Source organism: Salvelinus alpinus, chromosome 3 (assembly GCF_045679555.1).
Source record: "Salvelinus alpinus chromosome 3, SLU_Salpinus.1, whole genome shotgun sequence".
NCBI classification, from domain to species: Eukaryota; Metazoa; Chordata; class Actinopteri; order Salmoniformes; family Salmonidae; genus Salvelinus; species Salvelinus alpinus.
Genome location: NC_092088.1, coordinates 97,011,970 through 97,075,454, shown reverse-complemented (window position 1 = coordinate 97,075,454; position 63,485 = coordinate 97,011,970). Strand labels below are relative to the sequence as shown.

Here is a 63,485-nt window from a genome sequence, read left to right as displayed (position 1 = left end):
ATCTTCCGAAGCCGCCAGCCAGCCAGGATCTTCCAGAGTCGCCAGTCAGCCAGGATCTACCAGAGACAACGAAGAGGATATTGACAATGGTGGAGTGGGGGCCACGTCCCGCACCCGAGCCGCCGCCATATTAAGGCCCACCCCGGACCCTCCCTTTATGTGTCAGGTTTTGCGGCCGGAGTCCGCACCTTTTGGGGGGGGGTACTGTCACGCCCTGGCCTTAGTATTCTTTGTTTTCTTTATTATTTTAGTTAGGTCAGGGTGTGACATGGGGAATGTTTGTGTTTTGGGTGGTTATATGGTAAAGGGGGTGTTGGGTTTAGTGTATGGGTTTGTGTTGAGTGAATGTTTCTAGGTATGTCTATGGTTGAGTGAATGTTTCTAGGTATGTCTATGGTTGCCTGAGTGGTTCTCAATCAGAGACAGATGTCTTTCATTTGTCTCTGATTGGGAGCCATATTTAAGGCAGCCATAGGCATCATGCATTTGTGGGTAATTGTCTATGTCTGTGTCTATGTTGCATGTTTTTGCACTTAGTCATTTATAGCTTCACGTTCGTCTATTTGTTGTTTTGTTTAGTTTTTCTTCTTCTAAATAAAGAGAAGATGTATTTTTCACACGCTGCGCCTTGGTCCTCTCTCTCTCCCTTTGACGATCGTGACAGGAATAGTAAGTTGAGTGTTGAAATAAATAGGTTGCAACTTGAAATATACCGTAGGTTGGTTAATAATAAAGTACGTTTCATTGTCACACACCAGATAGGTGCAGTGAAATGTGTTGTTTTACAGGTACAGCACCCCTGAAGCAAATTAGTGCCTTGCTCAAGGTCACTTTGACAGTTTTTATACCTTGTCAGCTTGGGTATTAGAACCAGCGACCTTTCAGTTACTGGCCCAACACTCTAACTGCTAAGCTACCTGCCACCCCAGATGGAATTGAATCATATATTTGGGATCAACAAACATCGTTTTTTTCAACTGAGAAAACCCAATTAATTTACGTCTAACCAGTTGACACCACTTTTAAAGGTCGATTCAAATAGTAATTTATTACATATCCTATTACCCTATCATCAGGTCTTCAGTCTTCCCAGATATAACAGCTGCCATAGAGGTCCAGGATATTACCACAACAGCAGTTAGACTGGACAACCTTCTATTCAACTCCTTCTATTCAACTCCTTCTACTCAACTCCTTCTGTTCAACTCCTTCTATTCAACTCATTCACAGGCAGACAGGAACACTTTCCATTTCCCCCATTATTTAAATCAGTCTTCCAAATAGAGTGCCTGGATGTGAAGTGTTTCACTTGTAAACGTTGATCATTAGCCTCGGGCCATCTAGTGGATTGGGCTGTCACTTGTCCTGACTCTTCTAAAGGCTTGGCTAGGACGAGTCCCCTGCTTCCCCACTCTTATGTGTGTGGGATTCCCAGTTTTATGTATGTTCTCTGTGTGACATGCGTCACCTACTGTGATTATTTACAGGTGCTAGATGTTAGAGTGGGGCAGGGTTTTACCATTAAATGGCCAGTATTTCCCCTGTGTCTGTGTACAGGTTGGCATGCTCTGGGAGGATGAGAGCGGGGACGGTGTGGCCTGATCCTAATTCCATGAACAACTTGGTGAGTGTAAAAATAAAGCGGTCCATAAAGAAGCAGGCTGTATCCTCTGGAACACGGCTCAAATAGCAGCAGATCTGCCAACAAAGCAATGAAGCAATGCTAAATGACCTTAGAGATTGCTGTGGAAGCTGGATGTATTTCTGACACTGAACATGGCCATATTGGGCTCGTAAATCATCTGTTGCTTTGGTGTACTTCCTGTAACTCTGCCATCGACTGTATGGGATGAAATTGGAGTGTCAACAACAGCTCAGCAGTTGGGATTTGATACTTTGACATTTCTATGTCAGAGGGTCACATTCCAAAACGGCTTTCGGCTGCATGTAATTGTGACACTCAGTTTTGGAACGTGCCCATTGGCTGGAGAGGTTCACTGACAGGGGGGGTAATCATGTAATTGTGACACTCAGTTTTGGAACGTGCCCATTGGCTGGAGAGGTTCACTGACAGGGGGGTAATTATCTGAACTACTTCTTGTAACATGTTCTATGTTTGTCTAAAGGTCTGTAAAGCTCACTAGAAAAACACAACAGCTATTTGATCCATGTGTTTTTTCCTTGTAAATGTCTGAGATGAATATTACATTTAGCCCTCCATTGACTTCACACTGCAGGCTGAAAAGACCTCATAACCTGTAATGTGGACCACAGAGAGATCCGCTACAGAACAGCACATTATCTAGACCTTATTAGTCGATTAGGTCCTCACATTGCTGACACTGGCCCCCATAATAGACTTACCAAGATATATTAGAGGCACATATCTCCCTGAGATTACACAGACCCACAATGAATTATAAAACAAATCCAATTTTGACAAACTCCCATATCTATTGGGTGAAATACCACAGTGTGCCATCACAGCAGTATATATACAAATATTTGTGACCTGTTACCACAAGAAAAGGTTAACCAGTGAAGAACGAACACCATTGTAAATACAACCCATATTTATGTTTATTTCTTTTCCCTTTTGGACTTGAACTATTTGCACATAATTACAACACTGTATATAGACATACTATGTCATTTGAAATGTCTTTATTCTTTTGGAACTTTTGTGAGTGTAATGTTAACTGGAATTTTTTAATTGTTTATTTCACTTTTGTTTATTATCTATTTCACTTGCTTCGGCCGATAAAGCCCTTTGAATTGAACTGAATTGAATTGATTTGTGACCTGAAAAATAAGATCTGAATGAAGTCCAGCTCGGTTGTTTTAGGGATCCATGCCATGGCATGTGACATGTCATATATTTTGACTGGCTGTGACATTTTCATGGATTGAATCATGTAAAAAGGGCTGCCGTGTGCCAAGGCTCTTGCGTGTCTCAGGAAAACTCCTGTCTGTGGTGATTAAACTACTTTGCGAGAACAGCCTAAGTCGTTGAAAGCACCATTAAAATGTCTTGGATCAAGAGTTATTGTCTGATCCTCCCAAGGTCCTGCCAAAATATGTTAAATATGTACAATGACAGTTTTATAATGACAGTTTACTCAACGGTTTAGTGACATCTGGCAGTTAACAGTATGTCAGAAGCCTGCAGAACTCCTGTTCTGGACAGCCCATCCGCATGGTGTGCAGGCTCTTATTCCACCCCAGCACTATGTCCCTCTGATACAAAAACACAGGTCGAATATCATGCCAGATCTTTGCGCATTAAAATAACTTTGAATGTCATAAACTCTTAGTCTGCATGGTGTTGATGTTCTCTCCACCCACAAACACGCCAAGTAAATATATTCTGTCTAATAACAGTGGCATCTGCTCAACTAGTGCATCCAGCAGCTCCCCGCTATGGGGCGTCTTGTACTGATGTGCTGGGTGGACACTGTTCACAGAACAAACAGGAGGTATTCAGGTGAAATGTTCTCAACATTGCTGATAGAAACGTATTGAATAGAGCTGACATGATTCTCTATTCTACCTGACAGACAGTCATATCTGTTCTACACAATACATTTCTGTCTGAACGTCACCCTATTGAACGTTAATTTAGCTGTACCATATTAGACACAAAGAACATTTAAATGACTATTAAATGCAGAGGTTTGAAAACAGCAAAGATGAGATAGATATTGAAGAATGTGAAATGCCTGACTTGAAGGAAGAACTTCCTGATGTGATTTATTAGGATCCCTATTGGCCGACGCCAATGGTGACAGCTAGTCTTACTGGTGTCCGACACATAACCAAAAAAGACATTACGGACAAAAGACTTTTCAATTTATATGCATTTAAATACATTAACATCTAGTGTGTGTGCATTACATTGCTGAATTACATGTATTATTTTTTTTTAAAGAAATGTCTCTGCTGATGGTGGCTCCCTCACAAGTTGCTAGAGCTGTCTGTTAGAAAGATATTAAAACTGTATTGTAAAGGATTAATTAAAATGTAATGGAAATGAATCTGTTACTTTATTGTAACTATCCCCTATTCACTTTATAGCAGTTTTATAGAAGCCAGCTGCTAAACGGTTTACCTCAGAGTGTAATACAAGTTTGAGGCAGCTACATGCCTGTCAGAAATATGAGATGATTGAAATACTGTACTGATGTTATGTAAGCCTTAAGAATCCTCCTGGACCGTTTTAGACAACTGAAATGTGAGACAAATAAAAGCTCCTGCAGCATCTTCAATAGATCATACTGGAGATAAATAACTACACAGTTGATTTAACACTTTTATGAGTTGTAACTGAAAACCTAAATGTTTCTGTTGAAGCTTTTAAATATGTAATTAATATGATAGATCACAAGTATGAGGTGACTGAGGAGACAGTTCAGATTTGTTTACAAGCAAAATATAAAAAAATCGGTCAAAATACAAATATTAAGTTGTTGATAAAGATGAATGTAACTAAAATTGAATTAAATAAGGTGAGATTATTCTGAAATGTTTTTAATGGGTTTGGGTTAACAGGAACTCAAATACAGTATTTCAGGGGCAATGGTAGAAACATTGGAGTCAATCTGATATCTTAAACTGTTGATACTGTTATAATTAATTATTCAATTTAGAGATAAATATTGCATTAAAAAGTCATGTAATTGGAGTGTGGTTCTCCTGCAAGTTGGTGGCGCTAGTGAGACATAGAAATACAGAGGTCTCTCATCCCTTTCATTTCCTTTACCAGAGTGGTCCATAATTAACTTTTGCTTGGTTGGCAGTTTCAACCAGATATAAGCAGGCAGAGATCCCAGCATCCTGAAGTCAGACACCTTCTTCCTCTGTGGTAAGACCTCTCCACCTCCTTAGATGTTTACATTTGTGTCATCTTAGCACTCAGCATGTGAGGCAGTAGCTAACTGCACTGTTTCAGTTGACTTCTGCATTTAGCTATTTACATTATTTCTGCATTGTCAGATTTTACAATATGCAATCAACTGGGATTCATTTAAAATGTTTTTACTTTAAATGTGTTTTACTTGAAATATGTAGCTTTTATTTACGGGCCAAAAGTGGTGCTCCTGCTGTTTGTAAATTGAGGGGTTGGTCTATAATGCAACTGGGTTTTCAGGGGTATTTATTTGAATTCTTGACCGAATGTGTAGTTAAGTGAGTTGTCACCAGGAAAATGAAAGCACCTGTAGCTGAATTGGACAAGGCTGTCATGATTGTGTTGAATTATACCATTCTAAATGTTTTCTACCTCTTCGGGGGCTAAATGAAATAGCTTTAGACTTGTGCGTATTCACAACAACCTAATGTTTCCCAGGGTTCTCCAAGAAGTACAAATTCATCTGTAGAAGGGGAAAAAGAAGGTGAGACATAGTTTTCATAAGAAAAGTGACGAATGTTCTGTGAGAGATGCCACTCACAACTCTGTTGACTGTGGAGGAAGCACCACAGAGTCAATCATGTTTCTTGTTTCGTCTCTTTCCTAGTGATCCGTCACCATGAGTACGGACGCAGAGATGCAGATCTACGGCAAGGCTGCCATATACCTCCGTAAGCCTGAGAAGGAGAGGATGGAGGCACAAACCGCACCCTTTGATTCAAAGAACGCCTGCTATGTGGCAGACACCAAGGAGCTTTACCTTAAGGGTTTGGTCACTGCCAGGACTGAAGGAAAGTGTACTGTAACAGTCATCAATCCTAACGGCACTAAGGAGGTAAGCCTGATTTGAAAAGAATTGAAGATTGTGCAGACACACTTTTTTCATTTTTATCATGCCAATTGTAAAAAATTAAATAAGTAAACAAAGATTGATTAATAAGCATTTCTTTGTTTTTTTGGTAAGCAGAATATAACCTTCAAACACATCCTTTTTTATCCCTGCTAAGTAAAATATAATTTTCTATATTGACTAGTTAAGTATCACCATATATGCATCAGTGGTTGATAACAAAGTAGTTGGATTAGATCGGGGGATGCAGTTTTATTTAAAGATTTGTTTTTTTAAAGCATTCAGTCCTGTCCAGTTTGATCTGTGTATAATCTAGATGTCTGACTGTTTCAGGAAGGAAAAGAGTTCAAAGAAGCAGATGTCTACCAGATGAACCCCCCTAAGTACGACAAGATTGAGGACATGGCCATGATGACCTACCTGAATGAAGCCTCTGTGTTGTATAACCTCAAAGAGCGTTATGCAGCATGGATGATCTATGTAAGATACCTGTATAAACATACACACTCATACAGTACTACACATAAAGTAATGGTAGACACCAAAACATACCAATACAATAGACCTACATTACTATACCATAGTACACCCACATCCTCACATAAATCCAGGTAAACGTCAATCTGATTTTTCTAATCCCTTAATTGAATCTCTTTCATCCAGACCTACTCTGGGCTGTTCTGTGCCACGGTGAACCCCTACAAGTGGCTTCCTGTGTACGACATGGAGGTTGTCAACGCCTACAGAGGGAAGAAGAGGATGGAGGCTCCACCCCATATCTTCTCCGTCTCTGACAACGCCTTTCAGTTCATGCAGATTGGTATGAGCTCTGATGGATGGATGGATGGATGGATGGATGGATGGATGGATGGATGGATGGATGGTGGATGGATGGATGGATGGATGGATGGATGGATGGATGGATGGATGGACGGACGGACGGATGGATGGATGGAAGTTAAAATGTGCTTTAGATAGGAATCTGCTATTTTCTAGTCTACGTTAGAACAGTTTGCTGGTAATATCTGATTTCACTGGCCTTGAATGGAAAATGTTTCAAAATGAAATTCATGATGATGCTATGAATTCAATAATGTCCCCATAATGTGGCTTGAGTATGATAATCAATATGTTGTTTTGTTACAGACCAGGAGAACCAGTCCGTCCTGATTACGTAAGTTGTTTACTAAAATCTCATTTGAGAAAGGGTTTCTACTGCAATATTTTGGGACACTTGGGTGTGATGAAAATACATGACATTATGAATGGATTAGGCTATGCATAGAAATGAGTCGATGAGTGGGGATATTTGTTAATTTATGTAGGAAAACAGTGTATTTTTCAATGCTATTTCTTAGTGTAAGTCAATCTGACATTCAAACATGTTACTAAAACCCCTGTTTCTCTGTCATATTAATAACCAGTGGAGAATCCGGTGCAGGAAAGACTGTAAACACCAAGCGTGTTATCCAGTACTTTGCCACCATTGCAGTGTCTGGTGCCAAGAAGGAAGCAGAGCCAGGCAAAATGCAGGTAGGTTGTACCTTTCTAACACATTTCAGTTTGGTGGGCTGTGTTCAAGCAATCGAGAATAACTAACTTTACTACTTTACCAGTTTCTGAGCAACTTGTGTTTGTCTCAATCAGGGGTCTCTTGAGGATCAGATCATTGCTGCTAACCCTCTGCTGGAGTCTTACGGTAATGCCAAGACAGTGAGGAACGACAACTCGTCTCGCTTTGTAAGTATGAAGGGCATACTGTGTATGTTATCTAATATTGGACAAATGTATTTCAGTATTTCCCATTTGTTATATCAATAGATGTTCGACAAATTGTAACATTTAAAGGAGTCTATCAAAGTAAAATGTTACATGTATTTAGTTATCCTCTTTCTAACCCCCATGCTCTACTTTAGGGTAAATTCATCAGGATTCACTTCCAAGGTAGCAAACTGGCTAAAGCTGACATTGAGACCTGTGAGTTGATTTTGATTGTTTCTCAATTATTTACTAAATTCACACAGATTTTTCGGGGAGATAATCTTTATCTAATGTTCACTCTCTCTCTCTCTCTCTCTCTCTCTGTCTCTCTCTCTCACTCTCTTTCTCTCTCTCTCTCTTTCTCTTTGTGTCAATCTCTCTCTCTTTCTCTCTCAGACCTGCTAGAGAAGTCCAGAGTGTCCTTCCAGCTTCCCGATGAGAGAGGCTACCACATCTTCTTCCAGATGATGACCAATCACAAACCTGAGGTTGTTGGTAAGGCAAAGTAGAGTTACAGGATTAATTATTCCCACCCCCATCTGTGGAATTCATTGTCCACACTATTAATACTATTCCAATGAGTACATCCAACGTAACAAGGCATCTAGATATGAGTCAGGTCTTTGGGGAAGATGTATCAAGTAATGCACTCTGATAAGTATTGTGAAAGTATCTTTCAAGGATTTGATGTCATTTATCATACGCCATCCAGTGGCCCTTTGGGGTATTTCAGATGATCCCAGAGGTCTGTAATTATCTCTGACCCTCGATGTGGCATTATCACATGTCCAATATATTAAGTAACCTAATACTATGATTTAAAATAGAATGACGACGCTGTAAAACATTATCCTAGATATGAACCATCAACTTAATGAATACCATTGGTGTTTAATAAGGGTTTCAGCATGAAATATCATTTATTTTATTATTTTACACATTCGGTTTTATTATATGTGTTTGTTGTCAATGTTTAGGCATCAAGCTGGGGGCAGTTGTTAAACAAAAATAAATATTTTGAAGAATTGTAATATAAGATGAATACATTTTTTTTAAAGTTATTAAAAAATGAATTACCAAAGTTACGATATGTTGCCATAGATTTTCTGTTAATTGCCAAAATTACGGTAACTTTGGTAAATTACCGCCGATAGCTTTGAAACCCTAACCGTGATATAAAATACTTGAGTCCATCTACTGAGTAAAAGAGAGAGAGAAAACTGTAAAGGTAGGACAGTAGAAATCTAAGAGATTTAACTGACAAGACATTCTCTGTTGTCCATAGAAATGGCGCTCATCACCACCAACCCCTACGACTTCCCCATGTGCAGCCAGGGTCAGATCACTGTGGCCAGCATCAACGACAAGGAAGAGCTGGATGCCACAGACGTGAGTCAAACAAAGGGTTCATCATATTCTAGATATGGAATGGGTAGGATCACCATACACACTGAATGCACTGTGCAATTCCAACTTGGTGGCAGCTGGGAATTTTCATGTATTTTTCTGTTTTATTCTAAATGCATTGAGATAGTTAGGCATGTGCCTCAAGGAACTCTTCATGCCTTCACACTTCACCTTGAGGCCCATACTGTACATGTAAGACATCCACAAGAGAGTGTCACTAAGTCCCTGTGGAACTGGGTAAAATGTATGTTGTGTTAGTCGTCAACCAGTGTTGGTCAAGTGTAATCACGTGGATCTGAGAAGACAGTCAAATGTATCCATCCCATTTGTTCTGCTGAGAGAACAGAACTGTAGTGTACTGTATGTGAGAAAACTACCGTTCAGTTCATCACTGTTGTACTTCCTGTCTAATGCCAGGATGCCATTACAGTCCTGGGCTTCAGTAATGATGAAAAGATGAGCATCTACAAGCTGACAGGAGCTGTACTGCACCATGGCAACTTGAAATTCAAGCAGAAGCAGCGTGAGGAGCAGGCCGAGCCAGACGGCACAGAGGGTGAGTCCACTCATATAATATGTAAACATTAGTTTACAGTCCCACTCATAGATATACAATATGTAAACATTAGTCCCATTCCAAGTCCCACTCATAGATATACAATATGTAGACATTAGTCCCATTCCCAGTCCCACTCATAGATATACAACATGTAAACATTAGTCCCATTCCCAGTCCCACTCATAGATATACAACATGTAAACATTAGTCCCATTCCCAGTCCCACTCATAGATATACAACATGTAAACATTAGTCCCATTCTCAGTCCCACTCATAGATATACAACATGTAAACATTAGTCCCATTCCCAGTCCCACTCATAGATATACAATATGTAAACATTAGTCCCATTCCCTGTCCCACTCATAGATATACAACATGTAAACATTAGTCCCATTCCCAGTCCCACTCATAGATATACAATATGTAAACATTAGTCCCATTCCCAGTCCCACTCATAGATATACAATATTTACACATTAGTCCCATTCCCAGTCCCACTCATAGATATACAATATGTAAACATTAGTCCCATTCCCATGTTGGTTCTCTCCAGTGGCTGATAAAATCGGCTACCTGCTGGGCCTGAACTCAGCTGAGATGCTGAAGGCTCTGTGCTACCCCAGAGTGAAGGTCGGCAACGAGTATGTGACCAAGGGACAGACTGTGCCTCAGGTAAGGCGGCCAAACACAGCTTCTACCATTCTCTGAGCACCATACATCTTTTGATGATGAGTGCATTGCTTGTTTTGAAGAGTGATGTTGTTTTCCCCAAAGCTCTTTTCACCTCATCATTAGACATGGTCAACATCTCATGTATTCATTAGAGGTGTTATCATTGCAGGTTAATAACTCAGTCTCGGCTCTGGCCAAGTCCATCTACGAGAGGATGTTCTTGTGGATGGTCATCCGTATCAACGAGATGTTGGACACCAAGAATCCAAGGCAGTTCTATATCGGTGTGCTCGACATTGCCGGGTTTGAGATCTTTGATGTGAGTCTGAGACCAGAACAAGACAATGCGTTGTGATTGAGAGGGATTACAGCCTTGTATGATGATGAAATGATCCCTTCTGAAATTCCATCAACAGTACAACAGCATGGAGCAGCTGTGCATCAACTTCACCAATGAGAAACTGCAACAGTTTTTCAACCACACCATGTTCGTCCTGGAACAAGAGGAGTACAAGAAGGAGGGAATCGTCTGGGCCTTCATTGACTTCGGCATGGACTTGGCTGCCTGCATTGAGCTTATTGAGAAGGTAAACTGTCTGTCAGGATTATAATGGACCTCAACAGCAAAGCTCAAATGGAGTGATGTGTGAGATATTATCACATGGTACAACGTATCTGACTGTTGAGAACTCAAAATGTTTCCCATTATGGGCCCCTAAATGAAGATACTCTGATAATAGCATGTTTGCTGAAAGAATAAATGTGATCCTAAATGTAAATATCATTAATTTGATATACATCTCTTTTCATAAAGCCATTGGGTATCTTCTCCATCCTTGAAGAGGAGTGCATGTTCCCCAAGTCTTCAGACACTACCTTCAAGGACAAGCTGTACGCCCAGCATCTTGGCAAAAACAAGGCGTTTGAGAAGCCCAAGCCAGCCAAAGGCAAGGCAGAGGCCCACTTCTCCCTGGTGCACTACGCCGGCACTGTGGACTACAACATCACTGGCTGGCTGGAGAAGAACAAGGACCCCCTGAACGACTCTGTTCTTCAGCTGTACGGGAAGTCCTCAGTCAAACTGATGGGGACCCTGTATGTCGCTGCCCCACCTGAGGGTAAGACTAGCAGCACATCAAAAGATTTAATGAAGAACTAGTTACAACTCAGTCACATTTTCTTTAAAGGGTCAATCTGCAGTTGCTACATCCATTTGTGGACTTATTAAGATATGTACCCATTCATTCTTGAAGAACATCAGCTTAGTTCAACCGCCGTACCCCATCAGAACCCAAATTTGAGCTTGTTTTACTCCAATGTTTGTAAACAAAGTAAAGGGAAACAAGATGGTCAGTCCTTGAATACATAGCTCTGTCTATACATTTGAGTGGTTACATTTCTCCAGCCCCATCTCTCATGTTTTTATTGAAACAGGGGCAGGGAGAATGCTTTGTTATTGTTTCAACTGCTGATTGCTGCTTTAAATGTATCACAATTTCTCTGGGTGATTTACTGGGTTAATTTACTCGTACAATAGGTGTTATTTTACACAATCTCATTGGCAGCATTTGCATTAAGATCTGTGTGAAGGTAACCTGAGATTCTCTCATTTATATTGAACTTTTCTCCATTACAACAGATACAACCAAGAAAGGAGGCAAGAAGAAGGGTGGTTCCATGCAGACTGTGTCCTCCCAGTTCAGGGTGAGCTTTTAAAATGTGGATATTCAGTCCTTCAAAAGGTGTAGTGATTATCAGAAATGATTTCTGAGAACATGGTTTGTAACCCTCTTACAGGAGAACTTGGGCAAGCTGATGACCAACTTGAGGAGCACTCATCCTCACTTTGTACGCTGCCTGATCCCCAACGAGTCAAAGACTCCAGGTACAATAAACATTGAGTTAAATATGACATCTTATCAGTACAATATTAGTAACCTTAACGAACCAATCTTTAACCTGTTTATGAGTATTTAAAGAGACTTGGTTTGTGTTTGCAGGTTTGATGGAGAACTTCCTGGTTATCCACCAGCTCAGGTGTAATGGTGTTCTGGAGGGTATTAGGATCTGCAGGAAGGGCTTCCCCAGCAGAATCATCTATGCTGACTTCAAGCAGAGGTACACACACACACACACACACACACACACACACACACACACACACACACACACACACACACACACACACACACACACACACACACACACACACACACACACACACACACACACACACACACACACACACACACACACACACACACACACACACACACACACACACACACACACACACACACACACACACACACACACACACACACACACACACACACTTGCTCCAAGGGTTTTCCCAGCATCAGAATATGCTTAACCAAACCGATTACAACTTGACATATGTTAAACATTTCTCCTGATTCAGGTACAAAGTACTGAATGCCAGCGTCATCCCCGAGGGCCAGTTCATGGACAACAAGAAGGCTTCTGAGAAGCTGCTTGGGTCCATTGATGTGAATCACGAGGACTACAAGTTTGGACACACCAAGGTCAGTCAAATACCCCCAGCAAGAGATGCCAACTAAAACACAACTTCAATGATCATTTAAACTCTAACCATTAAATGTCTCTCCAGTTGATCTATCCATCTTGTTATTATTTCTTAAAAATGTAAAATAAAATATTATACTCAATTCATTATTTTGTGCATTATGTCAGAATGGTATGTCTGCAGTTATCTATATCAGTGTACATTATTAATCTACAGCTATACAATAACTTACAGCTCATCAACAACCTATCCCTTGGTTTGTTTGTAAGGATTACAATGTTTATGTTGTTCAAACCAGTCTAGTGGTTTTGTTCCTCTCTTTTGATTCACCCCTTTCTGTCTGTTACCACCTGACTGTGGTTCCATAATTGACCACGTCAACCTGTGTCAGGTGTTCTTCAAAGCCGGTCTGCTGGGTGTCCTGGAGGAGATGAGAGATGAGAAGCTGGCCTCTCTGGTCGGCATGGTCCAGGCTCTCAGCCGTGGATTCCTCATGAGGAGAGAGTTCACCAAGATGATGGAGAGGAGGTGAGGAAGAGTAGATATCTTGGCAAACTGTTCTGTCAACCACCTGTATGTAATGTATAGTGATTACATAGTGAATATGCTGTGAGTTGTTCAGGATGAGAAGGTACATGTTATAACATTCTATTCAAGTAGCAGTTTGGGATTTAGCAAGCTGTTCAAATTGTTATTTAACTAAGTGATATTTACCCATTCATTCTGGAATAATATGAAATGCCTCATGATCTTAACATCACCTGTCAGTCCTTTCATCTAGAGCGCTGTATATAAGTTTAAGAGGGATTATATTTCCCTAGCCCCATTCCTCAGCTGTATGCAAACAGTGGTGGGGTCCCTGTTTTGTTATTCTTCGAATCGCAGAATGTAGCTTTAAAGACGTCATCCAGTGATTAAAAAAAAAACTTTTCTAGTTAAGGAATACTGGCAATGCCCTACTCCTTGAAGTTTGTGTCTAAAAACCACTATTTTCCTCAAAACATATATTTTTACAAAACATGTTTGTACTTTACTGTATTTATACTTGGGATATTGTTTTCCACTGGAAAAGTAAAAAAAAACACTGGAGGAGATCTTTAAGCATGTCACTCACCATGTCACTCACCATGTCACTCACCATGTCAGTCACCATGTCACTCAGCATGTCACTCAGCATGTTACTCAGCATGTCACTCAGCATGTCACTCACCATGTCACTCAGCATGTCACTCACCATGTCAGTCACCATGTCACTCAGCATGTCACTCAGCATGTTACTCACCATGTCAGTCACCATGTCACTCACCATGTCAGTCACGATGTCACTCAGCATGTCACTCACCATGTCAGTCACCATGTCACTCAGCATGTCACTCAGCATGTTACTCAGCATGTCACTCACCATGTCACTCACCATGTCACTCACCATGTCACTCAGCATGTCACTCAGCATGTCACTCACCAATGTCACTCAGCATGTCACTCACCATGTCACTCACCATGTCACTCACCATGTCACTCAGCATGTCACTCAGCATGTCACTCACCAATGTCACTCACCACGTCACTCACCATGTCACTCACCATGTCACTCACCATGTCACTCTATCCTTTCTGTGGACCAGAGAATCAGTTTACGCCATCCAGTACAACATCCGTTCATTCATGAATGTGAAAACCTGGCCATGGATGAAGTTGTACTTCAAGATCAAGCCCCTGCTGCAGAGCGCTGAGACTGAGAAGGAGCTGGCCAACATGAAGGAGAACTATGAGAAGATGACGACAGACCTGGCCAAGGCTCTGGCCAAGAAGAAGGAGTTGGAGGAGAAGATGGTGGCCATGGTGCAGGAGAGGAGTGACCTGGCGCTTCAAGTCGCATCTGTGAGTGAGCAACAACCCTCATCAGAGCACATTTAGAGACACAAGTACACAGACACGATCGCACACACATCAGCACGTATGAACAAAACTTGAATAGGATGGCCCTGACTAGAATACAGTATATACATATGAAGTGGGTAAAACAGTATATTCCCCCCAAGACTTGGGGAACATGCACTCCTCTTCAAGGATGGACCAGTGTTCCATTATTAAAGTGGCCAGTGATTCCATGTCTATGTACACAGGGCAGCAGCCTCTAAGGTGCAGGGTTGAGTAACCAGTGATTCCATGTCTATGTACACAGGGCAGCAGCCTCTAAGGTGCAGGGTTGAGTAACCAGTGATTCCATGTCTATGTACACAGGGCAGCAGCCTCTAAGATGCAGGGTTGAGTAACCAGGTAGTAACCGGCTAGTGATGGCTATTTAACAGTCTGATGGCCTTGAGATACAAGCTGTTTTTCAGTCTCTCGGTCACAGCTTTGACACACCTGTACTGACCTCGCCTTCTGGATGATAGCGGGGTGAACAGGCGGTTGAAGTCCTTGATGATCTTTTTGGCCTGTGATATATATCTATATATGTCATGCATTTAAATTGATTTGCTCTGACTTATTTGACTAAATCAAGTCTATATTTTGATACACAAAGTGAGAACACAGGTTTTTTCTCCTGTTCTGAAACCAGGATTCAGAGAATCTGAACGATGCTGAGGAAAGGTGTGAGGGGCTCATCAAGAGCAAGATCCAGCTGGAGGCCAAACTCAAAGAGACGACTGAGAGGCTGGAGGATGAGGAGGAGATGAATGCTGAGTTGACTGCCAAGAAGAGGAAGCTGGAGGATGAGTGCTCTGAGCTGAAGAAGGACATTGATGACCTGGAGCTCACCTTGGCCAAAGTGGAGAAGGAGAAGCACGCCACTGAAAACAAGGTCTTGTAGACAGTCTAACCAAACAATAATCCAAAGAATAATCAACTCAAAACAGAAATGTAATTCAAGTCTTTTTGTGGGTTCAGTAATAATTAAGACACAAAATAGTGGAATTTCAGTTGTGGTGTTTTCCCCACATTCATTTAATGTTCTGCTACCAACTCGTTTATGATTTCCATTCAGCACACTGGCATGGAGTACAGTGCCATCTAGTGTTGAATCTATAGTACAGCACTTGTTGACACATTTCTATTATAAATGTAACTAATTCTCCCATTTATGGTGAAGTGACCAAAGACTCATTTTGTTGTGGCTGTTTTCAGGTTAAAAACCTGACAGAGGAGATGGCGTCTATGGATGAGAGTGTTGCCAAGCTGACCAAGGAGAAGAAAGCCCTCCAAGAGGCCCACCAGCAGACACTGGACGACCTGCAGGCAGAGGAGGACAAAGTCAACACTCTGACCAAGGCCAAGACCAAGCTGGAACAGCAAGTGGACGACGTGAGTGGAGTTTGACATTCTGGCCATGATAGTGTGTAAGATGATATTATCTTCAGTTGTTTAGATTTGACCAACACATGTCTGCTTATATCTTGTAGCTTGAGGGTTCTCTGGAGCAAGAGAAGAAGCTCCGTATGGACCTTGAGAGATCCAAGAGAAAGCTGGAGGGAGATCTGAAACTGGCCCAGGAGTCCATAATGGACCTGGAGAATGACAAGCAGCAGTCTGATGAGAAAATCAAGAAGTAAACACAAATAAATTACTACAGTATTCCCTGCCATCTTAATCAACATAATGGTTCTTCTTGGCTCATTCTTATAATTATGAATTAGACTTTGTATGTGATTCTTACAAGCAAAGTGAATGGTCAAATATGCTCCCTTTATACTGTCTAACCAAAACAAACTTTGCAATCAACGTGTTTGTGTTTGTTAGGAAAGAGTTTGAGACCAGCCAGCTCCTCAGCAAGATAGAGGATGAGCAGTCTCTGGGAGCTCAGCTGCAGAAGAAGATCAAGGAACTCCAGGTACAGTACAGGATCTCAGCTCCAGTACAGGAAAATAACTGACACATTTATTCTGGTAGCACATGTTCTTCCTGGTGGCTTCTGATGGCTCATTAAGATGGAAGATGGTGCTTCTTCCTGGTGGATTCTGATGGCTCAGTGAGATGGAAGATGGTGCTTCTTCCTGGTGGATTCTGATGGCTCAGTAAGATGGAAGATGGTGCTTCTTGCTGGTGGCTTCTGATGGCTCAGGAAGATGGTCCTTCTTCCTGGTGGATTCTGATGGCTCACTAAGATGGAAGATGGTGCTTCTTCCTTGTGTCTTCTGATGGCTCAGTAAGATGGAAGATGGTGCTTCTTCCTTGTGTCTTCTGATGGCTCAGTAAGATGGAAGATGGTGCTTCTTCCTGGTGGATTCTGATGGCTCAGTAAGATGGAAGATGGTGCTTCTTTCTGTGTAAAGATGTTGCTTCTTACCGTTGTTAGTTTGGATCCTGCATGGGACACTGTCTAATGGGACACTGTCTAATGGGACACTGTCTAATGGGACACTGTCTAATGAATATAGTAAATATGTTAGTGTAACTGGCTATGTATAAACACATTTATACTAAATATACAATACATACTATTATTATGTGGTTCAATTGTTTCAACTGTATTGTAGTGTTCATTCCCCTGCTCCTACCCCCTGTTTTAGGCCCGTATTGAGGAGCTGGAGGAGGAAATTGAGGCTGAGCGTGCTGCCAGGGCCAAGGTTGAGAAGCAGAGGGCCGATCTCTCCAGGGAACTTGAGGAGATCAGCGAGAGACTGGAGGAGGCCGGAGGCGCCACTGCTGCTCAGATTGAGATGAACAAGAAGCGCGAGGCTGAGTTCCAGAAGCTGCGTCGTGATCTTGAAGAGTCCACCCTGCAACATGAGGCCACAGCCGCCGCTCTGCGCAAGAAGCAGGCCGACAGTGTGGCTGAGCTCGGGGAGCAGATCGACAACCTGCAGCGCGTCAAGCAGAAGCTGGAGAAGGAGAAGAGCGAGTACAAGATGGAGATTGATGACCTCTCCAGCAACATGGAGGCCGTCGCCAAGGCTAAGGTGAGTAGTGATGTTTTGGTCAAGCAGTGTTGAGGAGGGTCAGCTAAATTACCATTCAATAAACTGAAGTTGACAGTCCCATATGTTTCACTAACAGGGCAATCTGGAGAAGATGTGCCGTACTCTTGAGGACCAGCTGAGTGAGCTCAAGACTAAGAATGATGAGAATGCTCGCCAGGTCAACGACATCAGCGGACAGAGGGCCAGACTCCTGACAGAAAATGGTACCTTCAACAATGAACAACAAACCAATATAGTTCACCTCAGTAGTACACAATAACATGTATCGGGGGCTGTAAATTCAGTCCACATAGTTTCTGCACTACGATTCCTCAAAATACAATTTTAATCTAGAAAGAATGACTCATTAACAGGAGGTCACTCTAACCCTGCAGGTGAGTTTGGCCGCCAGCTGGAGGAGAAGGAAGGCCTGGTGTCTCAGCTGACCAGAGGCAAACAGGCCTTCACCCAGCAGGTGGAGGAGCTGAAGAGACAGATTGAGGAGGAGGTCAAGGTAAGGCACCCAAAATGGAAACCACCTACCACAGTTTAAAGCTTTATCTACACATAGACTGTTTCTACGCCACCCTCAGAGACTTCTAATATAATTTGTTTTACTCTCTCTCTCTAATCTCTCTTTGTCTTTCTCTCTCTCTCTCTCAAAGGCTAAAAACGCACTGGCCCATGGTGTCCAGTCTGCCCGCCATGACTGTGATCTCCTGAGAGAGCAGTTTGAGGAGGAGCAGGAGGCCAAGGCAGAGCTGCAGCGCGGCATGTCCAAGGCCAACAGTGAGGTGGCTCAGTGGAGGACTAAGTATGAAACTGATGCCATCCAACGCACAGAGGAGCTGGAGGAGGCCAAGTGAGTTGCACACAATAGCAAAAACTCAAATAAACGGTGTGGATGGTGAGGGTGGTAGGGGGATCTGAGAAAATGTTACTTCAATATGTACTGCAACATTTGTTTCACAACAAATGACTCACCATAACACCACCCTCTGTTGTCCAACAGGAAGAAGCTGGCCCAGCGTCTGCAGGAGGCTGAGGAGACCATTGAGGCGACCAACTCAAAGTGCGCCTCCCTGGAGAAGACCAAGCAGAGACTGCAGGGAGAGGTGGAGGACCTCATGATTGACGTTGAGAGAGCCAACGCCATGGCCGCCAACCTTGACAAGAAGCAGAGGAACTTTGACAAGGTGAACATTTATAAACCTCACTCTAGGGTGATGTTTCCTGTCTGCTATTTGATCCGATGTAGTATAATTGTAGCATATTTCTGATTCAAAACTCTCCATCAATGAGTTGTAATGAAAATCCCATGGATTCTCCCAGGTTCTGGCAGATTGGAAGCAGAAGTATGAGGAGGGTCAGGCTGAGCTGGAAGGAGCTCAGAAGGAGGCTCGCTCTATGAGCACTGAACTCTTCAAGATGAAGAACTCCTACGAGGAGGCTCTGGATCATCTGGAGACTCTGAAGAGAGAGAACAAGAACCTGCAACGTGAGCATTTGACAGCAGTTATTTTCGTCCGATGTTTGACCAGTGTTTGAAAATGGAATCAACTGTAATCATTAATATTATATAAAAATTACTATTTAACAATCTCAGAATGTTCATGTAAAGTTTAAAATATATTTTTTGGAACTTGTAATTGGTATTCCTTTGAACAACCCAATGATGTGGTGGGAAATTAGATTAGCAAGACAGTATGAAGTACTGTTATTGAATTATCTGTTATTATAATTCATTTTAAACTTCAGTGCATTGGTGATATCTACTGAATATCTCCTGAGTCTAAACAGCTCCTGTGTTTGTGTGTGCAGAGGAGATCTCTGACCTGACTGAGCAGATCGGAGAGACTGGCAAGAGCATCCATGAGCTGGAGAAGGCCAAGAAGACCGTGGAGACAGAGAAGTCTGAGATCCAGACCGCTCTGGAGGAGGCGGAGGTACAAACTACAGCTGTTTGACAATCCAATGCTCCCTTTAACGGTGTTTATTGTAGTCATATATTCAGTTTGTAATTATTTGTGTTAAACAATTTGTCTGACTGCTTCTCCTTGTCCAGGGCACATAACTTGTTTTCTCAAAATATATGATCATGTACATTGGCTAGCTCAGTTAGTCATGTTATGAATACATCTCCCAGCTTAGTGAATGGTTGCTTCATCTGACTGCTTCTCCTTGTCCAGGGCACACTGGAGCACGAGGAATCCAAGATTCTGCGTGTGCAGCTGGAGCTGAACCAGATCAAGGGTGAGGTGGACAGGAAGATCGCTGAGAAGGACGAGGAGATGGAGCAGATCAAGAGGAACAGCCAGAGGGTGGTTGACTCTATGCAGAGCACCCTGGACTCTGAGGTCAGGAGCAGGAATGACGCCCTGAGGGTGAAGAAGAAGATGGAGGGAGACCTGAACGAGATGGAGATTCAGCTGAGCCACGCCAACAGGCAGGCCGCTGAGGCCCAGAAACAGCTGAGGAACGTCCAGGGACAGTACAAGGTAAAGGGACTGGGACATCAGGCTCAAAAACCTGAACATGGGGAGGGATTTGTTTGTGAATCAGTAGAAAATAATAGACCAGAGGAATGTACTCGAGTGGATTAATATACTGTAGGAAGGTAGGGATATTAGAGTGGACTAATATACTGTAGGAAGGTAGGGATATTGGAGTGGACTAATATACTGTAGGAAGGTAGGGATATTGGAGTGGACTAATATACTGTAGGAAGGTAGGGATATTGGAGTGGACTAATATACTGTAGGAAGGTAGGGATATTGGAGTGGACTAATATACTGTAGGAAGGTAGGGATATTGGAGTGGACTAATATACTGTAGGAAGGTAGGGATATTGGAGTGGACTAATATACTGTAGGAAGGTAGGGATATTGGAGTGGACTAATATACCGTAGGAAGGTAGGGATATTGGAGTGGACTAATATACTGTAGGAAGGTAGGGATATTGGAGTGGACTAATATACTGTAGGAAGGTAGGGATATTGGAGTGGACTAATATACTGTAGGAAGGTAGGGATATTGGAGTGGACTAATATACTGTAGGAAGGTAGGGATATTGGAGTGGACTAATACACTGTAGGAAGGTAGGGATATTGGAGTGGACTAATATACTGTAGGAAGGTAGGGATATTAGAGTGGACTAATATACTGTAGGAAGGTAGGGATATTGGAGTGGACTAATACACTGTAGGAAGGTAGGGATATTGGAGTGGACTAATACACTGTAGGAAGGTAGGGATATTGGAGTGGACTAATATACTGTAGGAAGGTAGGGATATTGGAGTGGACTAATATACTGTAGGAAGGTAGGGATATTGGAGTGGACTAATATACTGTAGGAAGGTAGGGATATTAGAGTGGACTAATATACTGTAGGAAGGTAGGGATATTGGAGTGGACTAATATACTGTAGGAAGGTAGGGATATTGGAGTGGACTAATATACTGTAGGAAGGTAGGGATATTGGAGTGGACTAATATACTGTAGGAAGGTAGGGATATTGGAGTGGACTAATATACTGTAGGAAGGTAGGGATATTAGAGTGGACTAATATACTGTAGGAAGGTAGGGATATTGGAGTGGACTAATATACTGTAGGAAGGTAGGGATATTAGAGTGGACTAATATACTGTAGGAAGGTAGGGATATTACACTCTTAGAAGTAAAGGTGCCTGGAAGAACCTTTTGGGTTGTCGCACCAGCAGAACCTTTCCAGTTGAAACCGGAACCTTTTTGTGATTGGAGCGGTTACATTTTGAACCTATTTAATAATATATTATAGAGGTGGCAGCCTATCAGATTGGAGATGTGGCTTATTGGAGGGTTATTTTTTGTCATCCGTTAGCACAAATGTCATTCCTGTATACTGCAAATTAAAATGTTTCTTGAATATTTATGCATATTGAATATTCTAATATAATCTTTTTTTTTTTAAATTGCTGATGATATAAAAATAGTAAGGTTGTAAAATAGTCCAACTTTGGGATTTGCTCTTGAGGAATGAATACACCTCCACTGGCCTCATTGAAGCAACAAAACTGTCCGTGTTCAACCTTAACATGTGATGACAATACAACAGAACAGATGAACATGAATTAAATGTACTCTGTTTGGCCCCAAAACAATCTATCTTAAAGCCCCTACTAAGTCTTCCTCCACTCCAGGGGTTCCTCCATGAACCTGCTGCTGCATCAAACCATTAAAGGTTTATCCAAGAACCCCTCAACTAACCAAATGTGAAAATATGAACCATTGACTAGCAATGGTTCCTTGAGGAACTCTAGGGGTTCCTTGAGGATACCCAGGATTCCTCTAGTCACCACTAATTCTTAGAGTGTAGAAAGGTAGGGATATTAGGAACATTTTTACCCATTAACATTTCTCTCACCGATCGTATCGCCCCTACTTCCACAATTCCTAATTCATTGTGAACCCCAGGATGCCCAATTGCACCTTGATGATGCCGTCCGCGCCGCAGAGGACATGAAGGAGCAGGCAGCCATGGTGGAGCGCAGAAACGGTCTGATGGTGGCTGAAATCGAGGAGCTGAGAGTTGCTCTGGAGCAGACAGAGAGAGGACGCAAAGTTGCTGAGACTGAGCTGGTCGACGCCAGCGAGCGCGTCGGACTGCTGCACTCCCAGGTACGGGTCAAAGGCCATTTCTAATGAAACTCAACCAAGCATACCGATTACACACACATATATAATTCAACAGCTTAATATTGATAAACCTTTAATATTTTCGTTTGTTTTATATTTATATTTTTATAATTTCAGCCTTGTGACTTGTAAGTTATCTTGAGAGTCAAACAAATGGCCTGGTTTCCTCCTTCAGAACACCAGCCTTGCGAACACCAAGAAGAAGCTGGAGACTGACCTGGTTCAGGTGCAGGGAGAGGTGGACGACATCGTCCAGGAGGCCAGGAACGCAGAGGAGAAGGCCAAGAAGGCCATCACTGACGTGAGTCCTTATGATCTACTCAATTACATCAACTAGATTTGTCCCCAAAGGCCAATGGAAGCTGGGCTGGTTAAACAGAGATCTCAAAAAGGAGGTCAGATGATCTCAGAGGGACATTATGATTGGTGCCAGTTGGTGCATAAATGAAACTAACTACCATTCCAGGCGGCCATGATGGCTGAGGAGCTGAAGAAGGAGCAGGACACCAGCTCTCACCTGGAGAGGATGAAGAAGAACCTGGAGGTCACAGTCAAGGACCTGCAGCACCGCCTGGATGAGGCTGAGAATCTGGCCATGAAGGGAGGCAAGAAGCAGCTCCAGAAACTGGAGTCCAGGGTGAGTTAACAGCAGGGTGGATTGAAAGACAGATTGCTGGAAAGGTATTTGATCATATAAAAATACACAGGAGCATTGTGTCATGGCTTTTTCTCTGAATCACCCACCTACATTTTTTTATTTTTTTATTTATCCGTTATTTTACCAGGTAAGTTGACTGAGAACACGTTCTCATTTGCAGCAACGACCTGGGGAATAGTTACAGGGGAGAGGAGGGGGATGAATGAGCCAATTGTAAACTGGGGATTATTAGGTGACCGTGATGGTTGAGGGCCAGATTGGGAATTTAGCCAGGACACCGGGGTTAACACCCCTACTCTTACGACAAGTGCTATGGGATCTTTAATGACCTCAGAGAGTCAGGACACCCGTTTAACGTCCCATCCGAAAGACAGCACCCTACACAGAGCAGTGTCCCCAATCACTGCCCTGGGGCATTGGGATCTTTGTTTAGACCAGAGGAAAGAGTGCCTCCTACTGGCCCTCCAACACCACTTCCAGCAGCATCTGGTCTCCCATCCAGGGACTGACCAGGACCAACCCTGCTTAGCTTCAGAAGCAAGCCAGCAGTGGTATGCAGGGTGGTATGCTGCTGGCAACATCATGAAACGTCATGAAATGTCGTTGTTTTATTATAGACCCCTTTAATTAAAATCGTAAAAGTACATAGGAGCAGACAACACTTCTTGGCCAGTAGAAGAACATTCCTCTGTTTTACAAAGATTTGTTACGTCTGACTTCACCACCTCACATAAATGCCTACGTTTATTTCTTCCACAAAGGTGCGTGAGCTCGAGTCTGAGGTGGAGGCCGAGCAGAGAAGAGGTGTAGACGCGGTCAAGGGAGTCCGCAAGTATGAGCGCAGAGTCAAGGAGCTCACTTACCAGGTAAGAAAAAGTGCATTCTTCACACACTCAAGCACACTGGTTTGTGTGTTAAACTATGGACTATTGATTCTTGTAACTTCTCCCACAGACTGAGGAGGATAAGAAGAACGTTGCCAGACTTCAGGACCTGGTAGATAAGCTGCAGATGAAAGTGAAGGCCTACAAGAGGCAGGCTGAGGAAGCGGTGAGTCACAGACTTAGTCAAAACCTCTGAAAGCTTACATTCCCTAGTAGACATTACAAAACGTCTAGACAGTTTAGTTGAAGTGTTGTACTGCACATCAGTCAACATTGACTCAGTTGATAGTGCAAGTCATTTCTGAACAGTGACTCCTCTTCCTATGTGTAACAATTTAAAGTAGAGCGGGTTGAATATTATTTAGCTTTGTGCCGGGGGCTGGTCTGGTGGTAGTGCTGACTCTCCTGGATCACATGGTCCTGGAAGCAGCAGTTTATCCCCTGTTCCACCACTCACTTTCTCTCATGTATCATCCTTCTCCCTCATAATTCCTTTAAGAAATATATATTAAATTGCTACCTGAAGCTTCAAACGTTCAATACTGATGTTAGGATGTCAGGAAGCGGCGCAGGTCCTAATCCAGGCACTTGTCATCTCCCGTCTGGATTACTGCAACTCGCTGTTGGCTGGGCTCCCTGCCTGTGCCATTAAACCCCTACAACTCATCCAGAACGCCGCAGCCCGTCTGGTGTTCAACTTTCCCAAGTTCTCTCACGTCACCCCGCTCCTCCGCTCTCTCCACTGGCTTCCAGTTGAAGCTCGCATCCGCTACAAGACCATGGTGCTTGCCTACGGAGCTGTGAGGGGAACGGCACCTCCGTACCTTCAGGCTCTGATCAGGCCCTACACCCAAACAAGGGCACTGCGTTCATCCACCTCTGGCCTGCTCGCCTCCCTACCTCTGAGGAAGTACAGTTCCCGCTCAGCCCAGTCAAAACTGTTCGCTGCTCTGGCACCCCAATGGTGGAACAAACTCCCTCACGACGCCAGGTCAGCGGAGTCAATCACCACCTTCCGGAGACACCTGAAACCCCACCTCTTTAAGGAATACCTAGGATAGGATAAAGTAATCCTTCTAACCCCCCCCCCCCTTAAAAGAGTTAGATGCACTATTGTAAAGTGGTTGTTCCACTGGATATCATAAGGTGAATGCACCAATTTGTAAGTCGCTCTGGATAAGAGCGTCTGCTAAATGACTTAAATGTAATGTAAATGTAGGCTCTCCCTCTCTCTTCTTTACCCAGGAGGAAGCATCCAACCAGCACATGTCTAAGTTCAGGAAGGTTCAGAATGAGCTGGAGGAGGCCGAGGAGCGTGCTGACATCGCTGAGACTCAGGTCAACAAGCTCAGATCCAAGAGCCGCGACAGCGGAAAGGTACAGAAGTGCTGCTAAACCTACACCTGACTGATGTTCAAACATGACCACATCAACACCACCTATGATTCATTCTTCACAGACGTCAATACTGACCTTTTACAATCACTCAGATATTGAGGATCTCTGAGAAACACATTTCAGGACAGGGTAAATAATCCAAATTTAGTTGGTACTTCAAAATCGAAAATCAAGCTGATCACAGAGTCGTAAATACTTGATCCATTCTGTTATTTCCAAGTGTTGATATATTTATCATGTTCATTATTAATACTGATCTATTCTGTTATTTCCAAGTGTTGATATATTTATCATGTTCATTATTAATACTGATCTATTCTGTTATTTCCAAGTGTTGATATATTTATCATGTTCATTATTAATACTGATCTATTCTGTTATTTCTTTCTTCTTACAGGGAAAAGAAGCTGCTGAATAAACAAGACCAAAGTCTTATCAATTTCCTGAGTTTCATAAAATATGACTTTCATGGTGAAATGTTGATCATTGATTAAAAACATGTAGGCCTACATACACTTCCTTTGTGACTGTGGATTTATTTCTCAGAAAACAGCTTTTCATACCACAAAAATATTGTACTTTAACTACAGGAGCAATCTGGGATTCAAGCAACATCAAAGCGGACACCCCAACAAAGCGGTCATTTTTTTTTGCTGACCAGCTGAGGGATGAGGATGGAGAAATGTAACTACACAATTCATAGACTAAGCTATTATAATCATCCATAACATCAACATGATAGTTTTAACCCTTTACACTCAGGGGAAGGGGCCTATATGAACACGCCCAAATTGAAATGTCTCCATAAGAAACAAATAGGAGAAGCAAGATGGTAGCATAACCATGGTAACAATTGAGAGAGAACACTTTGGTGATTGGACGGAAATTACTCAGACCAAAGTTCTCAGGATACAACAAAGCAGATTTTTTGCATTTGAATTTTGTCCCAGATAATGCGCACAATAATCTCATGTGTCCAGACGACGTGAAAATAAATGGTAATCTATCATCTGACCAAATTACACAAGATTTTAGTCCTGGGTTATCCGAGATTATGCGCATATATACATGAAAAAAGTAAAGAAAATATACATTTCCTGTGTTTCATAAAATATGATTTTCATGGTGAAATGTTGATCATTGATTAAAAACATGTAGGCCTACATACACTTCCTTTGTGACTGTGGACTTATTACCATCACACGGGACTATGCATTTTTTATTGAATATTTAAAACATACTTGCAGTGAAGCTGCTCAACATCTACATCACATTCAGTCATCTAACAGACTCCCATACAGAGCGACCCACAGCAGCAACCAGGGTCAACGGTCTGCTCAAGGGTACATCAACAGATCTCCCACAAGGTCAAAAAAAACGGTACAGCTGGTTACCAGCTACCACCAATTTATCAGAGCTAATGGTGAGTAGAGACCAGAGAAGGCTCGGCCTCAGACTCCTACTCGCCGGTTGAAGGTTTCTGTCGGCTGAATGAGCGACACCGGTTGAGCATTCCTACAGCATTTCCTTCCAGAAGCCATGAGAAAGTTGTCCGGCTGCGGGGACTGTGCGAGGGGATTTGTACTAATGTTACTATCTGTACTTACTGGTGGCACAGACGCTGTTTCATCCTTTCCTACACTGAAATTACCCTTGCCTAACGATTGCGTCTGAAGCTGGGCTTGCAGCACAGCTATCCTCGCTGTAAGGCGATCGTTCTCCTGTATATTATGAGTACAACTACTGCAATTAGAAGGCATCATGTTAAACCTGTCTAGCCCCAGCGTTCCGCTAGCGGAACTCCTCCCACATTCCACTGAAAAGGCAGAGCGCGAAATTCAAAAAATATTTTTTAGAAATATTTAACTTTCACACATTAACAAGTCCAATACAGCAAATGAAAGATACACATCTTGTGAATCCAGTCAACATGTCCGATTTTTTAAATGTTTTACAGCGAAAACACCACATATATTTATGTTAGCTCACCACCAAATACAAAAAAGGACAGACATTTTTCACAGCACAGGTAGCATGCACGAAACCAACCAAACTAACCAAGAACCAACCAAACTAACCAAGAAACAACTTCATCAGATGACAGTCCTATAACATGTTACACAATAAATCTATGTTTTGTTCGAAAAATGTGCATATTTGAGGTATAAATCAGTTTTACATTGCAGCTACAATCACAGCTACCATCAAAAATAGCACCGAAGCAGCCAGAGTAATTATAGAGACCAACTTGAAATACCTAAATACTCAATATAAAACATTTCTGAAAAATACATGGTGTACAGCAAATTAAAGACAAACATCTTGTGAATCCAGCCAATATTTCCGATTTTTTAAGTGTTTTACAGCGAAAACACAATATAGCATTATATTAGCTTACTACAATAGCCTACCACACAACCGCATTCATTCATCAAGGCACGTTAGCGATAGCAATAGGCACGTTAGCGTTAGCGAATAAACCAGCAAAATATATAAATTTTCACTAACCTTCATAAACCTTCATCAGATGACAGTTCTATAACATCAGGTTATACATACACTTATGTTTTGTTCGAAAATGTGCATATTTAGAGCTGAAATCAGTGGTTATACATTGTGCTAACGTAGCATCTTTTTCCCAGAATGTGCGGATATTTCTATTAGACTCTCACCTATTCTGACCAAATAACTATTCATAAACATTACAAAAAAATACATGTTGTATAGGAAATGATAGATACACTAGTTCTTATGCAATCGCAGTGTTAGAATTCTAGAAATAACTTCATTACGACATAAGGCTTACGTTATGGCGAGATAGTGCCCAAAACCTGGGCGCAAAACTAATAGTACACAGTTCGACAGATAAATGAAATAGCATCAAAAAATGGGTCCTACTTTTGATGAGCTTCCATCAGAATGTTGTACAAGAGGTCCTTTGTCGGGAACAATCGTTGTTTGGTTTTAGAACGTCCTTTGTCCCTCTTGAATTAGCAATCACACTCGCCAAGTGGCGCGAAGCTCTCCTTCCTGAACAAAAGCATACAACGCAACACGCCAAACGTCCCGAATAAATTTCAATAATCTAATAAAACTATATTGAAAAAACATACTTTACGATGATATTGTGACATGTATCAAATAAAATCAAAGCCGGAGATAGTAGTCGCCTATAACGACAGCTTTCCAGAAGGCAATTCCAGGTCCATCCTCGCGCTTTCCAGAAAACAGGAAATGGGTGACACGTCATTCCAAGAGGATTTATTCCACCTCAGACCAAGATAAACACCCCATTTCTTCTCTCACTGCCTCTTGACATCTAGTGGAAGGTGTATGACGTGCATGTATACTAATACGTATCATGCCCATTTATAGGCAGGCCCTAGAACAGAGCATCGTTTTCAGACTTTCCACTTCCTGGTCAGGAAGTTTGCTGCCAAACGAGTTCTGTTTTACTCACAGATATAATTCAAACGGTTTTAGAAACTACAGAGTGTTTTCTATCCAATAGTAATAATAATATGCATATTGTACGAGCAAGAATTGAGTACGAGGCCGTTTAAATTGGGCACGAATTTCCCCCAAAGTGAAAACAGCGCCCTCTGTCCTCATCAGGTTAATGTTACTACTTAGCTTCGGCTGTTGAAAGTGCTGACGAACCATGTCCAGATAAAGCGTCCGGAGTGAAAAAGTTGAGTGAGGGAAAAACAAAAAATGTAAACGGTAATTAAAAAGTTAAAACCGTAAAGTTGTCAGGTAGCAAAGTAAGGTTGGCAACAAAACGCACAGCAACACGTAAACAAGTCTGCAAGTTGTGACCGGAAATGTAGACAAGCAATAAAGAAAAAGTTTCATATAAATGGGAGTTTGTCAAGCCAAACTTTGGATTAGTGCCAAATTATACATTAAATAAAGGTTATTATTGCCACCATAAAAGGTAAATGGAGGGTTTTTTTTTGTATCCATCATGCACAACCCACGTGGAATTCCTAGACTCCGGCAGCTTTTGGAACTGCAGATCTGCGGTCCGGAACGTTGAGTTCCACAAAGTTTGCTGCTTCAGTGTCTTTAGACATTTTTGTCAGATGTACTATGGAATACTGAAGTGTAATTACAGGCATTTCATAAGTGTCAAAGGCTTTTATTGACAATTACATGAAGTTGATACAAAAAGAGTCAATATTTGCAGTGTTGACCCTTCTTTTTCAAGACCTCTGCAATCCGCCCTGGCATGCTGTCAATTAACTTCTGGGCCACATCCTGATTGATGGCAGCCTATTCTTGCATAATCAATGCTTGAAGTTTGTCAGAATTTGTGGGGTTTTGTTTGTCCACGCGCCACTTGAGGATTGACCACAAGTTCTCAATGGGATTAAGGTCTGGGGAGTTTCCTGGCCATGGACCCAAAATATCAATGTTATGTTCCCCGAGCCACTTAGTTATCACTTTTGCCTTATGGTAAGGTGCTCCATTATGCTGGAAAAGGCATTGTTCATCACCAAACTGTTCCTGGATGGTTGGGAGAAGTTTCTCTCGGAGGATGTGTTGGTACCATCCTTTATTCATGGCTGTGTTCTTAGGCAAAATTGTGAGTGAGCCCACTCCCTTGGCTGAGAAGCAACCCCACACATGAATGGTCTCAGGATGCTTTACTGTTGGCATGACACAGGACTGATGGTAGCGCTCACCTTGTCTTCTCGGACAAGCTTTTTTCCGGATGCCCCAAACAATCGGAAAGGGGATTCATCAGAGAAAATGACTTTACCCCAGTCTTCAGCAGTCCAATCCCTGTACCTTTTGCAGAATATCAGTCTGTCCCTGATGTTGTTCCTGGAGAGAAGTGGCTTCTTTGCTGCCCTTCTTGACACCAGGCCATCCTGCAAAAGTCTTTGCCTCACTGTGCGTGCAGATGCACTCACACCTGCCTGCTGTCATTCCTGAGCAAGCTTTGTACTGGTGGTGCCCCGATCCCGCTGCTGAATCAACTTTGCTGGACTTTCTTGGGCGCCCTTGTCACGTTCCTGACCTATTGTTCCTTTTTCTTTTATTTATTTAGTTGGTCAGGGCGTGAGTTTGGGTGGGTTGTCTATGTGTGTTTTTCTATGTTGGGGTTTTGTGTTCGGCCTGGTATGATTCTCAATCAGAGGCAGCTGTAGATCGTTTGTCCCTGATTGAGAATCATACTAAGGTAGCCGGGGTTTCACGTGTGTTTGGTGGGTGGTTGTATCTCGTGTTAGTGTTCGTGCCACACGGGACTGTTTTCGGTTTTGTCACGTTTGTTGTTTTTGTAAGTGTTCTGGATTGGTTCGTTATAATAAATCATCATGAACACAAATCACTCCGCATATTGGTCTGATCCTTCTCGCCTCTCCTCGTCCGAGGAGGAGGAAGACGACAGCCGTTACAGAACCACCCACCAACACAGGACCAAGCGGAGTGGAGAAGGGCGGCAACAGCAGCAGAAAAAAACCCAGGACTCCTGGACTTGGGAGGAGATTCTGGACGGAAAAGGACCCTGGGCTCAGCCAGGGGAATATCGCCGTCCCAAGGCGGAGTTGGAGGCAGCGAAGGCAGAGAGGCGCTGGTATGAGGAGGCAGCGCGACGACGCGGTTGGGAGCCCGAGAGTCAGACCCAAAAATTTCTTGGGGGGGGCACACGCGGAGTGTGGCAAAGCCGGGGAGGATACCTGAGCCAACTCCCCGTGCTTACTGTGGAGTGAGAGGGCGTCGTACTGGTCAGACACCGTGTTATGCGGTAAAGCGCACGGTGTCCCCAGTACGCGTGCTTAGACCAGTGCGGGCTATTCCACCTTGCTGCACTGGCCGGGCTAGGTTGAGCATCGAGCCGGGTGTCATGAAGCCGGCCCAACGCATCTGGCCTCCAGTGCGTCTCCTCGGGCCAGCGTACATGGCACCAGCCTTACAGAGGGTGTCCCCGGTTCGCCAGCATAGCCCAGTGCGGGCTATTCCACCTCGCCGCACTGGCAGGGCTACGGGGACCATTCAACCTGGTAGGGTTGGGGAGGCTCGGTGCTCAAGAGCACGTGTCCTCCTTCACGGTCCGGTATACCCGGTGCCACCTCCACGTACCAGTCCTCCGGTGGCAGCCCTCCGCACCAGGCTGTCTCTCCGGGTTCTCTCTCCAGCTGCTCCCACCTGTCCAGCGCTGTCAGAGCCTTCCTCCTCTCCAGCGCAGCCAGTGTCTGAGCTGCCTGCCTGCCCAGCGCTGTCTGAACTGTCTGCCTGCCCAGCGCTGTCTGAACTGCCTGCCTGCCCAGCGCTGTCTGAGCTGTCTGCCTGCCCAGCGCTGTCTGAACTGTCTGCCTGCCCAGCGCTGTCTGAACTGCCTGCCTGCCCAGCGCTGTCTGTCTGTCCCGAGCCTTCAAAGCCGCCCGTCTGTACTGAGTCTTCAAAGCCGCCCGTCTGTCCTGAGCCTTCAGAGCCGTCCGCCAGACAGGAGCCGCTAGAGCCGTCCGCCAGACAGGAGCCGCTAGAGCCTTCCCGCCAGACAGGAGCCGCTAGAGCATTCCGCCAGACAGGAGCCGCTAGAGCCGTCCAGCCAGGACCAGCCAGAGCCGTCCAGCCAGGACCAGCCAGAGCCGTCCAGCCAGGACCAGCCAGAGCCGTCCAGCCAGGACCAGCCAGAGCCGTCCAGCCAGGACCAGCCAGAGCCGTCCAGCCAGGACCAGCCAGAGCCGTCCAGCCAGGACCCGCCAGAGCCAGCCAGCCAGGATCCGCCAGAGCCAGCCAGCCAGGATCCGCCAGCCAGCCAGGATCCGCCAGCCAGCCAGGATCCGCCAGCCAGCCAGGATCCGCCAGCCAGCCAGGATCCGCCAGAGCAAGCCAGCCAGGATCCGCCAGAGCCAGCCAGCCAGGATCCGCCAGAGCCAGCCAGCCAGGATCCGCCCCTCAGTCCGGTGTTGCCCCTCAGTCCGGTGTTGCCCCTCAGTCCGGTGCTGCCCCTTAATCTAGTGGGGTTGATTGGGAGGGTGGCCATTGGGAGGAGGCCAAGGAAGCGGGGTTTGACTATGGTGGGGTGGGGACCACGACCAGCGCCAGAGCCGCCACCGTGGACAGACGCCCACCCAGACCCTCCCCTAGACTTTATGCTGGTGCGCCCGGAGTTCGCACCTTAAGGGGGGGTTTATGTCACGTTCCTGACCTATTGTTCCTTTTTCTTTTATTTATTTAGTTGGTCAGGGCGTGAGTTGGGGTGGGTTGTCTATGTGTGTTTTTCTATGTTGGGGTTTTGTGTTCGGCCTGGTATGATTCTCAATCAGAGGCAGCTGTAGATCGTTTGTCCCTGATTGAGAATCATACTAAGGTAGCCGGGGTTTCACGTGTGTTTGGTGGGTGGTTGTATCTCGTGTTAGTGTTCGTGCCACACGGGACTGTTTTCGGTTTTGTCACGTTTGTTGTTTTTGTAAGTGTTCTGGATTGGTTCGTTATAATAAATCATTATGAACACAAATCACTCCGCATATTGGTCTGATCCTTCTCGCCTCTCCTCGTCCGAGGAGGAGGAAGACGACAGCCGTTACAGCCCTGAAGCCTTCTTCACAACAATTGAACCGCTCTCCTTGAAGTTCTTGATGATCCGATAAATGGTTGATTTAGGTGCAATCTTACTGGCAGCAATATCCTTGCCTGTGAAACCCTTTTTGTGCAAAGCAATGATGACGGCACGTGTTTCCTTACAGGTAACCATGGTCGACAGAGGATGAACAATGATTCCAAGCACCACCCTCCTTTTGAAGCTTCCAGTCTGTTATTCGAAATCAATCAGCATGACAGAGTGATCTCCAGCCTTGTCCTCGTCAACACTCACACCTGTGTTAACGAGAGAATCACTGACATGATGTCAGCTGGTCAGCTGGTATAATCAAAATCAAATCAAATCAAATTCTATTTGTCACCGAACACAACAGGTACCGAACACCTTACTGTGAAATGCTTACTTACAAGCTCTTAACCAACAATGCAGTTCATGAAATAGAGTTAAGAAAATACTTAGTAAATTAACTAATTACAAATAAAAACAATAAAAGTATTGAGTCAATGTGCGGGGGTAAAGGTTAGTCGAGGTCATTTGTAAAGTGACTATGCGTAGATAATAAACAGCGAGTAGCAGCAGTGTAAAAACAAAGATAAGATTGTTCAGCAGTCTTATGACTTGGAGGTAGCAGCAGTGTAAAAACAAAGATAAGATTGTTTCAGCAGTCTTATGACTTGGAGGTAGCAGCTGTTAAGGAGCCTTTTGGGACCTAGACTTGGCACTCTGGTACCGCTTGCCGGGCGGTACCAGAGAAAACAGACTATGACTGGAGTATTTTTATAATGTCTGGTACTGTGTTTATAATGTCTGTTACCATGTTTATAATGTCAATTACCGTGCTTTTAATGTCTGAGACCCTGTTTATAATGTCAATTACCGTGCTTATAATGTGAATTACCGTGTTTATAATGTGAATTACCATGTTTACAATGTCAATTACCATGTTTATAATAACTGAGGCCCTGTTTATAATGTCAATTACCGTGCTTATAATGGGAATTACCATGTTTATAATGTCTGAGACCCTGTTTATAATGTCAGTTACCGTGCTTATAATGTGAATTACCGTGCTTTTAATGTCTGAGACCCTGTTTATAATGTCAATTACCGTGTTTATAATGTGAATTACCGTGCTTTTAATGTCTGAGACCCTGTTTATAATGTCTGGTACCGTGTTTATAATGTGAATTACCGTGCTTTTAATGTCTGAGACCCTGTTTATAATGTCAATTACCGTGCTTATAATGTGAAATACCGTGTTTATAATGTGAATTACCATGTTTATAATAACTGAGGCCCTGTTTATAATGTCAATTACCGTGTTTATAATGGGAATTACCATGTTTATAATGTCTGAGGCCCTGTTTATAATGTCAATTACCGTGTTTATAATGTGAATTACCGTGCTTTTAATGTCTGAGACCCTGTTATAATGTCAATTACCGTGTTTATAATGTGAATTACCGTGCTTATAATGTGAATTACCGTGTTTATAATGTGAATTACCATGTTTATAATAACTGAGGCCCTGTTTATAATGTGAATTACCGTGTTTATAATGTGAATTACCGTGTTTATAATGTCTGAGACCCTGTTATAATGTCAATTACCGTGTTTATAATGTGAATTACCGTGTTTATAATGTCTTGTACCGTGTTTATAATGTCTATTATCGTGTTTGTCATGTGAATTATCGTAATTTCACCACTAGAGGGGACGAGGGAACGCTAATCATTATGGAAGTGTATATCTTCTTTTCTTTTTGGCGGGAAATGCAAATTGACTAATGATAAATCAGTATCATACTTTCTTTACTTTTTTCATGTATATATGCGCATAATCTCGGATAACCCAGGACTAAAATCTTGTGTAATTTGGTCAGATGATAGATTACCATTTATTTTCATGTCATCTGGCCACATGAGCGCATTATCTGGGACAAAATTCAAATGCAAAAATTCTGGTTTGTTGTATCCTGAGATCTTTGTTCTGAATCATTTCCGTCCAATCACCAAAGTGTTCTCTCTCAATTGTTACCATGGTTATGCTACCATCTTGCTTCTCCTATTTGTTTCTTATGGAGACATTTCAATTTGGGCGTGTTCATATAGGCCCCTCCCCCTGAGTGTAAAGGGTTAAAACTATCATGTTGATGTTATGGATGATTATAATAGCTTAGTCTATGAATTGTGTAGCAAAAAAAAATGACCGCTTTATTGGGGTGTCCGCTTTGATGTTGCTTGAATCCCAGATTGCTCCTTTAGTTAAAGTACAATATTTTTGTGGTATGAAAAGCTGTTTTCTGAGAAATAAGTCCACAGTCACAAAGGAAGTGTATGTAAGTCTACATGTTTTTAATCAATGATCAACATTTCACCATGAAAGTCATATTTTATGAAACACAGGAAATTGGTAAGACTTTGGTCTTGTTTATTCAGCAGCTTCTTTTCCCTGTAAGAAGAAAGAAATAACAGAATGGATCAGTATTAATAATGAACATGATAAATATATCAACACTTGGAAATAACAGAATGGATCAAGTATTTACGACTCTGTGCTCAGCTTGATTTTTGATTTTGAAGTACCAACTAAATTTGGATTATTTACCCTGTCCTGAAATGTGTTTCTCAGAGATCCTCAACATTTGAGTGATTGTAAAAGGTCAGTATTGACATCTGTGAAGAATGAATCATAGGTGGTGTTGATGTGGTCATGTTTGAACATCAGTCAGGTGTAGGTTTAGCAGCACTTCTGTACCTTTCCACTGTCGCGGCTCTTGGATCTGAGCTTGTTGACCTGAGTCTCAGCGATGTCAGCACGCTCCTCGGCCTCCTCCAGCTCATTCTGAACCTTCCTGAACTTAGACATGTGCTGGTTGGATGCTTCCTCCTGGGTAAAGAAAAGAGAGGGAGAGCCTAACATCAGTATTGAAAGTTTGAAGCTTCAGGTAGCAATTTAATATATATTTCTTAAAGGAATTATGAGGGAGAAGGATGATACATGAGAGAAAGTGAGTGGTGGAACAGGGGATAAACTGCTGCTTCCAGGACCATGTGATCCAGGAGAGTCAGCACTACCACCAGACCAGCCCCCGGCACAAAGCTAAAATATATTCAACCCTCTCTACTTTACATTGTTACACATAGGAAGAGGAGTCACTGTGCATAGATTTCTTCAGAAATGACTTGCACTATCAACTGAGTCAATGTTGACTGATGTGCAGTACAACACTTAACTAAACTGTCTAGACGTTTTGTAATGTCTACTAGGGAATGTAAGCTTTCAGAGGTTTTGACTAAGTCTGTGACTCACCGCTTCCTCAGCGTGCCTCTTGTAGGCCTTCACTTTCATCTGCAGCTTATCTACCAGGTCCTGAAGTCTGGCAACGTTCTTCTTATCCTCCTCAGTCTGTGGGAGAAGTTACAAGAATCAATAGTCCATAGTTTAACACACAAACCAGTGTGCTTGAGTGTGTGAAGAATGCACTTTTTCTTACCTGGTAAGTGAGCTCCTTGACTCTGCGCTCATACTTGCGGACTCCCTTGACCGCGTCTACACCTCTTCTCTGCTCGGCCTCCACCTCAGACTCGAGCTCACGCACCTTTGTGGAAGAAATAAACGTAGGCATTTATGTGAGGTGGTGAAGTCAGACGTAACAAATCTTTGTAAATCAGAGGAATGTTCTTCTACTGGTCAAGAAGTGTTGTCTGCTCCTATGAACTTTTACGATTTTAATTAAAGGGGTCTATAATGAAAACAACGACATTTCATGATGTAGGTGGGTGATTCAGAGAAAAAGCCATTACACAATGCTCCTGTGTATTTTTATATGATCAAATACATGTCTTTCAATCCACCCTGCTGTTAACTCACCCTGGACTCCAGTTTCTGGAGCTGCTTCTTGCCTCCCTTCATGGCCAGATTCTCAGCCTCATCCAGGCGGTGCTGCAGGTCCTTGACTGTGACCTCCAGGTTCTTCTTCATCCTCTCCAGGTGAGAGCTGGTGTCCTGCTCCTTCTTCAGCTCCTCAGCCATCATGGCCGCCTGGAATGGTAGTTAGTTTCATTTATGCACCAACTGGCACCAATCATAATGTCCCTCTGAGGTCATCTGACCTCCTTTTTGAGATCTCTGTTTAACCAGCCCAGCTTCCATTGGCCTTTGGGGACAAATCTAGTTGATGTAATTGAGTAGATCATAAGGACTCACGTCAGTGATGGCCTTCTTGGCCTTCTCCTCTGCGTTCCTGGCCTCCTGGACGATGTCGTCCACCTCTCCCTGCACCTGAACCAGGTCAGTCTCCAGCTTCTTCTTGGTGTTCGCAAGGCTGGTGTTCTGAAGGAGGAAACCAGGCCATTTGTTTGACTCTCAGGAGAACTTACAAGGCTGAAATTATGAAAATGTAAATATAAAACTATGAAAATATTAAAGGTTTATCAATATTAAGCACTGTTGAATTATATATGTGTGTGTAATCGGTATGCTTGGTTGAGTTTCATTAGAAATGTCTTTTGACCCGTACCTGGGAGTGCAGCAGTCCGACGCGCTCGCTGGCGTCGACCAGCTCAGTCTCAGCCACTTTGCGTCCTCTCTCTGTCTGCTCCAGAGCAACTCTCAGCTCCTCGATTTCAGCCACCATCAGACCGTTCCTGCGCTCCACCATGGCTGCCTGCTCCTTCATGTCCTCTGCGGCGCGGACGGCATCATCAAGGTGCAATTGGGCATCCTGGGGTTCACAAAAACATAGTATCATTAGACTTGTGGAAGTAGGGGCGATAGGATTGGTAATAAGGGGGAACGGGGGATAACTAGTCCGCATTTAACCCAACCGCTCTGAATCAGAGAGCTGCGGTGGTCTGCCTTAATCCACGTCATCGGCGCCCAGGGAACAGTGGATTAACTGCCTTGCTCAGGGGCAGAATGACAGATCCAGTAACCTGTTGGTTACTACTACTACTAACCACTAGGCTACCTGCTGGTTACTGGCCCAACGCTCTAACCACTAGGCTACCTGTTGGTTACTGGCCCAACGCTCTAACCACTAGGCTACCTGCTGGTTACTGGCCCAACGCTCTAACCACTAGGCTACCTGCCACCCCAGTGGGTAATAGGCATGTTCATTGGTAAAAATGTCCCCGATATCCCTACAGTATTTTAGTCCACTCCAATATCCCTACAGTATATTAGTCCACTCTAATATCCCTACCTTCCTACAGTATATTAGTCCACTCTAATATCCCTACCTTCCTACAGTATATTAGTCCACTCCAATATCCCTACCTTCCTACAGTATATTAGTCCACTCCAATATCCCTACCTTCCTATAGTATATTAGTCCACTCCAATATCCCTACCTTCCTACAGTATATTAGTCCACTCCAATATCCCTACCTTCCTATAGTATATTAGTCCACTCCAATATCCCTACCTTCCTACAGTATATTAGTCCACTCCAATATCCCTACCTTCCTACAGTATATTAGTCCACTCCAATATCCCTACCTTCCTACAGTATATTAGTCCACTCTAATATCCCTACCTTCCTACAGTATATTAATCCACTCGAGTACATTCCTCTGGTCTATTATTTTCTACTGATTCACAAACAAATCCCTCCCCATGTTCAGGTTTTTGAGCCTGATGTCCCAGTCCCTTTACCTTGTACTGTCCCTGGACGTTCCTCAGCTGTTTCTGGGCCTCAGCGGCCTGCCTGTTGGCGTGGCTCAGCTGAATCTCCATCTCGTTCAGGTCTCCCTCCATCTTCTTCTTCACCCTCAGGGCGTCATTCCTGCTCCTGACCTCAGAGTCCAGGGTGCTCTGCATGGAGTCAACCACCCTCTGGCTGTTCCTCTTGATCTGCTCCATCTCCTCGTCCTTCTCAGCGATCTTCCTGTCCACCTCACCCTTGATCTGGTTCAGCTCCAGCTGCACACGCAGAATCTTGGATTCCTCGTGCTCCAGTGTGCCCTGAACGAAGAGAAGCAGTCAGATGAAGCAACCATTCACTAAGCTGGGAGATGTATTCATAACATGACTAACTGAGCTAGCCAATGTACATGATCATATATTTTGAGAAAACAAGTTATGTGCCCTGGACAAGGAGAAGCAGTCAGTCAAATTGTGCTCAGTACATTTGGACGTGTTTAACACAAATAATTACAAACTGAATATATGACTACAATAAACAGCGATAAAGGGAGCATTGGACTGTAGTTGGTATTGGCTAGTGTAAAACTGCTTTTCCTATGAAACAGCTGTAGTTTGTACCTCAGCCTCCTCCAGAGCGGTCTGGATCTCAGACTTCTCTGTCTCCACGGTCTTCTTGGCCTTCTCCAGCTCATGGATGCTCTTGCCAGTCTCTCCGATCTGCTCAGTCAGGTCAGAGATCTCCTCTGCACACACAAACACAGGAGCTGTTTAGACTCAGGAGATATTCAGTAGATATCACCAATGCACTGAAGTTTATAATGAATCATAATAACATATAATTCATGAACAGCACTTCATACTGTCTTGCTAATCTAATTTCCCACCACATCATTGGGTTGTTCAAAGGAATACAAATTACAAGTTCGAAAAAATATATTTTAAACTTTACATAAACATTCTGAGATTGTTAAAAAGTAATTTTTATATCATGTTGATGATTACAGTTGATTCCATTTTCAAACACTGGTCAAACATCGGACGAAAATAACTGCTGTCAAATGCTCACGTTGCAGGTTCTTGTTCTCTCTCTTCAGAGTCTCCAGATGATCCAGAGCCTCCTCGTAGGAGTTCTTCATCTTGAAGAGTTCAGTGCTCATAGAGCGAGCCTCCTTCTGAGCTCCTTCCAGCTCAGCCTGACCCTCCTCATACTTCTGCTTCCAATCTGCCAGAACCTGGGAGAATCCATGGGATTTTCATTACAACTCATTGATGGAGAGTTTTGAATCAGAAATATGCTACAATTATACTACATCTGATCAAATAGCAGACAGGAAACATCAGCCTAGAGTGAGGTTTATAAATGTTCACCTTGTCAAAGTTCCTCTGCTTCTTGTCAAGGTTGGCGGCCATGGCGTTGGCTCTCTCAACGTCAATCATGAGGTCCTCCACCTCTCCCTGCAGTCTCTGCTTGGTCTTCTCCAGGGAGGCGCACTTTGAGTTGGTTGCCTCAATGGTCTCCTCAGCCTCCTGCAGACGCTGGGCCAGCTTCTTCCTGTTGGACAACAGCGGGTGGTGTTATGGTGAGTCATTTGTTGTGAAACAAATGTTGCACTACATATTGAAGTAACATTTTCTCAGATCCCCCTACCACCCTCACCATCCACACCGTTTATTTGAGTTTTTGCCATTGTGTGCAACTCACTTGGCCTCCTCCAGCTCCTCTGTGCGTTGGATGGCATCAGTTTCATACTTAGTCCTCCACTGAGCCACCTCACTGTTGGCCTTGGACATGCCGCGCTGCAGCTCTGCCTTGGCCTCCTGCTCCTCCTCAAACTGCTCTCTCAGGAGATCACAGTCATGGCGGGCAGACTGGACACCATGGGCCAGTGCGTTTTTAGCCTTTGAGAGAGAGAGAAAGAAAGACAAAGAGAGAGAGAGTAAAACAAATGATATTAGAAGTCTCTGAGGGTGGTGTAGAAACAGTCTATGTGTAGATAAAGCTTTAAACTGTGGGAGGTGGTTTCCATTTTGGGTGCCTTACCTTGACCTCCTCCTCAATCTGTCTCTTCAGCTCCTCCACCTGCTGGGTGAAGGCCTGTTTGCCTCTGGTCAGCTGAGACACCAGGGCTTCCTTCTCCTCCAGCTGGCGGCCAAACTCACCTGCAGGAATAGAGGGTCATCTTGTTATTGGGACTCTGTTCTCTAAGATTGAAATTGTATTTTGAGGTATCATAGGGCAGAAACTATGTAGACTGAATTTACAGCCCTCAACATGTTATTGTGTACTACTTAGGTGAACTATATTGGTTTCTTGTTCATTGTTGAAGGTACCATTTTCTGTCAGAAGTCTGGCCCTCTGTCCGCTGATGTCGTTGACCTGGCGAGCATTCTCATCATTCTTAGTCTTGAGCTCACTCAGCTGGTCCTCAAGAGTACGGCACATCTTCTCCAGATTGCCCTGTTAGTGAAACATATGGGACTGTCAACTTCAGTTTATTGAATGGTAATTTAGCTGACCCTCCTCAACACTGCTTGACCAAAACATCACTACTCACCTTAGCCTTGGCGACGGCCTCCATGTTGCTAGAGAGGTCATCAATCTCCATCTTGTACTCGCTCTTCTCCTTCTCCAGCTTCTGCTTGACGCGCTGCAGGTTGTCGATCTGCTCCCCGAGCTCAGCCACACTGTCGGCCTGCTTCTTGCGCAGAGCGGCGGCTGTGGCCTCATGTTGCAGGGTGGACTCTTCAAGATCGCGACGCAGCTTCTGGAACTCAGCCTCGCGCTTCTTGTTCATCTCAATCTGAGCAGCAGTGGCGCCTCCGGCCTCCTCCAGTCTCTCGCTGATCTCCTCAAGTTCCCTGGAGAGATCGGCCCTCTGCTTCTCAACCTTGGCCCTGGCAGCACGCTCAGCCTCAATTTCCTCCTCCAGCTCCTCAATACGGGCCTAAAACAGGGGGTAGGAGCAGGGGGATGAACACTACAATACAGTTGAAACAATTGAACCTCACTACATAATAATAGTATGTATTGTATATTTAGTATAAATGTGTTTATACATAGCCAGTTACACTAACATATTTACTATATTAGACAGTGTCCCATTAGACAGTGTCCCATTAGACAGTGTCCCATTAGACAGTGTCCCATTAGACAGTGTCCCATTAGACAGTGTCGCATGCAGAAACCAAACTAATAACGGTAAGAAGCACCATCTTCCATCTTACGGAGCCATCAGAATCCACCAGGAAGAACATGTGCTACCAGAATAAATGTGTCAGTTATTTTCCTGTACTGTACCTGGAGTTCCTTGATCTTCTTCTGCAGCTGAGCTCCCAGAGACTGCTCATCCTCTATCTTGCTGAGGAGCTGGCTGGTCTCAAACTCCTTCCTAACAAACACAAACACGTTGATTGCAAAGTTTGTTTTGGTTAGACAGTATAAAGGGAGCATATTTTACCATTCACTTTGCTTGTAAGAATCACATACAAAGTTTAATTCATAGTTATAAGAATGAGCCAAGAAGAACCATTATGTTGATTAAGATGGCAGAGAATACTGTAGTAATTTATTTGTGTTTACTTCTTGATTTTCTCATCAGACTGCTGCTTGTCATTCTCCAGGTCCATTATGGACTCCTGGGCCAGTTTCAGATCTCCCTCCAGCTTTCTCTTGGATCTCTCAAGGTCCATACGGAGCTTCTTCTCTTGCTCCAGAGAACCCTCAAGCTACAAGATATAAACAGACATGTGTTGGTCAAATCTAAACAACTGAAGATAATATCATCTTACACACTATCATGGCCAGAATGTCAAACTCCACTCACGTCGTCCACTTGCTGTTCCAGCTTGGTCTTGGCCTTGGTCAGAGTGTTGACTTTGTCCTCCTCTGCCTGCAGGTCGTCCAGTGTCTGCTGGTGGGCCTCTTGGAGGGCTTTCTTCTCCTTGGTCAGCTTGGCAACACTCTCATCCATAGACGCCATCTCCTCTGTCAGGTTTTTAACCTGAAAACAGCCACAACAAAATGAGTCTTTGGTCACTTCACCATAAATGGGAGAATTAGTTAAATTTATAATAGAAATGTGTCAACAAGTGCTGTACTATAGATTCAACACTAGATGGCACTGTACTCCATGCCAGTGTACTGAATGGAAATCATAAACGAGTTGGTAGCAGAACATGCAATGAATGTGGGGAGAACACCACAACTGAAAATCCACTATTTTGTGTCTTAATTATTACTGAACCCACAAAAAGACTTGAATTACATTTTTGTTTTGAGTTGATTATTCTTTGGATTATTGTTTGGTTAGACTGTCTACAAGACCTTGTTTTCAGTGGCGTGCTTCTCCTTCTCCACTTTGGCCAAGGTGAGCTCCAGGTCATCAATGTCCTTCTTCAGCTCAGAGCACTCATCCTCCAGCTTCCTCTTCTTGGCAGTCAACTCAGCATTCATCTCCTCCTCATCCTCCAGCCTCTCAGTCGTCTCTTTGAGTTTGGCCTCCAGCTGGATCTTGCTCTTGATGAGCCCCTCACACCTTTCCTCAGCATCGTTCAGATTCTCTGAATCCTGGTTTCAGAACAGGAGAAAAAACCTGTGTTCTCACTTTGTGTATCAAAATATAGACTTGATTTAGTCAAATAAGTCAGAGCAAATCAATTTAAATGCATGACATATATAAATATATATCACAGGCCAAAAAGATCATCAAGGACTTCAACCGCCTGTTCACCCCGCTATCATCCAGAAGGCGGGGTCAGTACAGGTGTGTCAAAGCTGGGACCGAGAGACTGAAAAACAGCTTCTATCTCAAGGCCATCAGACTGTTAAATAGCCATCACTAGCCGGTTACTACCCGGTTACTCAACCCTGCACCTTAGAGGCTGCTGCCCTTTGTACATAGACATGGAATCACTGGTTACTCAACCCTGCACCTTAGAGGCTGCTGCCCTGTGTACATAGACATGGAATCACTGGTTACTCAACCCTGCACCTTAGAGGCTGCTGCCCTGTGTACATAGACATGGAATCACTGGTTACTCAACCCTGCACCTGAGAGGCTGCTGCCCTGTGTACATAGACATGGAATCACTGGTTACTCAACCCTGCACCTTAGAGGCTGCTGCCCTATGTACATAGACATGGAATCACTGGCCACTTTAATAATCGAACACTGGTCCATCCTTGAAGAGGAGTGCATGTTCCCCAAGTCTTGGGGGGAATATACTGTTTTACCCACTTCATATGTACAGTATATACTGTATTCTAGTCACCTTAGAGGCTGCTGCCCTATGTACATAGACATGGAACACTGTTTTACCCACTTCATATGTATATACTGTATTCTAGTCAGGACCATCCTATTCAAGTATTGTTCATACGTGCTGATGTGTGTGCGATCGTGTCTGTGTCCTTGTGTGTCTAAATGTGCTCTGATGAGGGTTGTTGCTCACTCACAGATGCGACTTGAAGCGCCAGGTCACTCCTCTCCTGCACCATGGCAATCATCTTCTCCTCCAACTCCTTCTTCTTGGCCAGAGCCTTGGCCAGGTCTGTCGTCATCTTCTCATAGTTCTCCTTCATGTTGGCCAGTTCCTTCTCAGTCTCAGCGCTCTGCAGCAGGGGCTTGATCTTGAAGTACAACTTCATCCATGGCCAGGTTTTCACATTCATGAATGAACGGATGTTGTACTGGATGGCGTAAACTGATTCTCTGGTCCACAGAAAGGATAGAGTGACATGGTGAGTGACATGCTGAGTGACATGGTGAGTGACATGGTGAGTGACATGGTGAGTGACATGGTGAGTGACATGCTGAGTGACATGGTGAGTGACATGCTGAGTGACATGGTGAGTGACACGGTGAGTGACATGCTTAAAGGTGTTTTTGGGGTTTTTTTTCCCTGTGGAAAACGATATCCCAAGTATAAATACAGTAAAGTACAAACACTAAACGGTAAAAATATATGTTTTGAAGAAAATAGTATTTTTTTTATACAACTGCAAACTTCAAGGAGAGGCATTTCTAGTATTCCTTAACAGTAAAGAAAAACATCACTGGATGACGTATTTAAAGCTACATTCTGCGATTCGAAGAATAACAAACAGGGACCCCACCACTTTTTGCATACAGCTGAGGAATGGGGCTAGGGAAATATAATCCCTCTTAAATGTATAGACAGCGCTCTAGATGAAAGGACTGACAGGTGATGTTAAGATCATGAGGCATTTCATATTATTCCAGAATGAATGGGTAAATATCACTTAGTTAAATAACAATTGAACAGCTTGCTAAATACCAAACTGCTACTTTAATAGAATGTTATAACATGTACCTTCTCATCCTGAACAACTCACAGCATATTCACTATGTAATCACTATACATTACATACAGGTGGTTGACAGAACAGTTTGCCAAGATGTCTACTCTTCCTCACCTCCTCTCCATCATCTTGGTGAACTCTCTCCTCATGAGGAATCCACGGCTGAGAGCCTGGACCATGCCGACCAGAGAGGCCAGCTTCTCATCTCTCATCTCCTCCAGGACACCCAGCAGACCGGCTTTGAAGAACACCTGACACAGGTTGACGTGGTAAATTATGGAACCACAGTCAGGTGGTAACAGACAGAAAGGGGTGAATCAAAAGAGAGGAACAAAACCACTAGACTGATTTGAACAACATAAACATTGTAATCCTTACAAACAAACCATGGGATAGGTTGTTTATGAGCTGTACGTTATTGTATAGCTGTAGATTAATAATGTACACTGATATAGATAACTGTAGACATACCATTCTGACATGATGCACAAAATAATGAATTGAGTATAATATTTTATTTTACATTTTTAAGAAATAATAACAAGATGGATAGATCAACTGGAGAGACATTTAATGGTTAGAGTTTAAATGATCATTGAAGTTGTGTTTTAGTTGGCATCTCTTGCTGGGGGTATTTGACTGACCTTGGTGTGTCCAAACTTGTAGTCCTCGTGATTCACATCAATGGACCCAAGGAGCTTCTCAGAAGCCTTCTTGTTGTCCATGAACTGGCCCTCGGGGATGACGCTGGCATTCAGTACTTTGTACCTGAATCAGGAGAAATGTTTAACATATGTCAAGTTGTAATCGGTTTGGTTAAGCCTATTCTGATGCTGGGAAAACCCTTGGAGCAAATATTTCTGTGTGTGTGTGTGTGTGTGTGAGTGCGTGCGTGCGTGCGTGCGTGCGTGCGTGCGTGCGTGCGTGCGTGCGTGTGTGTGTGTGTGTACCTCTGCTTGAAGTCAGCATAGATGATTCTGCTGGGGAAGCCCTTCCTGCAGATCCTAATACCCTCCAGAACACCATTACACCTGAGCTGGTGGATAACCAGGAAGTTCTCCATCAAACCTGCAAACACAAACCAAGTATCTTTAAATACTCATAAACAGGTTAAAGATTGGTTCGTTAAGGTTACTAATATTGTACTGATAAGATGTCATATTTAACTCAATGTTTATTGTACCTGGAGTCTTTGACTCGTTGGGGATCAGGCAGCGTACAAAGTGAGGATGAGTGCTCCTCAAGTTGGTCATCAGCTTATGTAAGTTCTCCTGTAAGAGGGTTACAAACCATGTTCTCAGAAATCATTTCTGATAATCACTACACCTTTTGAAGGACTGAATATCCACATTTTAAAAGCTCACCCTGAACTGGGAGGACACAGTCTGCATGGAACCACCCTTCTTCTTGCCTCCTTTCTTGGTTGTATCTGTTGTAATGGAGAAAAGTAAATGGAGAAAAGTAAATATAAATGAGAGAATCTCAGGTTACCTTCACACAGATCTTAATGCAAATGCTGCCAATGAGATTGTGTAAAATAACACCTATTGTATGAGTAAATTAACCCAGTAAACCACCCAGAGAAATTGTGATACATTTAAAGCAGCAATCAGCAGTTGAAACAATAACAAAGCATCCTCCCTGCCCCTGTTTCAATAAAAACATGAGAGATGGGGCTGGAGAAATGTAACCACTCAAATGTATAGACAGAGCTATGTATTAATGGACTGACCATCTTGTTTCCCTGTACTTTGTTTACAAACATTGGAATAAAACAAGCTCAAATTCGGCTTCTGATGTTTGGGCGGCTGAACTGAGCTGATGTTCTTCTAGAATGAATGGGTACATATCTTAATAAGTCCACATATGGATGTATCAACTGCAGATTGAACCTTTAAAGAAAATGGCACTGAGTTGTAACTAGTTCTTCATTAAATCTTTTGATGTGCTGCTAGTCTTACCCTCAGGTGGGGCAGCGACGTACAGGGTCGCCATCAGTTTGACTGAGGACTTCCCGTACAGCTGAAGAACTGAGTCGTTCAGGGGGTCCTTGTTCTTCTCCAGCCAGCCAGTGATGTTGTAGTCCACAGTGCCGGCGTAGTGAACCAGGGAGAAGTGGGCCTCTGCCTTGCCTTTGGCTGGCTTGGGCTTCTCAAACGCCTTGGTTTTGCCAAGATGCTGGGCGTACAGCTTGTCCTTGAAGGTAGTGTCTGAAGACTTGGGGAACATGCACTCCTCTTCAAGGATGGAGAAGATGCCCAATGGCTTTATGAAAAGAGATGTATATCAAATTAGTGATATTTACATTTAGAATCACATTTATTCTTCCAGCAAACATGCTATTATCACAGTATCTTCATTTAGGGGCCCATAATAGGAAACATTTTGAGTTCTCAACAGTCAGATACGTTGTACCATGTGATAATATCTCACACATCACTCCATTTGAGCTTTGCTGTTGAGGTCCATTATAATCCTGACAGACAGCTTACCTTCTCAATAAGCTCAATGCAGGCAGCCAAGTCCATGCCGAAGTCAATGAAGGCCCAGACGATTCCCTCCTTCTTGTACTCCTCTTGTTCCAGGACGAACATAGTGTGGTTGAAAAACTGTTGCAGTTTCTCATTGGTGAAGTTGATGCACAGCTGCTCCATGCTGTTGTACTGTTGATGGAATTTCAGAAGGGATCATTTCATCATCATACAAGGCTGTAATCCCTCTCAATCACAACTCATTGTCTTGTTCTGGTCTCAGACTCACATCAAAGATCTCAAACCCGGCAATGTCGAGCACACCGATATAGAACTGCCTTGGATTCTTGGTGTCCAACATCTCGTTGATACGGATGACCATCCACAAGAACATCCTCTCGTAGATGGACTTGGCCAGAGCCGAGACTGAGTTATTAACCTGCAATGATAATACCTCTAATGAATACATGAGATGTTGACCATGTCTAGTGATGAGGTGAAAAGAGCTTTGGGGAAAACAACATCACTCTTCAAAACAAGCAATGCACTCATCACCAAAAGATGTATGGTGCTCAGAGAATGGTAGAAGCTGTGTTTGGCCGCCTTACCTGAGGCACAGTCTGTCCCTTGGTCACATACTCGTTGCCGACCTTCACTCTGGGGTAGCACAGAGCCTTCAGCATCTCAGCTGAGTTCAGGCCCACCAGGTAGGCGATTTTATCAGCCACTGGAGAGAGAACCAACATCAACAGACTCAGAAACACAAGATCACTTGTTTCTGATGTCACACTGACAAAAGGGTTCGGACAAGTTGTTTTGGGGGCTACGTTTTGATATGAACCCACATCCATCAGTTTAAAGCATTTCTGGAGGTTGGAATTTGGTCTCCATAAATTATCTCCTGCCGGACTTTGATGAGGCTCTGTCTGTCTTACGTGTCGTATACCTATGAGTGGGACTGGGAATGGGACTAATGATTACATATTGTATATCTATGAGTGGGACTGGGAATGGGACTAATGTTTACATATTGTATATCTATGAGTGGGACTGGGAATGGGACTAATGTTTACATATTGTATATCTATGAGTGGGACTGGGAATGGGACTAATGTTTACATATTGTATATCTATGAGTGGGACTGGGAATGGGAGTAATGTTTACATATTGTATATCTATGATTGGGACTGGGAATGGGACTAATGTTTACATATTGTATATCTATGAGTGGGACTGGGAATGGGACTAATGTTTACATATTGTATATCTATGAGTGGGACTGGGAATGGGACTAATGTTTACATATTGTATGAGTGGACTCACCCTCTGTGCCGTCTGGCTCGGCCTGCTCCTCACGCTGCTTCTGCTTGAATTTCAAGTTGCCATGATGCAGTACAGCTCCTGTCAGCTTGTAGATGTTCATCTTTTCATCATTACTGAAGCCCAGGACTGTAATGGCATCCTGGCATTAGACAGGAAATACAACAGTGATGAACTGAACGGTAGTTTTCTCACATACAGTACACTACAGTTCTGTTCTCTCAGCAGAACAAATGGGATGGATACATTTGACTGGCTTCTCAGATCCACGTGATTACACTTGACCAACACTGGTAGATGACAGCACAAAAGGAATTTTAGACTAGAGATTGACACGGGAACAGAACTCCCGCGTGTTTTTGTCAGGAATGGGAGTGGAGGTCTAGAATCAAGTTCGGACAGGGTCAACAGTCCACAGGAGCTGGCTGTACATGTATAGTTATAAACATCGTTTTTGGGGGTGGAAATGTGTCATGTGTAGAGCATTTCATAAAAATAAACTTTTAAAAAACGAAATACTTTGTAATTTCCCCCTCCCCTTCTGTCGGTTCACCCTCGCCGCTCACTCCAGTTGGAGCCGGTCACAACGCTACCTCAGATGCCAGTTTACGTTAGTAGGCTAAATGACGAAGCCTTTAGTAGAGGAATTGCAACATCTTGTTGCAGCCAAGGACCCATCACTAACAATATTAACATTAGAGCCAAGGAAAGAGAGATGTTTTAGTTCAATTTGATGGGCTTGTCTCTGACAATGACGGAACCTAGTACATGGCTTGTAAAAAAAAAAATGCTGCGGTGTAATGAAATACGCTAACGTTACCAACAAGAAAGCGGGACAAATAGCTGCTCTACTCCCAACAACTTTATCGTCAAGCCTGATTGTTCGTGTATTTAACTAAACCCGTAACGTATGAGGTGAAGAGTGAAATAAAAATGTATTGACTTATGCAGTAATGCCCGCTCAGGTTTATTTTTTATGTCCATGTTGTAAATGTTATTGTGTTGTAAATGTTCATATGCGACAGTGCTCAGCTGTAGGTTACTGTGGTCTGTCCTCATCCTCCAGCTTTAATTCATTTAGATTTAGGTAGTTTAGAATATGTTCTTATCCAGGGCGATTTAGGCCTACAGTCAGTGCATTTAACTAAGATTAGGTAAGACAACCACATATCACAGTCGCGTATTGCATTACTGAAATGATTTAGCATACTTCCTAAACAAACACAATAGCCTACATACTGTATTAATGTGCGCAAAAAATGAGCACTAGACGGGACAAGAGTGATGTTTTTATCCGGAAGAGACAGGAAAGTTCAAGGGTTGTAGAACTGTTGCTGGATCAGGGCAGTACAGGAAAAAACATTGACAGGACAAGATGGGAAAGGAATGAATTTTCACTCCCGTGTCAACCTCTATTTTACACAGTTCCACAGGGACTTAGTGACACTCTCTTGTGGATGTCTTACATGTACAGTATGGGCCTCAAGGTGAAGTGTGAAGGCATGAAGAGTTCCTTGAGGCACATGCCTAACTAACTCAAGGCATTTAGAATAAAACAAAACAATACATGAAAATTCCCAGCTGGTCCTACCCATGCCATATCTAGAATATGATGAACCCTTTGTTTGACTCACGTCTGTGGCATCCAGCTCTTCCTTGTCGTTGATGCTGGCCACAGTGATCTGACCCTGGCTGCACATGGGGAAGTCGTAGGGGTTGGTGGTGATGAGTGACATTTCTATGGACAAAAGAGAATGTCTTGTCAGTTAAATCTCTTAGATTTCTACTGTTCTACCTTTACAGTTTCTCTCTCTCTCTTTTACTCAACAGATGGACTCAAGTATTTTATATCACGGTTAGGGTTTCAAAGCTATCGGCGGTAATTTACCAAAGTTACCGTAATCTTCAGTAATTTTGGCAATTAACAGAAAATCTATGGCAACATATCGTAACTTTGGTAATTCATTTTTTAATAACTTTTAAAAAATGTATTCATTTTATATTACAATTCTTCAAAATATTTACTTTTGTTTAACAACTGCCCCCAGCTTGATGCCTAAACATTGACAACAAACACATATAATAAAACCGAATGTGTAAAATAATAAAATAAATTATATTTCATGCTGAAACCCTTATTAAACACCAATGGTATTCATTAAGTTGATGGTTCATATCTAGGATAATGTTTTACAGCTTCGTCATTCTATTTTAAATCATAGTATTAGGTTACTTAATATATTGGACATGTGATAATGCCACACAGAGGGTCAGAGATAATTACAGACCTCCGGGATCATCTGAAATACCCCAAAGGGCCACTGGATGTCGTATGATAGATTACATCAAATCCTTGAAAGATACTTTCACAATACTTATCAGAGTGCATTACTTGATACATCTTCCACAAAGACCTGACTCATATCTAGATGCCTTGTTACGTTGGATGTACTCATTGTAATAGTATTAATAGTGTGGACAATGAATTCCACAGATGGGGGTGGGAATAATTTATCCTGTAACTCTACTTTGCCTTACCAACAACCTCAGGTTTGTGATTGGTCATCATCTGGAAGAAGATGTGGTAGCCTCTCTCATCGGGAAGCTGGAAGGACACTCTGGACTTCTCTAGCAGGTCTGAGAGAGAAAGAGAGAGAGATTGACACAAAGAGAGAGAGAGAGAGAGAGAGAGAGAGTGAACATTAGATAAAGATTATCTCCCCCAAAAATCTGTGTGAATTTAGTAAAGAATTGAGAAACAATCAAAATCAACTCACAGGTCTCAATGTCAGCTTTAGCCAGTTTGCTACCTTGGAAGTGAATCCTGATGAATTTACCCTAAAGTAGAGCATGGGGGTTAGAAAGAGGATAACTAAATACATCTAACATTTTACTTTGATAGACTCCTTTAAATGTTACAATTTGTTGAGCATCCATTGATATAACAAATGGGAAATACTGAAATACATTTGTCCAATATTAGATAACTTTCACAGTATGCCCTTCATACTTACAAAGCGAGACGAGTTGTCGTTCCTCACTGTCTTGGCATTACCGTAAGACTCCAGCAGAGGGTTAGCAGCAATGATCTGATCCTCAAGAGACCCCTGATTGAGACAAACACAAGTTGCTCAGAAACTGGTAAAGTAGTAAAGTTTGTTATTCTCGATCGCTTGAACACAGCCCACCAAACTGAAATGTGTTAGAAAGGTACAACCTACCTGCATTTTGCCTGGCTCTGCTTCCTTCTTGGCACCAGACACTGCAATGGTGGCAAAGTACTGGATGACACGCTTGGTGTTGACAGTCTTTCCTGCACCGGATTCTCCACTGGTTATTAATATGACAGAGAAACAGGGGTTTTAGTAACATGTTTGAATGTCAGATTGACTTACACTAAGAAATAGCATTGAAAAATACACTGTTTTCCTACATAAATTAACAAGTATCCCCACTCATCGACTAATTTCTATGCATAGCCTAATCCATTCATAATGTCATGTATTTTCATCACACCCAAGTGTCCCAAAATATTGCAGTAGAAACCCTTTCTCAAATGAGATTTTAGTAAACGACTTACGTAATCAGGACGGACTGGTTCTCCTGGTCTGTAACAAAACAACATATTGATTATCATACTCAAGCAACATTATGGGGACATTATTGAATTCATAGCATCATCATGGATTTCATTTTGGAACATTTTCCATTCAAGGCCAGTGATATCAGATATTACCAGTAAACTGTTCTAACGTAGACTAGAAAATAGCAGATACCTCTCTAAAGCACATTTTAACTTCCATCCATCCATCCATCCATCCATCCATCCATCCATCCATCCATCCAGCCATCCATCCATGCAGCCATCCATCCATCCATCCATCCATCCATCCATTCATCCAGCCATCCATCCATCCATCCATCCATTCATCCATCCATCCAGCCATCCATCCATCCATTCATCCAGCCATCCATCCATCCATCCATCCATCCATCCATCCATCCATCCATCCATCCATCCATCCATCCATCAGAGCTCATACCAATCTGCATGAACTGAAAGGCGTTGTCAGAGACGGAGAAGATATGGGGTGGAGCCTCCATCCTCTTCTTCCCTCTGTAGGCGTTAACAACCTCCATGTCGTACACAGGAAGCCACTTGTAGGGGTTCACCGTGGCACAGAACAGCCCAGAGTAGGTCTGGATGAAAGAGATTCAATTAAATTAGGGGATTAGAAAAATCAGATTGACGTTTACCTGGATTTATGTGAGGATGTGGGTGTACTATGGTATAGTAATGTAGGTCTATTGTATTGGTATGTTTTGGTGTCTACCATTACTTTATGTGTAGTACTGTATGAGTGTGTATGTTTATACAGGTATCTTACATAGATCATCCATGCTGCATAACGCTCTTTGAGGTTATACAACACAGAGGCTTCATTCAGGTAGGTCATCATGGCCATGTCCTCAATCTTGTCGTACTTAGGGGGGTTCATCTGGTAGACATCTGCTTCTTTGAACTCTTTTCCTTCCTGAAACAGTCAGACATCTAGATTATACACAGATCAAACTGGACAGAACTGAATGCTTTAAATAAACAAATCCCCCCCATCTAATCCAACTACTTTGTTATCAACCACTGATACATACATGGTGATACTTAACTAGTCAATATAGAAAATTATATTTAATTAGCAGCGATAAAAAGGATGTGTTTGAAGGTTATATTCTGCTTACCAAAAAAACTAAGAAATGCTTATTAATCAATCTTTGTTTACTTATTTAATTTTTTACAATTGGCATGATAAAAATGAAAAAAGTGTGTCTGCACAATCTTCAATTCTTTTCAAATCAGGCTTACCTCCTTAGTGCCGTTAGGATTCGTGACTGTTACAGTACACTTTCCTTCAGTCCTGGCAGTGACCAAACCCTTAAGGTAAAGCTCCGCCTTGTCTGCCACATAGCAGGCGTTCTTTGAATCAAAGGGTGCGGTTTGTGCCTCCATCCTCTCCTTCTCAGGCTTACGGAGGTATATGGCAGCCTTGCCGTAGATCTGCATCTCCGCGTCCGTACTCATGGTGACGGATCACTAGGAAAGAGACGAAACAAGAAACATGATTGACTCTGTGGTGCTTCCTCCACAGTCAACAGAGTTGTGAGTGGCATCTCTCACAGAACATTTGTCACTTTTCTTATGAAGACTCAAACTATGTCTCACCTTCTTTTTCCCCTTCTACAGATGAATTTGTACTTCTTGGAGAACCCTGGGAAACATTAGGGTGTTGTGAATAAGTCTAAAACATGATCATTTAGCCCCCGGAGGGCCAGAAAACATCATTCAACTCAATCATGACAGCCCTGTCCAATTAAACTACAGTTGCAACTGGTAACTTTCATTTTCCTCGTGGCAACTGACTTTACTACACATTCTGACAAGAATTCAAATAAATACCTCTGAAAACCCAGTTATATTATGAACCAACCCCTCAATTTACAAACAGCAGGAGCACCACTTTTGACCGTAAATGAAAGTTACAGATTTGAATAGAAAACACATTTAAAGTTTAACACAATAAATAAATAAAACATTTTAAATCAATGCCACTTGATTGCATATTTAAAATCTAACAAGACACATGTAAGATTCTGAGCACACAAAATGTTGTCAAATGTAAACATGTGAAGAGGTGGACAGAGTCTTACCACAGAGGAAGAAGGTGTCTGACTTAAGGATGCTGGGACTTCAGCCTGCTTATATCAGGTTGAAACTGACAACCAAGCAAAAGTTAATTATGGACCACTCTGGTAAAGGAATTGGATGAGAGACCTACGTATTTCTGTGTCTCACTAGCGCCACCAGCTCCCACGAGAACCACACTCCCATTACATTACTTTTTAATGAAATATTTGTTTCTGAATTGAATTTCACTGAATTTACGTAAATTAGATCAAATCAAATGTTATTTGTCACATGTGCCAAATACAACAGGACCTTACAGTGAAATGCTTACTTACAAGCCCTTAATCAACAATGATGTTTTAAGAAAACAATTGTGAGGTAAAAAATTGATAAAAATATAATAACAATAATTATGACACTGCCACTCAAATACTGTAATGACACTACAATTGTAATACAAATATAATCTTACTTAATTTAGTTTCATTTTTGTGGCATTAATCCTTATCAACAGCTTTCTTTATATTTAAAAAAAAATATATATATTATTTTGCTTTCAAACGCATCTAAACTGTCTCCTCAGTCACCTCATGCTTGTGAAGGAGTTGGCCGTTACTTCGTGCTTTGCTTAGTTTGATTTGTCACCCTGGTAAAACCATATTGCAAAAAATATTTTTTTAAGCTACAACAGAAACATTTAGGCTTTCAGTTACAACTCATAAAAGTGTTAAACCAACTGTGTAATTATTTATCTCCAGTATGATCTATTGAAGATGCTGCAGGAGCTTTTATTTGTCTCACATTTCAGTTGTCTAAAACGGTCCAGGAGGATTCTTAAGGCTTACATAACATCAGTACAGTATTTAAATCATCTTATCCACTCATATTTCTGACAGCCATGTAGCTGCCTCAAACTTTTATTACACTCTGAGGTAAATCATCTAGCAGCTGGCTTCTATAAAACTGCTATAAAGTGAATAGGGGATAGTTACAGTAAAGTAACATATTCCTTTCCATTTCCATTACATTTTAATTAATCCTTTACAATGCAGTTTTAATATCTTTCTAACAGACAGCTCTAGCAACTTGTGAGGGAGCCACCATCAGCAGAGACATTTCTTTAAACTATTTTTAATACATGTAATTCAGCAATGTAATGCACACACACTAGATGTTAATGTATTTACATGTATGTAAATCGTAAAGTCTTTTGTCTTTAATGTCTTTTTTGGGTGTTTCGGACTCCAGTAAGACTAGCTGTCACCATTGGCGTCGGCCAATAGGGATCCTAATAAATCAAATCAGGAAGTTCTTCTTTCAAGTCAGGCATTTCACATTCTTCAATATCTATCTCATCTTTGCTTTTATCAAACCTCTGCATTTAATAGTCGTTTAAATGTTCTTTGTGTCTAATATGATGCAGCCATATTAATGTTCAATAGCGTGAAACCTTACACAGGGCCGGCCCTAGCCTTTTGGGGCCCTAAGTGAGATTTGGGCCACAGTGGAAGTCATGGCCCCAAGGACATGCCCTGCGTGCCCGGCCGGTTTAGACCATGATTACTACGAGTTTAGATAGCTGGCTAGATTAATTTACCAATCTAAAAATTAGCTGACATGGCTAATTCAGTGACTGTCAGTGACTGATATAAGAACAGAAAAGTGCTGATGCACAACCAAATTGTGTAACGGCTGTCCTTCTCCTCCTCTGACGAGGAGGAGTAGTAAGGATCGGAGGACCAATGCGCAGCGTGGTACGTGTTCATGCTCTTTAATAAAACAATCGAACACAGAAACAAAACAATAAACGACACGTGAAATAACAAACCGAAACAGTTCCGTGTGGAACACACAGACACAGAAAATAAACACCCACGAAACACAGGTGGAAAAAGGCTACCTAAGTACGATTCTCAATCAGAGACAACTAACGACACCTGCCTCTGATTGAGAATCATACCAGGCCAAACGGAAAAAACCAACATAGAAAAACGAACATAGATAACCCACCCAACTCACGCCCATACTAAAACAAAGAAATAACAAAAGAACTAAGGTCAGAACGTGACAAATTGCACCTTGTGTGCTCTACCATTCTATCTCTGCTGGATACACAAGTTGAGCAGGGGACTGACCATCTGGGAGGACCATCAAGGCATTTTCATTTCTTGGACTGTGCTCTAGTCTTCACTGCAGCCAAGGTTTATTGTTTGGTATATCTGCCAACATTTCCACACAGCCTAAATCTGGCACCGATGCCACTGTTAATAGACAGAATATATTTACTTGGCGTGTTTGTGGGTGGAGAGAACATCAACACCATGCAGACTAAGACTTTATGACATTCAAGTTATTTTAATGTGCAAAGATCTGGCATGACATATGACCGGTGTTTTTGTATCTGAGGGACACGTTTTCTCTAAGCTCCAAACTTGTTACCATCCGCAAATCGGTGGAGTGGGAATGTCAGAGGAATAGACAACTGTGAATTTGGCCACAAAGACCTCAACTGACTTTACAGCCATGGGTCTTCTCACAATGCACTGTATCGAGATCAGGGCTGGGGTCATTTCCAGTCAATTTAGGAATTGACCTGCAATCATTTCTCATTAAAAGTCTTGTGAAATATTGGAATTTCAGTTCACTTCCTGAATGAACTGAGTTGTATTTCTTCGTTAACACACTGAACCTGATTTGAGGTAATTAAGGGCTAAATTGAAGATTATGATCCGTTGATTTAGCTAAACCCGCTATGTTAGCGCTGGGGTGGAACACGAGCCTGCACACGATGTTGATGGACTGTCCAGAACAGGAGTTTGCAGGCCTCTGACATACTCTTAACTGCCAGATGGCACTAAACAGTTAAGTAAACTGTCATTATAAAACTGTCATTGTACGTATTTGACGTATTGTGGCAGGCCCTTCAGAGGATCAGACAGTAACACTTCATCCAAAACATTTTAAGGGTGCTTTAATTCCTCGGGCAGAGCCGGCTCTAGCCACTAAGTGGTAGAACTGGCATAGGGGGCCCCCGACCCCCCCCCCCCAAAAAAAAGTAGGTTAAAAAGAATAGTAATTAGGAAATCTGTCAGGTTATCAAGTTACTATTAGGAGTTAGACTAGTAGAATACCCAAGATGCAATTTAAAAATGGGGTTGTGCATTAGCAGGTTTCCTCTTGTTACGTCAGTCACTGAATAGAGATCTTCACGGATTCACCCGATTACCCGGGACCCGAACCGGTCCGAAATTCCGTAGTTGACCCTCGGATCTAGGTCGGGTCCTGTTTGGTGGCCATTTTTGTTTTTAGATGCAACAGAAAATGGATATGTGAAACCATTTCGGACAAATCTTGGACATGTTTCAGGTCGGATCTGGTCAACCTCGGATCCAAATCGGATTGGGTATTGATCTTCCCAAAAAAATGACCTGGTCCAGTCGAGGTCGGGTTGGAATTTTGTGGTTCCAATTCGGTGCGGGTCTCATTTTCAGGACCCAAGAAAACCTCTATCACTGACAGTCTCTTAATTAGCCCATGTCAGCTCAGATTTTGTAGCTTGCTGAGATAGTCTAGCCAGCTATATACATTTGTAGTAGCCATGGTTGAATTGGGGTGCCAGGTAGCCTAGTGGTTAGAGCGTTGGACTAGTAATCAAAAGGTTGCAAGATTGAATCCTCAGCTGACAAGGTAAACATCTGTCGTTCTGCCCCTGAACAAGGCAGTTAACCCACTGTTCCTAGGCCGTTGAAAATAAGAGTTCTTAACTGACTTGCCTAGTTAAATATAAATCAACCGGGCTCGCAGGGCATGAGTTCAGGGGCCTTGACCTCCAGGGGGCCCCCATTGATTTTGTTTGTCCCTCTCACTCATATATCATATTAACGTTCCATAAGTCACGTAAAAAATGTATAGAATTGCAGAAAATGTGTTATAAAATTGGGGGGGGGGGGCAACAACATTTAGCTTAGGGTCCCCAAAAGGCTAGGGCCGGCTCTGGAGTTACCCTGAGACACCCTAGCGCCTTGGCTCACATCAGCATTTTTTTTTTTACATGGTTCAATCCATTAAAATGTCACAGCACTAAAACTCTATATCTGGATATGAAATGTCTGTGGCATGGATCCACAAAACAACCGAGCAAGGTTCATTCAGATCTTGTTTCCAAGTCACATATCTCGCTGTAAATTTAGTATGGTGGGGCCAATGTCAGCAATGTGAGGACCTCGTGGTCCACTAATAAGGTCTAAATAATGTGCTGTTCTGTAGCGGATCTCTCTGTGGTCCACATTACAGGTTATGAGGTCTTTTCAGCCTGCAGTGTGAAGTCAATATAATATTAATCTTAGAAATGTTTGAGGATAAACACATGGGGAACGGTTGTGTTTTCCATGAAGCTTTACAGATCTTTGGACAAACAAGTAGTCAAAATGATTACCCCCCTGTCAGCGGCCTTCTCCTGTCAATTGCCCTATTCCCGAAACCGGGTATCAGAATAACATGCAGCCTAAAGTTGTTTGGGATTGCTTTATGACCATCTGTCATAGAGATGTCAAAGTTACAAACCACAACTACTGAGCTGTTCTTGACACTCTAATTTCATCCCATACAGTCGATGGCAGAGTTACAGGAAGTAGACCAAAGCAACAGATGAGTTACGAGCCCAATATGGCCATGTTCAGTGTCAGAAATACATCCAGCTTCCACAGCAATCTCTAAGGTAATTTAACATTGCTTCATTGCTTTGTTGGCAGATCTACTGCTATTTGAGCCGTGCACCAGAGGACATTAACTTATTGGAAAGAGACTTATACCTGATGTGGCTATTAAACGGACCAGTCAAATATCTGCTTATTTTTGGGCAGCTTTATTTGTAGACTTTCAAATGTAAAGACAACACAGATTGTAGACAAACACAGTCAAAGACAAGAAAAGTAAAGTCCATAACAGAGAACATCAATAAAACTGGGAATCCCAGACTCCCCTTCAGCTGCAGCTGTTGGAACATAAGCGTCTGGGGGAGCAAGGTGTGTGTGTGTGTGCGTGTGTGTGCGTGTGTGTGTGCGTGCGTGTGTGTGTGTGTGTGTGTGTGTGTGTGTGTGTGTGTGTGTGTGTGTGTGTGTGTGTGTGTGTGTGTGTGTGTGTGTGTGTGTGTGTGTGTGTGTGTGTGTGTGTGTGTGCGTGTGTGTGTGTGTCTGTGTGTCTGTACCTGTGTCTGTGTCTGTGTCTATGTCTACAATGATATTTCATGCAGGTATGGTCATGTGAATAAGACCCCATTGACTTGTTTGGCGGCCATATTAGAAAAAGGTTTCTGTGATTGCCTTGTAATCTACAAATCTTTTTTAAAAACCTGTTCTTGCTGTGTGTATGTAATTTGGTGCTTCTGTCACGTAAAGTTACAATCCAAGACCAGAACTTCCAACATTCTCATGTCAATTGCACAATATGGGCTAATTTAAAACAGTAGTTGAAGATGGTCCGGTCAAAGTTGGTTATATTATATACATTTGAAAGGTGATGTCATGACCTGTCAGAACTACTTGTCAAACAAAGTTTAAAATGTATCAGGGTTTCCATTTTTTAAACCAATTCATACAGGTACTTCTGATATGTACTCTAGATGTCAAAGGTCAAAGTTCTGTTGACCTGAACATTCCCGAAAATGTGTCTAGTGGATAGCTGTGAATCTAAGCTTTCCAATTATATACTGTATGAGTGTTGGGTATATGTGAGCAATAACTTGTTGTATACGGACATTGTTTGTGATATGGTAAGATCTCTACCCTATCCTATGGGGAAAATGAATAGGATGGAGGGATGAATGAAAGAGTGATAACACAGAGAAAGTTACCATTTCTGTACTGCTATCACACGTGTCACAACTCCAGGGACATAGACCTTCAACAAAATCACGGTGAGACATCGTCACCCCAAGTGTACCCTACGGCCCAAATGTGGGGGTCTGGCCCATGAACTATTTCTGGAAACGACAGCCTGCAGTACCCAGGTCGGCCTCAATGAGAGGGACTTCAATGGCTTCAATGAGAGGGGGGCAGTCGTTCTCCCTTGATTTCGGCTGACTGTTTGGATGACTGTCATTCCAACCTTTCAGAACCACTGTGGATATATTTATAGCCCTCTCATAAAAGTCTGAGGGCTCCGCTATGTGTCTGATATGCTGACAAAGCTATCTAGCCTCTAACTCGTTGCAATTTGAACCCTCTGGTAAATGTGGATAAGTCTAATGTTACTGAATACATTAAATGCTTTTTTCCTAAATGGGTATAGACTTGTTATTGCTTGTGTATCAGATGGGGTTCTGTGAAACTCACTCCTCAGCCTGACGTGTCTCCACTTGCGCTGCCAAATAGAAACATTAGCAATACCATTAACAATAAAGTTTAATGAACTTCATTCATCCCTGAGGGACAATCATTTCTGGCAGGCATAGGATACAGTTAAAAGGCAATAAACATACACTTGAAGGCCCTGAACAGTCAAAATCATGTTGAAATCACGTTGAAAGGCCCTGAACAGTCAAAATCAGGTTGAAATCACATTGAAAGGCCCTGAACAGTCAGAATCATACTGAAATCATGTTTAAAGGCCCTGAACAGTCAAAATCAGGTTGAAATCACATTGAAAGGCCCTGAACAGTCAAAATCATGTTGAAATCACATTGAAAGGCCCTGAACAGTCAAAATCAGATTGAAATCACATTGAGGCCCTGAACAGTCAAAATCATGTTAAAATCATGTTGAAAGACCCTGAACAGTCAGAATCATGTTGAAATCATGTTGAAAGGCCCTGAACAGTCAAAATCATGTTGAAATCATGTTGAAAGGCCCTGAACAGTCAAAATCATGTTGAAATCATGTTGAAAGGCCCTGAACAGTCAAAATCATGTAGGGATCATGTTGAAAGGCCCTGAACAGTCAAAATCATGTAGGGATCATGTTGAAAGGCCCTGAACAGTCAAAATCATGTTGCAATCATGTTGAAAGGGCCAGAACAGTCAACATTTTGTTGGAAGGCCCTGAACATTTAAAATCATGTTGAAATCATGTTGGAATCATGTTGAAAGACCCCGAGCAGTCAGAATCATGTTGAAATCATGTTGGAAGGCCCTGAACAGTCAAAATCATGTTGAATCATGTTGAAAGGCCCTGAACAGTCAAAATCATGTTGCAATCATGTTGAAAGGCCCTGAACATTTAAAATCATGTTGATCATGTTGAAAGGCCCTGAACAGTCAAAATCATGTTGCAATCATGTTGAAAGTCCCTGAACAGTCAAAATCATGTTGGAATCATGTTGAAATTCCCTGAACAGTCAGAATCATGTTGAAATCATGTTGAAAGGCCCCGAACAGTCAAAATCATGTTGAAATCATGTTGAAAGACCCTGAACAGTCAGAATCATGTTGAAATCATGTTGAAAGGCCCTGAACAGTCAAAATCATGTTGAAAGGCCCCGAACAGTCAAAATCATGTTGAAATCATGTTGAAAGTCCCTGAACAGTCAGAATCATGTTGAAATCATGTTGAAAGACCCTGAACAGTCAGAATCATGTTGAAATCATGTTGAAAGGCCCTGAACAGTCAAAATCATGTTGAAAGGCCCTGAACAGTCAAAATCATGTTGAAATCATGTTGAAAGGCCCTGAACAGTCAACGTCAAAGTAAACAAATTGGATGATATTTGGATGATGAGCGTTGTTTACATAGCTAGCTAGTCTACTGGTGTGAAAACCTGACTGCAGGGTGTTTACATAGCTAGCTAGTCTACTGGTGTGAAAACCTGACTGCAGGGTGTTTACATAGCTAGCTAGTCTACTGGTGTGAAAACCTGACTGCAGGGTGTTAGCATAGCTAGCTAGTCTACTGGTGTGAAAACCTGACTGCAGGGTGTTAGCATAGCTAGCTAGTCTACTGGTGTGAAAACCTGACTGCAGGGTGTTATCATAGCTAGCTAGTCTACTGGTGTGAAAACCTGACTGCAGGGTGTTAGCATAGCTAGCTAGTCTACTGGTGTGAACACCTGACTGCAGGGTGTTAGCATAGCTAGCTAGTCTACTGGTGTGAAAACCTGACTGCAGGGTGTTTACATAGCTAGCTAGTCTCCTGGTGTGAAAACCTGACTGCAGGGTGTTAGCATAGCTAGCTAGTCTACTGGTGTGAAAACCTGACTGCAGGGTGTTAGCATAGCTAGCTAGTCTACTGGTGTGAAAACCTGACTGCAGGGTGTTAGCATAGCTAGCTAGTCTACTGGTGTGAAAACCTGACTGCTGGGTGTTAGCAAAGATACTTATGTTTCCCCTATTCATCTGTGGTGAATAGTGTAGTCAAGAATTAATATCATGCTAGTTAATTTAACACTGACGAATGCATTTAAACACTAAGTATTGCTATGCATTTCATGAAATATATAGTTTATTTTTTAATTACGTGCTGGTACAAAGTGCACTGCTCATGCTATTTATGATACAGTGAGTTCCAAAAGTATTGGGACAATGACACATGTTGTGTTGTTTTGGATCTGTACTCCAGCACTTTGGAATCCATATGATACAATGACTATGAGGTTAAAGTGCTGTCAGCTTTAATTTGAGGGTATTTTCATCCATGCGGGGTGAACAATTTATAAATTACAGCACTTTTTGTACATAGTCCCCCCATTTTAGGGGGAATTTAAAGTATTTGGACAAATTCACTTATGTAAATTAAAGTAGTAAAAAGTTAAGTATTTGGTCCCATATTCATAGTACGCAATGACTCTACAAACTTGTTGGCTGCATTTACTGTTTGTTTTGGTTGTGTTTCAGATTATTTTGCTGTTTGTTTTGGTTGTGTTTCAGATTATTTTGCTGTTTGTTTTGGTTATGTTTCAGAATATTTTGCTGTTTGTTTTGGTTATGTTTCAGATTATTTTGCTGTTTGTTTTGGTTGTGTTTCAGATTATTTTGCTGTTTGTTTTGGTTATGTTTCAGAATATTTTGCTGTTTGTTTTGGTAATGTTTAAGATTATTTTGCTGTTTGTTTTGGTTGTGTTTCAGAATATTTTGCTGTTTGTTTTGGTAATGTTTAAGATTATTTTGCTGTTTGTTTTGGTTGTGTTTCAGAATATTTTGCTGTTTGTTTTGGTAATGTTTCAGATTAGTTTGCTGTTTGTTTTGGTTGTGTTTCAGAATATCTTGCTGTTTGTTTTGGTTGTGTTTTAGATTATTTTGCTGTTTGTTTTGGTTGTGTTTTAGATTATT

The 63,485-nt window shown here is 42.6% G+C and overlaps 2 protein-coding genes across 2 annotated transcripts; one reads left to right on the top strand and one right to left on the bottom strand.

The window, feature by feature from the left end:
- The first annotated feature begins 5,362 nt into the window (after positions 1–5,362).
- LOC139571598 (myosin heavy chain, fast skeletal muscle-like) lies at positions 5,363–25,740 on the top strand. The gene is made up of 40 exons (XM_071394605.1): positions 5,363–5,390; positions 5,514–5,741; positions 6,090–6,236; positions 6,420–6,576; positions 6,903–6,930; positions 7,181–7,289; positions 7,404–7,496; positions 7,673–7,733; positions 7,914–8,012; positions 8,803–8,906; positions 9,342–9,480; positions 10,041–10,159; positions 10,329–10,478; positions 10,576–10,746; positions 10,974–11,277; positions 11,799–11,863; positions 11,957–12,044; positions 12,160–12,277; positions 12,582–12,705; positions 13,099–13,235; positions 14,333–14,588; positions 15,274–15,516; positions 15,840–16,016; positions 16,115–16,260; positions 16,452–16,542; positions 17,222–17,611; positions 17,709–17,835; positions 18,007–18,125; positions 18,277–18,473; positions 18,624–18,807; positions 18,944–19,109; positions 19,433–19,557; positions 19,801–20,109; positions 22,064–22,267; positions 22,461–22,586; positions 22,752–22,922; positions 23,705–23,809; positions 23,898–23,993; positions 25,073–25,204; positions 25,623–25,740. Exons 2-40 carry the CDS (start codon positions 5,526–5,528, stop codon positions 25,641–25,643), a joined length of 5,814 nt encoding a protein of 1,937 aa, XP_071250706.1. The 5' UTR covers positions 5,363–5,390; positions 5,514–5,525; the 3' UTR covers positions 25,644–25,740.
- Positions 25,741–35,113: 9,373 nt separating this feature from the next.
- On the bottom strand, positions 35,114–53,810 carry LOC139571597 (myosin heavy chain, fast skeletal muscle-like). Its single transcript, XM_071394604.1, has 40 exons — positions 53,765–53,810; positions 53,408–53,635; positions 52,932–53,078; positions 52,587–52,743; positions 52,124–52,151; positions 51,765–51,873; positions 51,558–51,650; positions 51,321–51,381; positions 51,082–51,180; positions 50,178–50,281; positions 48,547–48,685; positions 47,831–47,949; positions 47,512–47,661; positions 47,244–47,414; positions 46,713–47,016; positions 46,116–46,180; positions 45,935–46,022; positions 45,702–45,819; positions 45,396–45,519; positions 44,866–45,002; positions 43,885–44,140; positions 42,754–42,996; positions 42,254–42,430; positions 42,010–42,155; positions 41,728–41,818; positions 40,985–41,374; positions 40,761–40,887; positions 40,471–40,589; positions 40,132–40,328; positions 39,798–39,981; positions 39,496–39,661; positions 39,048–39,172; positions 38,439–38,747; positions 37,303–37,506; positions 36,990–37,115; positions 36,654–36,824; positions 36,277–36,381; positions 36,093–36,188; positions 35,538–35,669; positions 35,114–35,231 (listed from the first exon to the last, which is right to left on the bottom strand). The coding sequence occupies exons 2-40, from the start codon at positions 53,621–53,623 to the stop codon at positions 35,211–35,213; spliced, it is 5,814 nt and encodes a 1,937-aa protein (XP_071250705.1). The 5' UTR covers positions 53,624–53,635; positions 53,765–53,810; the 3' UTR covers positions 35,114–35,210.
- Positions 53,811–63,485: the final 9,675 nt, after the last annotated feature.

Coding starts and splice junctions, on each gene's coding strand:
- LOC139571598 (XM_071394605.1), top strand. CDS start 5,526: ATGAGTACGGACGCAGAGATGCAGATCTACGGCAAGGCTGCCATATAC. Junction 18,474..18,623: donor GAGGAGCTGGAGGAGGCCAA/GTGAGTTGCACA, acceptor GTTGTCCAACAG/GAAGAAGCTGGCCCAGCGTC. Junction 23,994..25,072: donor AGAGGCAGGCTGAGGAAGCG/GTGAGTCACAGA, acceptor TTCTTTACCCAG/GAGGAAGCATCCAACCAGCA.
- LOC139571597 (XM_071394604.1), bottom strand. CDS start 53,623: ATGAGTACGGACGCGGAGATGCAGATCTACGGCAAGGCTGCCATATAC. Junction 51,382..51,557: donor ACGACAACTCGTCTCGCTTT/GTAAGTATGAAG, acceptor GCTCTACTTTAG/GGTAAATTCATCAGGATTCA. Junction 36,825..36,989: donor CCAAGAAGGCCATCACTGAC/GTGAGTCCTTAT, acceptor CTACCATTCCAG/GCGGCCATGATGGCTGAGGA.